Below are 67,832 nucleotides of genomic sequence, written 5' to 3'. Positions count from 1 at the left end.
ACTAAGTCAATTGTTGGACTTATTCGAAGTTGGCCTATATTGTATTATTTACCTCCATTTTATCTTATGTTAGCTTACTATAATTTTTACACCAACTCTGTATTACTGTCCCACTGCAAGTGTTGTCATTTCCCTGGGGATGAATAAAGCTTCTTGAATCTTTAGACATCTAAACCATCACCGTGGTTCCAGATGAACATCTAACATTTATAAATTCATCTCTGACGGAGTCAGGATGATATATTTTGTATTTTTGTAGTATTTTAATTGCACCACTGTCTCATCTAAGGTTACTGTTGTAACATGTACATATGTTAATAAAAATAATTATCTATCCGTTTTTTGTGTTTTTATTGAATTTAATAATTTCACACTTATGCACAGGAGTAATAATATTGTTGTAACATGAATTGTTGACAAAAACTGCAAAAAGAAAATAAACAGAAAACTGATGTAACTTTGGTTACAAAACATTTGTCAAAAATCCAACCTGCTCGATGTCCTTGATGAGTTTCCTGACCCAGAGGAGAACATTCAAGTCAGGTACAGAGAATTATATCTTGAACAACCACAAGCTTCACTGCCAGAAGGCTCTGAGGAACAATCAACACAGATCAAGCACAAAAAGAAAAAGAAGAAGACATCAGAACTCAGCGAGCCTCAATTGTGGGGTTATGGAAGAACGCCCTCGACTGCAAGAGAGTAATCCAAAAGAAGACTTGATTACTCCAGTTGAGTCCGCTGCAATCGTGTCAGTGTCAGAACCAGAAGTGATCTCTGAACTGGTGGAGATCAACAAAACAGAGTCTCCAAAGTAAAAGAGGTCTTTGAGAAACAACTAGAAACATCAGGAGAAGAAGATTTCAGAACTCTCAGAGAATATCAACCAGTGTGAAGTCCTGGAAGAAGTTACTCAATCCGAGGAAGTCATTTCCAGAAAACTCAAAAGAAAACTAAAAAAAAAAAAAAAATAGAAAGAAACATTAGTCTCACCACCAAATGGGATTTCTGAACCAGTAAAGAACAACAAAACAGAATCATTATCCAAAGAACAACGAAACAAGAACACTGACAATGCAATCTCAGATCTCTGATGTGAGGACGTTGAAGAATATAATCAACATCAGGAGATCATCAAAAAGGACATTATTCCAGATGACGGGGCTCCACAACTGGAGATCCCAAACATAGAACATGTCATCACTTCAAGTGACAACTTCAAAACAGAAAAGAAGCCATCTTTATAGAGACTGTTGAAAAAATTCCTCACTCCAGCAAGTAGACGCCGATACAGGATCAGGATAATATCAAGAAGACACAAGCTGGAATTGTGAACTATACTATATTTGTAATCTGTGTTTTTTTTCTATGCACTGAAATTATTTTATGTCTTAAACATCCAAACCAAAATCTAAGATTATTTTCATCTGACCCCCCGCCCCAGATCTGCTGACATCAATGGCCAAATATACCTGGGGTTATTATGGTCTGTACTTAGTTTATCCATCGAATCCAATGAAGGTTGAATACTAACCTAAAAAAACAAACCAGCAATGCCATTTTTCTCAATGTTTGCGGATAAGGAGTTTCTTCAACAGGTCACTTTTTTCCGCAACTCTGTCCATGACCAAGTCATTGTCAAGGGACATGAGGATGTCTTTCTCTGTGGCCATAAGCATGAATGCTTCCAGGTGTTCTTGTGACTGTTGGCTCCCCCCTCACAAAAGAAAAAAACAGAACCAGCCCCACAAAGGAGATCCAGTCAGTTCAGGAGCTGCAAGAAACTGAGAAATAGCTCAGTTAACGAGCCCTCGTTGGTCTGGAGAGACCTCCAGTACATCACCATCTACAGGAGAACCCCCCCTTTAGAGAGCATTCAACTGCAGATAAGCTGAACTGCTTCTCCTGCCGGTCTGAAAGAACCTCCTTTACACCTCCCACCAACACAATAGGACGACACCATCTCCTGCTGGCCCACACCGTCCCATCAGAACCCTCAGTTCAATAAACACTTGTCGGCTCTTTCACGGCCAGATGATGTTCCTCTCCACTGCTCTTCCTTTGTCTTTGAAAAGACGATTGATGTTGGAAAGATATTCTGCTGCAGTTTCTATCCTCCTAGAGAACAAGAGGGAACCACCTGAAATTTACCATTTCATCAAAAGCTAAAGACGTGCTCTTAAAAACAATGAACCACATCTGCCAATATAAAGAATAAATGCACCTTAAACTCAGTATTGATCTAAATAGATATAAAAGTAGTAAAAGTGGAATCAAAACTCAGAGACAACTTTATTTTCTTCAATTGTTTCTGCTTTATTTTGGGAAGTATTTTACCACCGGTGGGATCATAATCTGTTGCTGTCAACTTTAAACTATAATAATATACAATTTTTCACCTTTACAAAAAACTCAAAACTGGAATTTCTGTTGAATAATTTCATAATTTTGGATAAATATATTTTATAAAGGCGTAATTTCATGAATGGTTCCCCATATTTCCTAATATGTTTTAAAAGCACTTGCTATTTATTGAAGCACAGTAAAAGGCTTAAAATCTGAAAATGAATTAATTCGATTTCTCTCATTCAGACCTCAGATTATTATATTTTGTGGTGCCGAAGAACGGGAGTCGGAGGCGGAGTATGAATGTTGAATGAAGGCGCGAGCCGTTTATTAACATCAGCCATTCAAATCACAATAACACTGAACCGGAAGCGTAACGTCCGTCACTGCGCCCTATCCGGGCGGAACCACATTAACCCGCAGAGGGTTCCTAAGTGAATTATGTAACCCACTACACCAGCCCCCCCAGAATTCACCCATAGTCAAAATCCCCCTGCCGCGGGGGAACGACAGCGCGACCCCTACGGGTGCGAAAAACCGGGGTCGAGGGGGGCGGGGTCGAAGGTGCAGCCGCACCAACCGAAGAGCCGGGGGGCCGACGCGCCAACAGCGGCGCGGGCCTCTCAACCGGGGGCAGGGACGAGGGCCCAGGGGGCCGGCCCCTACGAGGGGCTTGTGCCAACTCCAATGGCCGGGAAATGTCCACGTGGGCCGGCTTAACCCTATCCACCGAGACAGTCTCAGGCCTACCGCCCATGTCCACAACCAAGCTCTTAACCCCGTGCTGCAGGACCCTAAACGGCCCGTCGTAGGGAGGGCGCAGGGGGCCGCGGTGGGCATCATGGCGAACGAACACGAAATCCGTAGAGCGCAGACTGGGGGGCACCTTGAAGGCGGGGGAGCCGTGCTGTGATGTAGGGATGGGCGTGAACGCCCCAGCGGCCTCCAGCAGGGCGGCACGCTGCTTGGCCGCCGACCAGGGGGCAGTGGCGCTCGGGATGAAATCCCCCGGAACCCGCAGGGTCTGCCCGTAGACCAACTCAGCAGAAGAGGACTGCAGGTCCTCCTTAGGGGCACACCTCAGGCCCAGGAGGACCCATGGGAGTTTATCCACCCAGTTGCCATCCGTTAAGCTCGCGCGGAGGGCTGCCTTCATCGAACGGTGGAACCTCTCCACCAGGCCGTTCGCCTGGGGGTGGTAGGCCGTGGTGCGGTGTAGTTTGACCCCCAAACCGTCCGCCACCGCGTTCCATAGCTCCGCAGTAAACTGCGGGCCGCGGTCCGAGGAGAGGTCGGAAGGGGTCCCGAAACGCGCAACCCACGTCCCGATGAATGCCCGGGCCACGTCGGAAGAGGTTGTCGAGGCGAGGGGAATGGCCTCGGGCCAACGCGTCGTTCTGTCGACCACCGTGAGGAGATAGGTGAAGCCCTGCGAAGGGGGCAGCGGACCAACCAGGTCGACGTGAACATGGTCGAACCTCCGCTCGGGAACAGTGAAGGTTTCAAAGGGGGCCCTGGTGTGACGGTGCACCTTAGCCCGCTGGCAGGCCACACACGCGTCGACCCACGCCCTCACGTCCTTCTTCAGCCCTTGCCACACAAACTTCTGAGCAACCAACCTAACGGTCGGCTTTCTGCCAGGGTGGGAGAGATTGTGCACCGCCTCGAAAACGCCCCGCCTCCAGTCAGCAGGAACCAGCGGTCGAGGCTGGCCAGTAGAGAGGTCACACCACAGTCTGACACCCGAGTCACCGACCGCGACCTCCTCCAGGCGCAACCCGGTGTCGGAGGCCCTGAGGGCCTGGATCCCGCGGTCCGAGGCCTGGTCTGCGCCCATGCCAGCGTAGTCGACGCCCAACTGGACCGCCCCTACAACCGCCCTGGAGAGGCAGTCCGCGACCACGTTGTCCTTACCGGCGACGTGTCGGATGTCGGTGGTGTACTCTGATACAAACGCCAACTGGCGCTGCTGGCGGGCAGACCATGGTTCAGCCACTTTAGACATGGAGAACGTGAGGGGTTTGTGGTCCACGAAAGCCGTAAACTCCCGACCCTCCAGGAGGAAACGGAAGTGGCGGATTGCCAGGAAGAGGGCCAGGAGTTCCCTGTCGAACGCACTGTATTTACGCTCTCTGGGGGTCAACTGGCGGCTGAAAAAGGCGAGCGGCTGCCAGGCGCCGCCGACCCACTGCTCGTGCACTGCGCCGACGGCGTAATCCGACGCGTCAGTTGTGACTGCCACCGGGGCCCCAGGTGCCGGGTGAGCCAGCAGAGCCGCCTGGCTCAGGGCAGCCTTGGTGGCCTCGAATGCGGCCTCCCTCTCGGCTGTCCAGTCGACGGCCTGGTTGGCGGACTTGCCTTTGAGAGCCTCGTACAGCAGGCGCATGGTGTGGGCCGCCCGGCGGATGAACCGGTGATAAAATGTCACCATCCCGAGAAATTCTCGGAGCGCCCTGGCGGTATCCGGCCGGGGAAAAGCAGCAACGGCCTCCACCTTTGACGGAAGGGGGGCGGCCCCGTCCTTGTTGATGAGGTGCCCAAGGAAGTGGATTGAGGGCAACCCGAACTGGCACTTAGCCGGGTTCACGATGAGGCCGTGCTCGCTGAGCCGTGTGAAGAGGCCCCGGAGGTGCGCCAGGTGCTCCCCCTCCGAGGAGCTGGCGACGAGAATGTCGTCCAGGTAGACGAAAACGTAAGGCATGTCCCTGAGCGCCGAGTCCATCAGCCGTTGGAAGGACTGAGCCGCATTCTTAAGTCCAAACGGCATGCGCAGAAACTCAAACAAGCCAAACGGCGTGACTACGGCCGTCTTAGGGACGTCAGCGGGACGCACGGGGACCTGGTGGTAACCACGCACCAGGTCCACCTTAGAAAAAATCAGCTTACCCGCCAGGTGCACGGAGAAGTCCTGGATGTGCGGGACCGGGTAGCGATCGGGAGTAGTGGCGTCATTCAAACGGCGGTAATCGCCGCACGGCCGCCACCCACCCCCTGGCTTGGGGGCGATGTGGAGCGGCGACGCCCACGGGCTGTCCGAACGCCGAACGATGCCAAGGCGCTCCATGTTAGCGAACTCAGACCTGGCGACCTCGAGCCTCTCGGGGTTGAGCCGCCGGGCCCTAGCATGGACCGGGGGGCCCTCGGTCACGATGTGGTGCTCCACACCATGTTTGGTCGTGGCCGCAGAGAAGGTGGGTTCAGTCAGGCTGGGAAACTCACCGAGGAGGATCTGGTAGTTGTCCCCCTCCGAGAGCGAGCCGGAGAGCCCACTGCAGGTCGCCTCCCCAGAAACACACGCGATCGCGGAGAAGGTCAGCGCGTCAACAAGGCGGCCGTTCTTGACGTCCACCAGCAAACCGTGCGCGCACAAAAAATCAGCGCCGACGAGGGGGAAAGATATGTCAGCAGTGACAAAGTCCCACGTGAATCGCTGACCCCCAAAACACAAGTCCACGGTCCTCGTGCCGTAGGAGCGGATAGGGGTGTTGTCTGCAGACGTCAGTGGCGGCCCCTGGGAACCACCGGCGGTGTCGTCCGCCGTAGCCGGCAGCACGCTCCGCTGTGCGCCGGTGTCGCAGAGGAACTTGAGTCCAGAGATGGCGTCTCGGACAAACAACAGCCGGTTCGTCGTGCCTGCGCTCACGGCTGCTACTGAGCGCAGGCTCTGGCGTTTCCCGCCGCGTAGGTACAGGGGGGACGGCACTTGCTCGCCTTAGCGCCAAAGCGTGCATGGTAATAGCACATACCAGAGCTGGCGCCGCCGTCAGCAGCAGTGAGTCCCTTCTTGGTCGGCGTGTCGCCACCCGCAGGTGCAGTGCTGCGTGTCAGGGCCAGCACCTCCGGGGTGCAACGTTGAGCAGCCAGGAAAAAACGATCAGCCTCCTCGGCCAGGGCGCGGGGCTCCGTAATAACAGTGTTGGCCAGAGCTGTCTGAACGCGAGGAGGCATGTGGCGGAGGAACAGCTCAACAAAAAGAAAGTTGGGCTCCTCTGCACCCAGCAGGTTCAACATCACCTCCATCAGCTCGGAAGGTTTGCTGTCCCCAAGTCCCTGGATTGCAAACAGCCGTCTGGCCCGTTCTGCCCGCGACAGCTCAAAAGTCTTGAGGAGGTAAGCTTTAAAAGCCTCATATTTATTCCGGGCTGGAGGGGTGGTGATGAAACTCACCGACCTGGTCGCGGTGGAACTCCCCAGCGCCGAGACAACGTGGTAATAGCGCGCATCGTCGTCTGTGACGTCGCGGAGCGCGAACTGCGCCTCGGTCTGGGCGAACCATGCCGCCGCTGATGTCTCCCAAAACTCCGGCAACTTCAGAAAAGTAGCGTTGTTTGCCATGTTCGGTTCAGTCTCTGAGTCTTCAGCGAGACTGACGTCGGGGTCACCAGTGTGGTGCCGAAGAACGGGAGTCGGAGGCGGAGTATGAATGTTGAATGAAGGCGCGAGCCGTTTATTAACATCAGCCATTCAAATCACAATAACACTGAACCGGAAGCGTAACGTCCGTCACTGCGCCCTATCCGGGCGGAACCACATTAACCCGCAGAGGGTTCCTAAGTGAATTATGTAACCCACAACAATTTACGTTTTATATAGTATTATTATTAACATTTAATTAATGTTTACAGTTTATTTACAACGCTACTTTGTATATATTATTTCATTTCAACATTTGATGTTGTCTATGTTGTGTTGGTCTGTAAGGTTTATTTAACTGCTAAAGGTTCAAAGGCTTTTGGAAACTGCTTGTAAGTTTTGTCTGGACTATAAAGTTTTAAAAAGAGGATTTTTTTACGGAACCAGAACTGTAGAAATGTCTTTGGTTTTTATTTTCTTTTTTTAAGTGTAGACAATGAAACTATAACTACCATGAAATAAAGTGACTCTTTCATGCGACAACAACATATCAGTTCATTTATTTGTAATTTACGACGAGAAAAGTTTGAATTTTGGTGGGAACTTGCAGCGGGAGAAGAAAGGACGTGACGTCACTTCCGGTGACGGCGCGGCGCTTATAAACCCCGCAGGTCGCGGGTTCGAGTCCAGTGCGGTAAAGCGGACTGACGGACTCGCAGCTCTCTGAACTAAAACGAACTTTTTGAGGAGAAATATCGGAGAAAAGAGTTGAAGTGGACGGAGAAATGATCTGTTGTTCCATCTGTCTGGATCTACTGAAGGATCCGGGGACGATTCCCTGTGGACACAACTACTGCATGGACTGTATTAAAACCCACTGGGATGGAGAGGATGGGAGGGGTCCTCTGTGCAGGAAGACCTTCACGCCCAGACCCGTCCTGGTGAGAAACAGCATGTTAGCAGAGTTAGTGGAGGAGATGAAGACGACTGGACTTCAAGCTGATCTCTGCTATGCTGGACCTGAAGATGTGACCTGTGATGTCTGCACTGGGAGGAAGGTGAAAGCTGTCCAGTCCTGTTTGGTCTGTCTGGCCTCTTACTGTGAGAAACATCTCCAACCTCACTATGATGCTCCTGCTTTTCAAAAACACCAGCTGGTGGATCCCTCCAAGAAGCTCCAGGAGAACATCTGCTCTCTCCACCATGAGGTGATGAAGATCTTCTGTCGTACCGATCAGCAGAGTATCTGTTATCTGTGTGCAATGGATGAACATAAAGGTCATGAAACAGTTGCAGCTGCAGCAGAAAGATGTGAGAAGCAGAAGGAGCTGGAGGTGAGTCGACAACAAATCCAGCAGAGAATCCAGGTCCGAGAGAAAGACGTGGAGCTGCTTCAGCAGGAGGTGATTTTGATTTGATTTATTTATTCAGCACTGTATAAAAAAACAGAACAAGTAACATACAAATGTAAAAAAGAGATTGGTAATAAGCTCGGCTGATGCAAAAAGCCCAAAGACCATCTCTTTGGTCTGGCTTTTATGTAGCATCAAATTTTATAGTTTTATTCTGTTTAACATTTTTTTAAAGTATCTGTTTTAGTTATTTATTTATTTATCTATTTCTTGTAATGTTTTTATTATTATATTTTATTGCTGTGGACTGATTATTTTTTTAGCCTTAATCCTTGAACTTTTATCTTTTTTTTTTCATTTTAATTAACTATATTGTATGTAAGTTGGTCTCCCAGTTTTTTATTTTTTGGTCTCCCAGTTTTTTTTTTTGTTTGTTTATTATGCTTATTTTTCAGTCAAAATGTCAAAGCACTTTGTATTTCATGTACCTGGATGAAAGGTGCTATATAAATAAAATTTGATTGATTGATTGATTGAAGGGGCTTAAATACAAGGCCTCTACCTGTAAAATACAGCAAAAGATTGTACAAAGATTTAAAACATGCAGAATACATGATTGCAGTCTAAAAACAAAGAGAAAGCAAAAAAAAACAGAAGTAGATAAATTTAGATATTTTTTTACAGACATGGTTGATGTGGTTTCTCCAGCTTAAACTGTCATGGATAATTATAATAACGACAATAATGTAACCTGAGTGAGCGGGTCATCTCCTATAGACAGACCGCTGTTAGATTTACAATATATTTAATTTTTTGATGTAAATGTAATAAAAACATTTTTTATATTCAGTGATAGTTTGTTAAGTTTAAACCATTTTGAAATGTTTTCTAAATCATGGTTACCCTTTCCCATTAGAGATGAAAAATCATTATGTGAAATAAATAAGTTTGTATCATCGGCATAAAGTACAGGAAAAAAGGAGGACAAGGCTGCGGCCAAATCATTTATACGAATCTAAAATAACAGGGGCCCGAGTATAGACCCCTGGGGGATCCCGCATTTTCTGATTCTCTGATGATTTACCATCAATGATAACACATTGCTGATGGTTATGAATATAATTGAAAAGCCACACGAGTGATTCCACCAAATCCATAGTGTAATAATTTTTGAAGAAGAATATCAAAATTAACTGTGTTAAAAGCTTTGGATAAATCAAGAAAGATTCCAAAAGCGTATTCATTATTATTGATTGCAGTGTGAATTTTATCAACCAATTGAAGTAAAGCCATTTCTGTAGAATGATGTTTCCTAAATCCATATTGGTGTTGTTTATACAGGTGGAGGACATCAACGTCTCTGCTGATAAAGCAGTGGAGGACAGTGAGAAGACCTTCAACGAGGTGATCCGCCTCCTCCAGAAAAGCAGCTCTGATGTGAAGCAGCAGGTCAGATCCCAGCAGGAACATGAAGTGAGTCGAGTCAAACATCTTCAGGAGAAACTGCAGCAGGAGATTACTGACCTGAAGAGGAGAGAAGCTGAGCTGGAGAAGCTCTCACACACAGAGGACCACAACCAGTTCCTCCACAACTACCCCTCACCGTCACCCCTCAGTGGCTCCACACTCTCATCCAGCATCCAGATTCGTCCTCTCAGGTACTTTGAGGACGTGACAGCAGCTGTGTCAGAGACCAGAGAGAAACTACAGGACCTTCTGAGAGAGACGTGGACAAACATCTCACTGTCAGTGGCTGAAGTTGATGTTTTACTGTCGGAACCAGAACCAAAGACCAAAGATGGATTCTTGAAACTTTCTCAAGACATCACTCTGGATCCAAACACAGCTCACAAACATCTGTTTATATCTGATGCCAACAGAAAAGTGACTTTAATGAAAAAAGAACTGTCTTATTGTGATAATCCAGGCAGATTCACTAATTGGTGGCAAGTGCTGAGCAAGCAGAGTATGAGTGGACGGTGTTACTGGGAGGTGGAGGTGAGAGGAGAAGCAGTTTGTGTTGCAGTGGCGTACAAGAACATCAGCAGAGCGGGGAACCTGCAAGGTTGTGGGTTTGGATACAACCAGGAATCTTGGGCGTTACAATGTTACACAGACGGTTACACACTGCGGTACAACAACATTAAAACTCCTGTTTCAGGTCCTCCTTCCTCCAGAGTTGGAGTGTACCTGGACCACGGAGCTGGTCTTCTGTCCTTCTACAGCGTCTCTGAGACCATGACCCTCCTCCACAGAGTCCAGACCACCTTCACCCAGCCGCTCCACGCTGGACTCTGGCTTTCATATCGTGGAGCCTCTGTTGAGCTCATGAAGTTGAAGTAGACGGAAGTTATTCCAGAAACAGCTGCTCAACATGTGGACTTTAGTTTCAATTCATCTTTATGTTTGAGTTTGTTTAGGTGGCTCCTTCCTGTGTCTCCGTGGAGGTTTTCTCTGCCCAGGATTATTTTTTCACCCACAGAGAATTGTGTTATTTTAATTTGTCAACAAACTGACACTTTATAACCGTTAAAGATGAATAAAGATGCTTATTTTGATCCTCAGTCTCATTGTATTATCTATAAATATATTCTAATTATCTGGGGAGAAACGGATTATATTAAATATAGTTTGTATCTTCAATAAAAATGATTCATGTAGACGAAGATGAAACGGGAAACAGTTGAGAGAAAGATTTTCTCCAGGAAGTAATTCAGGCTCCAGATGTAATTGTGATGAGCAGATCGATGGACGATCTCCAGGCGTGTTTGGACTCTGCTGACTGGGATGTGTTCAGGGCTGCTGCCGACAGAGTTATTAATGAAGAGTTATTAATAATTGTCGTACGATAATTATTAATAATTAATAAAGAACATTACTTATCAAAATGAATCACTCAAAGTGGGGCACCACCTGACTTACAGGAAAATAATAACTGAACAGCAAAATCAGTCTCAAAGTAACTGTTATTCCATACGTGAGCCTGTTTCCAGGGGGGAGCGCTAGAGAATAACAGTGACTACGTTTACTTGCAGTCAATAACCCTTTTCTAACTGGAATATTTGCAATAACCCGGTTGCGCACGGCCATGTAAACACCAATAACCCCTTTGAATAAGCCGAATTTGCTCATATTCCGGTTTTTAATAACCCGAATATGACCCCTTACTCCTTTTCTAACCCGAATATTCGGTCATGTAAACACCAAACGGGATTTCCCCATCAAAAGGAACAGGAATTTGTTTTCTGCGCATGCTCTGTTCACAAGGAATCTTGGTCTTTTGAGTCCAGGAAGTTCTTATAAACACGGAGAAACACAAGACCAAGAGGAGACTAATCACTTCATAAATGTAATGAAGGATATGAACATTTTGGCATTTGTAGACGGTAGAAAATACTGGGATAGCGAGATTTACAGAAAGGTAAGCGAAAAATGTTACGCGAATCAGGATTTGTAGGAATGCCAGACCAGATCAAGCACCGCTGGAAGACACTGAAAAAGGCGACTTCTACCGGGCTGTTGATTATCCGCCGTGCTGCTGTTATTGTTGTTGTTTTGGATTTGGATACAGAAAGAAGAAGCGGAAATGACGGGAATTGCGTCATGACGTTCTCCGTGCGTCGCTGGTTTGATCCAGATATCCCAAATGATTAATTACCATGTAAACAGGGATAACCCTGTTTGCTCACGCATGGAAACAGATTATTCCCAATGTTTCAGTAACCGGAATATTGACCTTAACCCGTATTTTGACTGCATGTTAACGTAGTCAGTGAAGGAGGCTAAACGACTGTACTGGAGAAGCTCCAGAACCAGTTCTCAGCCAACGACTCTGCGTCTGTCTGGAAAGGGCTCAGGCAGATGCCCAACTACAAGCCTAAACCCCCTCCATCAACGACCGACGCCTAGCCAACGACCTGAACGAGTTCTACTGCCGCTTTGAAAGACAACGGGACAGTTCTGCAACCATCCCCCACAACACCTCCCAACAGCCCCAGTGCTTCACCTCCACCCCCCACCACCTCTGGGACCACTCTTTCAATCCAGGAGAGGGACGTCCACAAACTCTTCAGGAGACAGAACCCCAGAAAGCTGCTGGACCGGACTCTGTCTCACCAGCCAGCTGGCAGCGCTGCTCTGATCAGCTGTCTCCAGTGTTCAGGGACATTTTCAACACCTCACTGGAGACGTGCCACGTTCCAGCCTGCTGCAAGACCTCCAACATCATCCCTGTTCCCAAGAGGCCAAGGACCACAGGACCTACCGACCTCAGACCGTCACCCCGACCTCTGTGGTTAGGACTCTGTCATGACAAGTGACAGTGTGTAGCCTTACGGCTTCCTGGGATCCATCATCTCCCGGGACCTCAAGTGGAGCTGAACATCTGCTCCCTCACCCAGAAAGCCCAGCAGAGGAAGTTCTTCCTGCAGCAGCTGAAGAAATTCACCCTGCCAGAGACCATGATGCACTTCTACATCACAGTTGGATAAAACGGAATAAAGCCGTCTGTGTAAAACTCTGCCATCTGCTGGACGTCTGGAAGAACTACAACTATTAACCTGTTTTCATGGAAACAGGAAACAGAATGATGTGATAATAGACTTTTAAATTTACATTTTACACAACGTTTTTGTGATGATAATGGTTATGATGGTGATAGTGATGGTGATGACTAGAAAATTATCTCTGTCAATATCCACATGAATGTTAAAGTTCACCCACTATGATGACTTTATCTCTACTGATCAATAAACCAGATAGAAAATCTGAAAATTCAGACAGGGCCGGTACACTACCACTAACAAAACTGGTTTCTCTGATTTCCAGCTCGGGAGTTTTAGACTAAGGGTGAGGCTTTGAAACGTTTTATTATCGCATTTAGAATTCGATTTTATTTGAACCATGATGATGATGATGATGATGATGATGATGATGATGATGACTGACAGGAAACTGATAAACGTCCAAGTTAATCAGTAAATGAAGATTAACTTTGTCTTCTCTCAAACTAGAAGACAGATGTTTTAGCAGCTGGATTTATTAATGTGACAGAATTATTTGATGTTTTTTTTTTTATTTTTATTTTTATTTATTTATTTTTTTTTACCTTGTCTGCACGCATATTATTGATTGATACCATGACGGTAGAAACCAAAAGTGTATATATGTGCATTATTACTATATGTAATATATACATATATATACGCACACATATGCGTACACATACATAAATATACACATACAAACCCAGTGTTTTTTTTTTTTTTTTTTTTTTTTTTTTTTGGGGGGGGGAGGGGGTGGGGGGGGGTGGTGACGACATCCACTGCCAATCCAGGAAGCAGGAACACACGGAGACACACGTCAAGCACTGGAAATCTGCAACAAAAAAAACCACAAACAAAGCACGAAACCGGCACGGAGCCATCCAAAACACGAACAGCAATCGACCTAAATCTTGAGATCTGATCGCAGTCTGAGCTAAGCTATCGCTACCGCTACCTAAACCCAAAAACTAGAGAGCCAGCATGCAGGTGAACAAGCCAGTGTGTATGTCTATGTGTGTGTGTGTGTATGTATATGATCATGCATGTGTGTGTGTGTGTGTGTGTGTGTGTGTGTGTGTGTGTGTGTGTGTATGCGTGTGACTAAATTACTATATGTGTGTGTGTGTGTGTGTGTGTGTGTGTGTGTGTGTGTGTGTGTGTGTGTGTGTGTGTGTATGTGTGTGTGTGTGTGTGTGTGTGTGTAATAAACCAAACAAAGCTCCACCTGAAGTGTATCTATAGTGGGGGAGGGGGGGGAGCAACCCCGCCACCCGTGAGACCAGAGGCCGACAAGGAAGAGCCCGGAACCCAGGCCACCGGCAACCCCACAGAGGGGAGAAGTAGGAGGGAGGCAACCCACCGCCTGCGAGGCCCCCCCCCCCACCCGGCGGCGGCCGAGGGGGCCCGCGGGCGGGGCCCCCACGGCGCGGAAAGAAGCAGCCAGGGATCCCGCGGCGGCGGACCGCGACCCAGGCAATCCCCGGCCACCCGGTCCGGGCCGGACACGCGGCCAGGAGGCCCTCACCCTTCAGGCCAGCGACCCCCACCCGGCAGGGGGCCAGCCCGCCCGGAGAGACAGAGCCGCCCCGGCCGCCGACGCGGGCAGGCGCACCCGTCCCCCACGAAAGTGGCCCTCCAAGACCAGAGGGGCGCCCCGCCGTAGAGGCAGCGGGGGGGACCGGAGACGGGCCCGGAGAGAGGGAACCCCCCAACAAGGCGACACCCGCGCAGGCCCGACAACGGAGGGCCCCAGACCCAGGCATCCCATTCATTCATCCATTCACCTATCCGATACCTATACTAATAATAATATAATATACTATACATAATACTAATAATAATACTAATAATAATACTAATAATAATACTAATAATAACCATCTTTGTATAATATAATATTGATAAATTATTAAGTTTTTGATGTCCTGCCAATGGAGGCTCAAATCCTCCATGGCAGGACCCTTCCATACCGCATTCTCACCGACACAGACATACAATCACGCACCGTTTCCCCCTCCCCGGGGGGATCCAGCACCGCCAGAAGGCACCCCAGGCTGCACGGCGGGCCCCGCCAGGCCCGGGTAACCCGACCCACCCGTCCCAGGCCCAGGCCGGTGAGGGAACGCGGGTGATGTGGGACCCCCTCCCGCCCCTTGTGTTGAGTGCATGTGATTAATGCCATAAAAACAGGGAGGAGGGAGGGCCAAGTATCGATTGACACAGACCCCCCCCCCCTCCCGAACTACGTGTCCTTGTCAAATGTATTTATTAAGTGTTGAATGTGCAGTGTCTATTTTGCTGTTAAAACCGTGAGGCGGGGAGTGCCAGGCCCCGCGGGACAGTGCCCCCCACGACCCGGACCCCCCGGCCTTTCGCCTATGTGCGTATGAATCGTGTAGGGGGGGCAAGAGGGGGAGCGGAGGCCGAAGCCAGGAAGCAGGACCAGCAAAGCCGGCCCTGATAAGACACCCGCGTCCCCCCACCGGCCGTCCAGTAGACGGGGGCCGGCCCCCCGAGCCGGGCAAGGGCCCCACCGTACCTCCAAGGGCGCCCCCGGCGCCGCCGGAGCCCCCAGACGGAGGAGGAAACGGTCCAACATCCTCCCATTCATACTGACAACATAAGACATAGATACCTGGGAATGGTGCCACCCCGCCGTCGCGCCCGCCCGTGCACCCCCCGGTCAGGGGAAGCCCGCTCCCCGGACCCGGCCCCACCCCCCCCCGAGGCCACCCCGGCGGACACCCCAAGGGTCCCGGAGTCCCCACATCCGCAGGGGCACTTGGCCCCCGCCCAGCGACGGAGGACCAAGGCAGCAATGCCCCCCCAGCGCAGACAGCCACCCCCCACCCAGGCAGGGCCGGGCCCTCCGGGTGGGACCCCCACGTCCACGGCCCCGCCCCCCCCGGGAGGCCCGGAGACGCCCCAGCCACAGCCCCCCGCCCGAGCCCTCCCCAGCCACCCCCCCCCACCGCCATGAGGTAACCCCCCCCACAGGCCCCCAAGGCCCCCACCGGCTAGGGACAGGGCCCCGCGGCCCCCCCCACCGCCCCCCAGGGGCCACCAGAGGCCCGCGCCCCAGACCCCCCAAGCCGACCCCCAACCCCAAGGGCTACGAGATCACCACCCCCCCCGCCCCCACTAGGTAACGAAGCCAATAAACGGGGACCACAGAGAGTGCAATTCAGCCGAATGTTGTTCAGTGGAGGCAGACATTATCTCACTACTAATATGATCTGATAAAAGATTCCTAAAATGGTTGATACATAAAATGGATTTTTGTTTCCAATTTACTAAAATGGTTTTCTTTGCGATACATAAGGCAGTGAGAACCCGGTGTGTCCAATTAGGATCTATTTGAGTGTCTCCCAGGTGACCTAATATACATACCGTGGGGCATACTGGGATTCTGTGGTTGATCCATGTGGATAAATCCTCACAAATCTCCTTCCAGAACCTCTGTACCGGTGTACAGAACCATAAAGCATGCATATAATTATCTGGGGTGTTCTCTGTGCACTGTGAACAGATATTAGAGGTGACAAAGCCCATCTGGAACATCCTTTGTCCAGTATAATGTATTCTATGAAGAACTTTGTACTGTATAAGTTGTAGGTTTAGGTTTTTAGTCATAGTAAACGTATTTAAGCATATTTGTGACCAAGAAAACTGGTCGGTATTAAGAGAGAGATCCGCCTCCCACTTAGAGATCGGGAGAGAGACTGAATCGTCCAGTTTAGACACTAACCTGTAGAGTTTTGATAACAACTTTAAAGTGCTTAGATTCAATAAATCTATTATCTTAGCGGGAAGTTGTAAATCTAATTGGCTAATTTTGTATGTTTTATTTATTATTGCCTTAAGTTGTTGATACTCTAAAAATTTATTCCTGCTAACTCCGTATTGAACAATAAGTGTATTGAAAGGTACAAACTGTCCTCCTACAATTACGTGCTGTAAGTACCGTATTCCTTGATCTCTCCATTGAACGAAGTTAACCATCTTTTTATCATTTTTCACGATGTCTGGGTTGTTCCATATGGGTGTACGGTCACATGGAAAAAGTGAAATTTTAGCTATTTTAAGAAATTCCCACCAAGCTGATAAAGTTGTGCTAATATTAATGCTTTTGAAACATTGATGACGTTTGATACTTTGACTAATAAATGGTAACTCTGAGATTTCTAGTTCATTACAAAACACTTGCTCTGAGTCCAGCCATTGACTATCTAAAGGATGATCTTTTGACCATTTTACAATATACTGTAACTTACTGGCTATGAAGTAATACTGAAAATTAGGTAATTCTAAACCTCCATATTCTTTGGATTTTTGCAATGTCTTTAAACTAATACGTGGAGTTTTATTTTTCCACAGAAATTTTGATACATATGAGTCCAACGATTTAAACCAGGAAAGAGGGGGTTTGCATGGTATCATTGAGAAAAAATAATTTACTTTTGGTAAAACCATCATTTTAATGGTGGCTATTCTACCCATGAGCGAAATGGGGAGAGAGCTCCATCTGGAAAGATCATCTTCTATTTTCTTTATAAGCTGAACATGATTTAATTTTATTAACTCTGACAGCCTAGGGGAGATGTTTATGCCTAAATATCTAATGTTCCCTGATTGTAATTGAGTATTGGTTATATTCCTAAAATTGCAGTTAACACACAGAACAGTGGATTTAGACCAATTAATAGAATAATCAGACAGAGATGAAAATCCCTCTATAAGTGCAATTGTCTGTGATAGTGAAGATCGTGAGTTCTGGAGGAAGAGGAGTACGTCATCCGCATAAAGACTAATTTTGTGCTCTAATATTTTACATTGTATACCTTTAATATTTTGATTTTGTCTAATAGCTGCTGCTAAAGGTTCAATAAATATTGCAAATAATGAGGGAGAGAGAGGGCAACCCTGTCTAGTGCCTCTTTGCAAGGTAAAACTTGTAGAGATTTGATCATTTGTCCTTACACGTGCCTTGGGAGAGCTGTATAATATTTTTATCCAGTCATAGTAATAGTAATAATGATTGGGTGAATTTGTGATTCTGAGATATCTCTCATCAGAGAGCTACTGACTAAAAAATAATCTAACCTAGAATATGAGTGATGAACGGCTGAGAAAAAAGTGTAGTTCCTAAGGGTTGGGTGTAGAGAGCGCCATGTATCGCAAAGACCCAGATCATTCATGTATTGCTTAACAATACTTGCTGACTGCCAACTCCTGTGTCCGCCTGCATTACTGAGCCTGTCCACTCCAGGGTCCAGAACCATGTTGAAGTCTCCTCCGATGATGACTGTGTTGTCTAGGTGAGCAGAGAGTGAGGTGAAAAAAGAGTGAAAAAACGAGGAGTCATCAACATTTGGACCATATACATTAGAAATACATAAATTCAAGCTTTGAATTTGCAAGACTAAAATTAAATATCTACCCTCTGAGTCAATGTGAGTGTCCTTTACGGTGAAATTTACTCTTTTATTAATGAGAATTGCTACCCCTCTTTGTCTGGAGTTGTAACAGGCGCAGAAAACATGCGGAAATTGTGCCGTGGCCAATGCATCTACCGAAGCTTTAACTAAATGAGTTTCTTGCAGTAGGACAATGTCTGCCTGCAGAGTTTGTATCTGGTTAAGAAGTTTTAATCTCTTTGCCGTGTTCCCGGCTCCGTTTACGTTCCAGGTGACAAACTTTAATTTATCCATAATCCAATCATTGAAAGTAACATTATATGTAAGTGGTAATGTTGCATGAAAAGCTGTTGTATGTGTGTGTGCCATGTTATTCTAGATGTGTGAAATGTGTGTTTGTACCAATTTACCAAACCGAGAAAGAAAGTGCAGCAGAGTGGGACATAGAGGGAAAAAAGAAAAAAAAAGGGGAAAGGGAGTGAGGTGGGGGGGAGGGAGATAATTCTAAACATGATAGAAAAAGAAATAGAGAAAGTAAAAAAAAGAGAGAGAAAGGCAATCACCAGTGTGAGCCTATAACTTACCGAGACTAGCAGAGCAAGAATTATTAATACATTAATATATGCCGAGAATATTTTATGAAACTATATCTAATCTAATCACCAAGTGTTTATGTAACTATATCTAACCTAATCACCAGTTAGTAAGAAAGAAAGAGAGGAAAAGAAAGTAAATTTTGTACTCATCCTTTTTTAGAAGAGCCAGGGCGTGATGTTGGAGTCGCGGTACAGTTGTCCGTTCACGTACAGCTTGTCCACGGTGATGACAGCACGAGATCCCTCCGTCATGAACCTCCTCCGGACCGGGAAGAGGACTCGGCGACGGTCCAGGATCTCCCGGGGGAACTGGTCGTTCACGGAGAACGGCAATCCGCGTAGCTGTGGCCCCCTTCTTCTCACAAGCTCTTTGTCTTTATAGTGTTCGAATTTAGCAACAATGGGCCTGGGTCTCTGGGCTTCGGGTCTTCTTCCTCCTAGGCGATGGACGCGGTGAAACGTGATGGAGTTCGCCAGGTCTTCTGGAAGCTTCAGGTGGTTCCGGATGAAATCCTGGACGGATTGTTCAGGATCTTCATCAGGTTTTTCCGGGATCCCCGAGAACACCAAGTTGTCCCTCATGGAACGAGCTTGAAGGTCTAAAACGGCCTCCTTTAAAGATTTATTTTCATTTTGGAGTCGGCTAAAACCCTCTGACATGGATTTCATCGACTTCTTCAGATTGGTGTTTTCAGCCATCAATTTTTCCATCTGCTGGTTACCGTATTCCACAGCTTCTCTTAATGACTGGAATTCCTTGTGCAGGACTTCCACCAGGGATAAACGGGAGTCATGGGAGGCCAAGCGGGTGTCAATGGACCTCAGAATGTCCTCGGTGGTATTTCCTGGAGGAGAAATTGCTCCAGGGGAATCCTCAGGACGGCAACGCTTCGGCGTGGAGGAAGCGCCGGAGGACGCGCCCCCAGACTTCTTCACCATGACAAATCTCTCAAAATACTCGTCTATAGATGCGTCTAAAGATTCGCTTTGCTCCAGGTTGGGTTCGGAATTATATAATCTAACTATAAACTACCCTTTCGTTATTTTAAACTGAGAATATAATCGTTTTTAAAGCATTTATTGAAAACGAAAGTATTACCTCGCCATGTTGGATTCTGCTACCTCGTTCTCGCGATACTACCACATCTCGTGGTGCGTTCGCTGCTGCTGGGAATCTCCGCTGCTGCTGGGCGGAATCTCTCCGCTGCTGCTCCATTTTTTCCAGAATTATTTGATGTTGACGAGTCACATGAGAAACAAATGACACATTTAAATGTAAAAAAATATACTTTTAATTAATTAAATATTTCACATCTTCCTGTTTTTGTAAAACAGAATGTTGATCCTTCAAAGCAGAGCATGTTTTAAATATCATAGAGAAAAAGACAATTATTTTGGGTACATGTTTTCATATAAATACGTGATTTACCACAACAAGTAAAGTCCTGGAAGAGTTTACAATGAACATTGAAAGCGGTTGAAAAGTGCTTGATTCCGAGCTGGAAAACAGTATAAAAACCCTGTAAAGCATTTGATGATCCTGACTCCCTCAGAGATTACAGTTTTTTTCGATTGCTTACACACTAAAATTAAAAGTAGTACACTATTAGCAAAACCTTACACTCAAGAAGCAAAACATCAGCCCATATTTGCACAACTATAAGCACATTGTCAACCTCACACTTGTTGCAAAACTCTACACACAGTGATTTTCAAAACACTAAACACACTAAACGTACATTAGACACAAAAATCTATCATAAAGTCACTTCTTTGCAATACCAAAGCACTGACTGTCAAATTAGCACACCGTCCAACCAGTTGGTTCAACACAGTCATCAGGTGTGCAAACACTTGTTTGCTTAAATGTAGACACACCAATCAGGTGTATCTACACTATAGAAAGCAGCAGGTGAGCTCATTGGTCTCCAAGCACAAGAGTCAGAGAAAGACTACAGTTTTTCTCGATTGCTTTGACACATTTTGCACATCATGGGTCAACTTTATCTAATGCTCACACCTTCTTTGCACAGCAAGAGTCCTCTCTGGCGAATCGGTTAACTATTTCTCATTGCTTTCACACAATTTTCTTTGACTTTTACTGTAATACACTTTTCAAAACAGTTAACACACTTCTCACAAAGAGACACAAAACATAACTGATTTACCATGGCAACACATTGCAGACACTTTGTAGCAGCCAATTGGAACTGCTCTCTCAATTCTAAAAAAATATCAGCACCTGTGTGAACTCTCTTTGCAAAACAAAGCAAGTAGTCCTCAACCAAAGAGGTCAATAGCTTGAAGTTGACACCAAGCATAGATCGAGAAGGACGTGGATGAGAACATGTGGCCTGATCGTCAGGCCTGTGTCGACAATGCGTAATTTTCCTGTATTTTTATTTTTTTCATATTTACAGGGTTTCATTTGATTGTGTTTCATTTACAGTACTTACTTTGAGAATTGACCTTTGTTGTACTGCATATTGAACCCTGTCATTTTGATTGCTTACAGTATGTGCATGTGACAAGTACTGCAATAAATATTTTTCTGTCAGAATCTTGACATTTTGTACCCAGTAGAATAAATGTAAATCAATGGTGTTGACAGGAACTTCAGCAATACAAAAACAGATCTACAATATTTTACTGTATACACATTTTCTGATTTTACTGTAAATACTCTGTGACAGTATATTTCTAACTTATATAACTAAGTTAGAGTGCTCAATACAAAACCCAAATTGTAGTATGTTGTCAGTTGTAAAATAGTCAATACTATGACGGTGTTGAACAAAAGTTGATATTGATAGCTGTGGTTTCAATTTTGTTATCCATCGTTACAGTAAATAAATGAGAAAACACACATGTTCAATTGAGAAAAAATTCTAGGTTTTGATGGAAAAGTTTGGTTTTGATGGATGTGTGACAAGTTTAGAGAAAGTGGTGTCATTCTGCAAACATCATAAAGTGTTTTGGTTATTTCAGCTTCTGTTAAGGGCTTTGTGTGAGCTGTTTTGAAAAAGTAAACTGTGAATGGAAAAATGGGCCAAAATGATCAAGAAAAACTGTATATTTGTACTTTGTTGATAGTAGCCTACTCTAATCATAGGGACGTAGAAGTGCTAAAAGTGTTTTAGGTTTATCACAGCAGAGTGTAACTCGTGCAAACAGAGTATAGTAATGTGAAACGTGTTTGTTTCATATGGTAATAAAGTGTGGTTTTTAAAAAGAAGTGTATAGTTTTTACAAGCGTGTTTAATTTTCCAAAGGATCTGTAGTTTTTTGCTAATTTGGTGTGTTGTTGTGCTAATTGTGTGTAGTGTTTTGAAACCACGGGCCCTGTTTTGAAAATCATGCTTAGGCAATCAAGAAAAACTGTAATTAGTAAATGTTAGAAGTTCATCTAGAACCACGGTGATGGTTTAGATGTCTCAAGATTCAAGAAGCTTTATTCATCCCGAGGGAAATTACTTTGCCAAGGGAAATGATCTTTCTGCTCACTAATGATTATATCTCTTTTAAATATTGTCATAAAAAGTCCCATACCACCACCCAGCAGAGGTTCTATTAGAAGTGATCCTACCAGAACCAGGATCCGGTCCATCCGTCACTCTGCTGTAGGATCAGAGTTGGTGATTTTGAATCCGTTGTTGTGGAAACAGATGAACTTCATATACCGTAATTACAATTTACTTTTCCGACCATAATGCACTGCAATCTTCTCATTTGTTAAATCTTGTTAACTGATGTCTGTCTGTCTTTAATGATTGGTTTTAAGCTGGTTTCTGCACTGGTACTTTTAAATTTGAGTTTCAAAACTTAATCATATTTTAAATCTTGTGAATTATGTAAAATTTTATTTAATTTATTTATTTATCTTATTATTATTATTATATTTATTATTATTTTAAATTTTAAATCATGCTTTTTTTCTTTTTCTTTATATATAATATATGTTAATATAATATAATATTAATAATAATAGTAATGCAATAGAAACAATTATATAGTAAATACTTGTATAGTAAATAAATACCTGAACATTGAACGTTTTCTGGGTTCTTTTCTTTCTTTTCTTTTTGTTTTATCTATGTCTGTCTGTAATGTGTAACGTTTGACAAACAAATCACGTGAAATTAGCTTCACAACATCATTTATGATCACTTTTGTGTGTGTAGAAACGCCGCTCCTCCATAGATGTAATGCATTGCCGTGGCGAGTGGTCTGTACCAAGATGGCGGACCTATAGGCACGCCACTTCAGTGGATGCGGCGTCTATGTATATAAGTCTATGGTCACAACAGTGTACGGGGGCCAGCAGGTGCAACCGACTGACGTCACCACCCAGAATGCATTGCGGTGTAAACAACAATGGCGACCTACGAGTTAAATTATATTTTCAAATTTTATAAAAACGAAGACATCAAAAAGGTTTTTTATATCACATTGTTATAATTGATACCAACATTTATCTTTTAAGACCTACATGTCTTACAGTAATAGCCAGGGTTCCCTTTAAAAACAAACTTTAAGAAACAAATTAACATTTTAGAACACACTTGTACGAAACAAATGAATAAAAATTAAAAGGGAACGTCCTAAATACTGGAAGTGACGCAACGAGGACTTTTAGTTCAAACAAATGGTTTGTAGTTCCGCTACATGCGGAAAGATGGCAGCGATTCTTCAAGGACAACAAACGTGTTTCATGAAGTTTTAATTGACTCAACAAGGTTTTGTCCCTTTTGCAGATCCAATTTCAGTCAGTTTAGACCTGTTTGTTCTTTGTGCTGACGGTTTCTGTTGCACTTTCAGGTTATGTATCAAGATCTCTCCCTCTTACTGTGCGTTGCCATGGTGACTCAGTGATACTTACTGATGGTTTGAATTTGCATATTAACTAAATACTTAGTTTCACTGGAAAGATTTCGATTTAACTTTTACGTGTAACATTAATCTTTTGATCGAATCATTTAATATATTTCTAAGTGAAGAAAAATGGTTATAAATGTGCTAAAAAGTGACAATTCAAAAATCCACAAACTCTAACAAGATCTATACAGAATGTTAGAAGATGTCCTGACATAAACAACTTCCTGCAACTGACTCGTTTTTTATAACACACTTTTAATCGAATCAGTCTTTTTTACTGGAACAACATGAAAGCAGTTCAACAGAGAATCCGCCTCCATTTCTATCCGAGTTTCAGACTATAAAGCTTGATCTAACATCCATCACATAATATACATCAGTGTTTACATAAACTGTTCCGTTACAGCAGATTTAATCCGTTTAACTTTTTCATTTTTCTTTTGCAGCTTATAAATAAAAGTCTGTGTATAAACACATTCACGTTCTCTGGTTTTATCTTTACAGTTTTTTACAATTGAATAAACACTAAAATCTAAAGTTTTGCCCAATTATCAAAACCTTACACTCAAGGAGCAAAACTCGGCCCCAGATTTGCACCACTGTAAGCACAATGAGTCCATTCACACTTTGTGCAAAACAATACACACAGTGATTTGAAACACTAACACACACGTCTATGCATTAGACACAGAAGTATATCAAGATGTCACTTCCTTGCACTTCTAAAGCACTGACTGTCAAATTACCACACCTATGAGCCAGTTGATTGAACACTGCCATTTGGTGTGCAAACACAAGATTGCTTAATTGTAGACACACCAATCAGGTTTAAGCACTATAAAAATGCAGCAGGTGATTTCACCAAACTTAACCAAAATGGAAGGAAGAGGAAGAGGAAGAGTGAGGATGAGAGGGGGAATCGGAGAAGGAGGAGAAGGAGGCAGAGGCCGTGCCAGAGGTAGAGGCCAAGGAAGAGGAAGAGGAAGATTTCAAGCAGGAAGAGGTGAAGCTGAAAGGAGAAGAGGTCCAACTTTAAGAAATGTGGAAGAAATGTAATTGGCCAGAGGGCAATTACAGTTTTTGCCCGTTGCTTGAACACTATAAACCCATGCTTAAACTAAAGTAACACAACTTGAAACTTTTGTTACCATACCTCAAACACATGTACCCATACCTTAAACCAAAGCGCTGCTTTGCACTCTAGTTGCAATTCTGCAACACACTTAGTCCTTTATGCAACACACTTGGTCCTGCATACTAGACTCTATTTCATACATAAGACACTTCGTTCACAAATGAAATCTCAGGGTGCCATTTGGAAAACACATGTTTCCAAAATACAAAACACATCGGTTAATTGCAACCATTCAAATACACACCTGAAGACACTTGCTTGCTAAACGTAACACCAATCAGCCAGCTACAAAAAGGCCTCAGTTTAGCCATTTCAAGAACTTTGCAAGCATGGATGGAGGGAGAGCAAGAGGCAGAGGTCGAAGAGGCAATGCACGGACCTCCATATCTGACGATATAAGGGCAACTTTGGTGGATCATGTTATAGATCATGGCCTGACAATGAGGGAAGCTGGGCAGAGAGTCCAGTGGCATCTATAATACTGTAAGAACATTCAGACTGGAAAACAGGTATGTCTTCCCCTCTCTACCTTCTACTTAGATGGTATTTACAGCACTCTACAGTATATCACATTACCACATCACATGTACAGGGTATTGCAGGGTTCAGTATAGTGGATGATACATTATATACAGTGAAGTACTGTAAGAAAAAGAATCAAATTGATGACAATTTTTGTTTGTATTTCTCTAGAATGACTAGAAAACCTTCTGGGGGAGGACGCCAACGCCTGTTCACACAACCATGAGCCCACGTGCAGTATGCACAATTATCTCTTTACAATATAGTGTTTTTTCTATTTTTTTTTTTTTAGTTCACGTTACTATGTACAACATTGGGTAGGCCTATTTGGTTTGGTTTTTTTGGTTGCTTGAAAATGTGCCTGCTAAATAAACAAAAATGAAAAACCAAAATCAAAGACTGCAGTGTTTTATATAAAGTAGACTAGTGTGTTCTCCCTGATCTGAAAGTGTATGCATATGATACAAGTGTGTGTCATTTTGTCATCAGAGTTACATTTTGACCAAGTATTTTTAGGTTTTGATAGCAGAGTTAAGGCAGTGATAGTAGAGTTTCAATTTGACACATATGTGAATGGTATATTTCCCAGTGTTGTGTCATGCTTACTTGTGTGTAGAGTTTTGGCACAATGAGCGAAATTTTGCAAAATGTGTTCAAGCAACGGGCAAAAACTGTATTAGTGTCCCGGGGCAAAGTGGGGGTAACATCAACTTTTGCGCGGCCATCACCCAGAATGGGGTCCTCCACCGCCATGCCAACATGGGTCCGTATAAAACACCTCACATCCTTACATTTTTGGACAGAGTATACAACCTCACAATCATAAACATGCAGATCCAATACATTGTCACCTGGGACAATGTTTCATTCCACCGCTCTGCACTGGTTCAGAACTGGTTTATGCAGCACCCACATTACACAGTCCTTTTCCTGCCGCCATATTCTCCATTTCTTAACCCAATTGAAGAATTTTTCTCTGCATGGCGGTGGAAGGTTTATGATCTGCACCCCCTGGCTCGGGTAGCCCTCATTCAGGCCATGGAGGAGGCCTGTGACCAGATTGAGGCCACAGCCATACAGGGGTGGATACGGCATGCACGGCGATTCTTTCCCCGCTGTCTTGCGAATGAGGATATTGCCTGTGATGTGGATGAAATTCTCTGGCCAGATCCAGCTAGGAGAAGAGACCAACAGTAGCAATTTATGTGCCGTGTTTTCTTTTTTTTTGGGGGGGGGGGGGTTGTACAGGATAAAATGTTATGTTCATGAAAACTGGGAAATGCTTTTTTTTTTCGCCATGTTGGCTTGAGTATATGGAAAAAAATAAATAACATTGTCAACAGCATTAGTCTTGTCTCCTGTGTGGTATCTACAGTAATGCATACAAGTGTGTTTAGTGTTCACTGTGTATTGTTTTGCAAAAAGTGTGAGCAGACATTGTGTTTACAGATGTGCAAATCCGAGCGATGTTTTGCAAATTCACTGTGTGCTTCACCCATACTACTCTATGCACTTAGAAGCAGAATTAGCCGAAAGTGTTTAAGATTTTCAACAGCAGAGTGTAACTGGTGCAAACAGAGTTAAGTCATATGCAACGTGTGTGTTTCATATGGTAAAAAAATATGGTTTTGATAAGTTAGTGTATAGTTTTTACAAGAGTGGTTCATTTTGCAAAGGAGCTAAGGTGTTTTGCTAATTGGGTATGTGGTTGTGCTATTCGTGTGTTGGGTTTTGCTAAACAAAACAAAACAATCAAAATTGTGTTTATTCAATCGTAAAAAACTGTAATGAACAGATGTTAAGATGAGTTTTTAAAGAGTTTGTTTGAGCACAGAAGATGAAAAACTGTGTGTGTGTGTGTGTGTGTGTGTGTGTGTGTGTGTGTGTGTGTGTGTGTTTTAAGTGATGTGTGTTGTAACTTAGGCATTCACATTACTTCATTACCACTGCATCATCCACCAGCAAGCAATATATGCAAAAGTTGTGAAACTCAGCAACAGCATCTGCTGGAGCTCATTCCTGCCAGGCTGGAGATTCACCTCATGCAAGGCCTCGAGGTGTTTCCCTTTGCATGTCTTATAGGACTCTCGACCTACACTGGGCGGCCTGGTGATGGCGGCCACAACGCCGGGTGAGGGGTGTCATCTCAGCAAATCCCTCTCTATACCTCCATTCAGTCTCCTTTATCACAGCGGGGGTTCCTGCAGGGTGACTGACAGCCTGTGGGAGGGTCTACCCTTCATAATCTTCCATCAGTCTTGGTTGTAGCATTCGTCTGTATGGACGTACATCTTCACTTGGGGAACATAAGACATTATCACTTCGTAATGACCTTATCTGGCTCCAAGGACCATATGTTTTGGAGGCTTAATGATTAACAGTTGTACACTGGCTTTCTCTGTATTTTAATCGTGAAGCGCGTGTTTCAAGACCTAAATGAAGATGCCGTAAGCTGTCAATTTCCTTTACAGAGCTTTAATCCAGTCTAGAGAGTGCACTTACAGATGTGGTGTGTGAATGTGGTTCTGGAATAAACCAAAGAATAATAGAAATCGATAAACAGCAATAAACACATGTTTAAAGGAGCGTGAGGCAGGATTTATGAAAAAAATGCGTATACGTTTTAAGTTTTCTAGTAATGTCAGATGAAGTGTTCCAAACCAAAAAGAATGAGCCCTCTAGCGTATCTCTCCGTTGCCTTGAACAGGCTGTGTGCTGCAAAATGTGCTGCAGTGCTGGGGCCGAGTTTCCCGCGCTGTCCTGCGGATGTGACGTCACATGATGCTGCATGAGCGTTCTCGGCGGCGCACGAGTAAACATTGGATACGCGTTTGAGTCATGGAGGCAGCTTCAACTTGAATTGGGACTGAAAACAGATGCTGACATGGCTCATTTCCTACTGACCAGGTAAGATAACATTGTAAGTCATATTTAGAGCTTGATTTGAAAATCACATGAGATTACACACGCGATCCCGTGCCGGCTTTGCTGTTGGCTGCAGGAACCCCGACGGTCGTCGTGTCGCTAATGAGTCTCATTTCTTATTCTTGCCTCATGCTCCTTTAACCAGAGCACACAATCCAAATAATAATGTTATTAGCATGAACATCATATACATGAGATACTATGCATGATAGGATACTATCACATTTAACTGGAAACAAAGAAAACAGTCAGTGACATTCAGATAACATAACTAATGACTTTTAACGATTAGCGAAGTAAATAACACTGCTGGAAATACTCACCAGCAGACTTATAAAATATAACAACAAAGAAGTGCTTCCAATAAACAACAATATAAATTATGTTTCTCTGGACGCACACTGAACCACAAGCATCAGATTCATGACACAAAGTAATATAACAGCTTCATCCACATCATCCAGTCTCTTCTTCTACCACGATAAGCAGCACTCAGGGGGGTCGAGTGCAGCAGCCCCCCCTGGTGGCTGGATGTTCTTAAATCAACCATCTGTCATGCAGACCTTCAGAACAGTGCTACATATTTGATTATAAGTACTAATGTGGGACTTCATGAAGTGTTATGGGGGTTAATTTTGCATTAATGGGACGTGATTTGAAGATGCTCATGAGTTGCTACTAAAATGTTACATAAGTGATCATTTGAAATTGGAACAAACTAAATGGATTAAGAATAAAAAATGTTTCGTGTTGAAATATGTTTCCGAGCATGATAAATCAATTTGATAATTATTTTGAGGAAATGTTGAGGCAGCGCTTTTAATCAGTGAATATCAAATATTGTCATCAAAGGGGAACTTTATTCAAAAAGTAGCCCTTATTAGTACAGTGTAAAATCAACAAGGCCGACCCCCGGGACCCTGAGCATGAAGAAGCAGTTCTAGATGATGGATGGATCATCTTATCCATCTTGGTGAGAGCTCACACATAAACAAACACTTTACCATGACAGAGACCTGATAGTCCAGTAGTGATGCCCTGTTTGGAACAGGAAGTGGGTGTGAATAAAGACCAGGATGAACCCTGGCTGCACAGCAACCTTGTGCTCAGATCTGTCAGCAGGTTGTAACTTCATCTGGGCTGAATGCAGCTCAGTGATTCCTCTCTGACATCACAGTTGGTCACATGTGCAGCAAACTAACTGCATCTGACATGAAGTGAATGATCTCAGCTGATCTGAGCTGCAGAGAAACAACATGCTGCTGTTCACTGTGAAGCTCTGACTGGAAACAGACAGAAGAACAACATGTGGATCCTGGAATAATGGCAGCTTTCACCTTTAAAGGACCGGAAGAGGAAGAAGTTTCCAAGGAATCATTCAGAACAGTTTCAGCAACATGTGATTCAGGTGTTCTGATGGAAACAGAGACAGACATGTACAGACTCAACTATCTTTCCAGCAGAGACAGTTTCTCTGACAGGAGGAGACTCTTGAGACTGAACTCAACACAGAGACACTGAAGAACCAGACACGCGCCAGAACCCGAACCCAGGATAGAGAGGTTCAGTGAATGTGGTGTTGACGGTGTGGATGAGGATCAGTCTGTCAGAGGAGACTGTGTAGAAGGACAGAGTTCCAGCAGGAACGTCCACGTACACTGCTACTCTGTCAGAGACTGAGGAAGAGGAGGAGGAAGGTGTTCCTCTGTTATTGTGCCAGACAGAGTACCGACCATCATCATCAGAACATGACAGACTCCAGGAATGATCGTTCCCTCCAAACACACAGTCATGAGAGTCTCCTTTCCTGCTGATTCTTCTGTAACTCACTGATATATAAACATGTCCGCTCCTCTGGACCTCCCAGTAACAGCGACCCGTCAGAACTTCTCTACACAGCAGCTGACGCCAGGAATCAAACCTGTCTGGATGATCAGGATATGACTGATCCTCCTTCACACGTGTCATCTTCCTGTTGTTGTCAGACAGTTTGATGTTGTTCTGGACTGTGTTTGTGTCGATGGTGAGTTGACAGGAATCTGATGGAGAGAACAAACAACCCAGTTGCAGTTATTATTGATCTGTCATTGATCACTGATGGACTCATGAATGAGTGATGTGTCAGTGTGAAGATGGTTGAATGTGTGAATGAAATAAAAATACACTTACACTTCCTCAGACCTGGTTTCAACCATCGTTGTCCAGCAGGCTCCACCCTGAAAGGAGGAGGGGGGTCAGACCAGCTCAGTCTCTTTCAGCAAACATGGACATTACATGGCTCTCACACACTGATGAAGGAACAGTCCAACACTTGGACAGATGCACTTGAATGCAGCATCTCTGAAGTCTGTCCTGTGGTCGTCACCTTCCAGCACAGTTTGAACACATTGTTTTCATCTGATTTCATCTCTGCTGAATCAGCAGCAGGAGGAGACCATGTCATGGATGAGTGAAGGTGCAGCTGTTATTGTGCTGTGATGGGCCTGAAAACCACACTCCTGTGGTTCTGGGATGTTTACTGGGTCAAGTACGGCTCAGTTTTGAACTGCATCTACCAGCTCTGCTGCACCAGATGAGCTGCAGCAGCTCCATCTGCTGAAAGATCTCTGCTCATAGGGGTAAATCCACAAAGAATAGATTGCGCGCAATTTACCCCGCTTTAAGGTCCTATTCACAAAAGATTTTGCTCTAATGATATACCGGAGCAAACACGCCCATAAAGTTTTGCGGCTGAGTGCAATTTGCACTTGTCTGAGTGAGCGGAGCTGTTTCCAGTGTTCTCCATATTTCAGCACACAGATTGTTGGTCCCTAATGAAAACTGCAGAGAGCACAATAGCCTCAACTTTCACGTATTTGTACTAGTATTTCGCATGCAGATAGATAGATAGATAGATAGATAGATAGATAGATAGATAGATAGATAGATAGATAGATAGATAGATAGATAGATAGATAGATAGATAGATAGATAGATAGATAGATAGATAGATAGATAGATAGATAGATAGATAGATAGATAGATAGAACCTTATTCATCCCCAAAGGGAAATTCAACCGTCCAGCAGCTCATCAAAACATAAATATCAACCACACTTCCATTCAGACAATAAAAGCACATTCATAATATTAAAATAAACATATAAGGTTTTCATGTAAAGTGCAAACTAAAATATAGTCCAGTTGTGGCAGAGGTGAGTGTGTGAAACTGAGTTCAGGACGAGTTAAACAGTCTTATTGCTGCGGGGACGCAAGGATCTCCTGAACCGCTCGTTCTGCAGCGCAGTGAGAGGAGCCGACCGCTGCAGCTGCTCCTGCTCCTCTGTGGCTCCAGGAGGCTGTGGAGAGGGTGTCTGCTATTGTCCATTATAGCACTCAGTTTGTTCAGTGTTCCCCTCTCCATCACAGATCTTAGCGGGTCCAGACTCCTGCCCAACACTGAGCCCGCTTTTTTGACCAGTTTGTTCAGTCGCCTGGTGTTTTTGATTGCAAGGCTGCCCCCCAACACAAAGCAGCAAAAAAGAATGCGCTGGCCACCATCGTGTGGTAGAACATAGCCATCATCTCCACACACACATCAAAAGACCTCAGTGTCTGTATGACATAAGCTAATGAAATGTCAAATGTTAAGAGGCTGTGCGCATTTACGCACAAGGCACAGCACCAGTAACTTCATTAACACCGGATCGGGATCAGATCAGGATCTAATGGTAATTCATGTTCTTTGTTTTGCTACACACACCTACAGGTCAGCTGTTAAACACACACATTCTAGATGTATATGTTTATATGGTGGAATTGTTTGTACCCAGTGCGCAAAAAGACGTCTAAACAACGTCTTTTTAAGGTCTTAGTTGGACGTCCCAGCAGGGTACAGGAATGTAACGCCAGATGACGTCTTTTTTTTACGTTCTTTTGACGTCGGGTATCAACGTCACCAGGACCTCCAGATAAGGGCCAATTCTAGTCCAAAACAGGTCATTAGAGACGTCTTCCTAACGTCTTTTTCAACATTGGAATGGACGTCTTATTTTTTACGTTCTTTTGACGTCGGGTATCAACGTCACCAGGACCTCCAAAACAGGTCATTAGGGACGTCTTCCTAACGTCTTTTTCGACATTGGAATGGACCTCTCCCCCTCCTTAAAGCAGCCCCTTATGTATGGATGAATCCTGAACTCCATCCTGTTACTTTTATTTTTAAATCCGATAAGTCCACAACCCCACTTGATCTGATTGTCTACAATCATGTCTGAATGTAGATTTCACCCTTAATATCATTCAGTATCACACAGGCTTGAATGATATTGAAGAGAAACAGAGACAGAGCGGGAGTGAGGAGTGAATTTGCGTGCAGTTTAATACACGCTTCTGAAAGACGGTATTTGCTCCACTATTTTTGCGTGTGGCAAATAGCGCTGGCCTTTGTGAATTAGGCGCTTTTTGCAATGAGGCTTATTTGCATAGAAAGGGGGCAATTTTGCGCCGAATGTATGAATATTACCTAATTTGCATGCATGCAAATGGCACCGGCGCAGACTGCCACTATTTGCTTGGCAGCGCAGTTTGTGGAGCAATTCCCCCTTTGCGGGTGCTTTGTGAATTAGACGCTCTCTTTTTGTCTCATTTGCACCGGTTTAGCGGCCGCAAAAGCTTTTGTGGATTTACCCCAAAGTGTCATGGAAAAAAATCTGACATTATATGGTTTGTAAAAAAAGGCCAACAGCTGGAAGGAACAGGATGAGAAGAGGGGGATATAAAACACGTAAATGCAGATGAAAGGGTCACATCTCTTTTGTAATGTATACCTTCCTCTAACAGGACTAGCATTCACATGTCGGGTGCAGGTATCTGTATTTTACTCTGTGCAATTAATAAAAATTGCCACAACAAAATCCAGAGAGCCACAAAGATGATGAGCCACAAAACAACACGATGGAGAGTCCAGCACACTGATGTCCTTCTGTCTTCATACCTGAGAGTTTCCAGTCTCCAACGGGTATCCTTCAGTCCAGCAGACAGAAGCTTCACTGCTGACTCTCCTGGATGGTTGCAGCTCAGATCCAGCTCTCTCAGGTGGGAGGGGTTGGAGCTCAGAGCTGAGACCAGCGAAGCACAGCCTTTCTCTGAGATCAGACAGTCTGAGAGCCTGCAGACACACAACACAACACACATGCAGAGACTCTGAGAGAACTGCTCTGAGACTAAAGCTGACTCTGTCCTCGTGTTCACCTGATGATGGCGCTGAAGGAAAAGTCAGAGGATCAGCAGAAACACATCAACAATCCTTCAATATCAACCACAGTTGTAACTTGGTGGATTCTGACCTGAGATACTCCAGGTGACAGTGTGGACTCTCCAGTCCAGGACACAGATCCTTCAGTCCTGAATCTTGCAGGTTGTTGTGACTCAGGTCCAGTTCTGTCAGACTGGAGGACTGAGAGCTGAGAACTGAGGACAGAAGTGGACAGATGTCCTCTGAGAGGTTACAACCACTCAACCTGCAGAGGAGATTAAAGAGAAATGATGGGGTTATTTAGGAAAGTTTGTGTATAACATTTCATGTACAAGACAACTCAAAGTGCTTAACATAAAAACATTTTAAAAAATGACTTGAAAATGTAAGAATTTAAAAGCAGTAATTAAAGACAGACAGACATAAGTTAATAAAAAGGTTTTCAACTTGACTTAAAGCAGCATTATGTAACTTTTCCACCTTAATATCATATTTCCAGAGTCATTGTGATGGTACATAAACTTACAACAGGTTTAATGACACCTCTGTCATGGTCTGAGGGGTCTGTATCGCCTTCACTGGCACTATGTAACTTTGAGGTGCATGGTAGAAACCCTGCCACACTAAAAAAACTACACATTTTTACGGCTTTGACTGCTTTACGGCATACGTCACTTCCCCCTCCTTCCCGATTCGTAGTCGAGACGGAAATGGGCGGGGCTTGAAGCGCAGAGCTCAGCAGAAGCTGGTAACCCGTTGCTGTGTTGTGGCTGCAGCAGCTCCACATAACAGACGTGGGGAAAAGATCGCTAATGGTTTAACTTTTCACCACTTTCCTGCTTGGAGGCAGAACCACGGAGGCCGAGTATCTGAGATAACACAGAGTCGTCGGCTCGGTTGGATCGCGGCTGTAACAACCAAACATAACCTTCCATAACCTTGCACAAACAAACACTCACACAGACCGGGGTCAGATCGTTCACACGGGTTTTATTCCCCACTTCTCCAGCTAAACGCAGTTGCTGGCCAGCTTTCTGCGGTGCGATTAACCCCAATCTTCAGATAAAACTATTTTGTTGAGGAAAAAATATTAACTCTATTTGTAGCTGCAGAGGAAAAAAATAATCTCACGAAGAAAACAAAAATATTGCTCATTATGCCTCGGAGCCTCTTCAGCATAATATAGCAGTAAAAAAAAAGATTAAAAAAGTAAGAGTAATACAAAACATGTACTGTATGTTATACTAATTTATTGAAACACATGGCGAGTCAAACATTTACCAAAGCAGCTGCGAAACACTCCTAAACAAGGTAGCCTAAGACGTGGGTTGTGCAGAACTGCGGCAGTAAATCCTCATCGGAGCTCCACTCTTTGATAGGGATTTCATATGAACCCAAACCGTTAATAATCATTATTCTCTCCATATACCGCTCCCTGGCTTCCTTGTTTAAGGTATCCCGGTAAATTCCAGTTCCTTTCCAGCAGTTTAACATCTTTTTTTTGCGTTCCGTCTGTTCACTTGGTGAAACAGAAAAGTAGTTTTGAAAGTCTGTCCCGTCTTCATTCGCTATCAAAACAAATGCACGCGACGGGGACAGGAGTTTTCCGGCAGTACGCGCTAGTGCTCATGGGAAACATAGTGTTATTTCTGGTAAAGCACTACCGCTTTTGTCCAAAAGAGCCGCCAAACTCAACAAAAACTGAAAGTTACATTGTGCTGCTTTAAGGCTATAGAGAGTTTCAGCATCCCTGATGCATTCTAAGAGTTTGTTCCACAGGTGAGGAGCAAAAGCTGAACGCTGACTCATCATGTTTGGTTCTAACTCTGGGTACAGATAGTAGGCGTGTCCCTGACGGCCTGAGGGTTCTGGTTGGCTCATCATGGACCAGGAGATCAGATATGTATTTTGATCCGAAATCATTCAGAGATTCATAAACCAGCAGCAGGATTTAACATCTATTCTAGGACGGACAGGAAACAAGTGTAAAGACCTTAGAACTGGAGGTGTATGTTCCACGCTCGTCCACATGTTCTTTAGGTCCACAATGACCATAATGTGTTATTGAAGTTAAGCTGCTAGGGTTTTGAATCAGCTACTATTGCATGTGTAAGAGTTATTTGTCTGATAGGAAAGGCACTGTTTACTTTAATGGTAGCGATTCCAAGCTGAGAGCCGTGAGGTTCCCCAAGGGAGTTATTTGGGTCTGCTTTTATTTTCAATATTCATCAATGATTTACTGTTTATTCTAAATCATGCCACCATTGCAATGTATGCTGACATCTCGACAGTTTATACATCGGCAAAAGCGCCTGCTGAATTAACTGAGATTTAAAGGGTGGAATTAAAATTAACATAAAAATGGATGATAAGAAACAAATGAGGTCTGAATAAGGTGAAGAGAAAGTGTACTGTTTTAGGTTCAAAACATTTATTAAGAAATGACTCTGTGCTATGCTTAACTATGGGTGATGTTTGATAGAGCAAGTAACAGAAGTGAAGGTATTAGGGGATGTTGTAGAGAGTCAAATGTCCTGGAATAAACAAGTTGACCAATGATCGGTTGGGTGCGACGGCGGGGTGGAGTCATTCTCCGGTGGCTATGCCTTATGTCGTCAGTATGAATGGAGGAATGCTGGACCATTTCCCCCTCTGCCATTGTCAATATGATACCCTGACCGGTTTTTATTGGATTTTATTGGATTAGCCACATTCACTCAACACCAGGGGCGGGAGAGGGGCCTACACCACCCGCGTTCCCTCGCTGGCCTGGGATAGGTGGGTCGCGATGCCCGGGCCTGGCGGGGCTCGCCGCGCAGCCTGAGGGGCCTTCTGGTGGTGCTGGACCCCCCCGGGGAGGGGGAAACAGGGAGTGAATGAGTGTCTTTGTCGGGCAATGCGGTATGGAAGGGTCCTACGATTGAGGATTTGGGCCTCCATCTACAGGACAATATTATTATGGGCATGCCAAGTAGTGGCATGTCCATATTGCAATCGTCCAGAATGGCCCAAAGGGCAATGTTGCTAGCATTTTGCTACAAACTACAAGCTAAAGTCGCAAAAGTCCCACGTCACACCAGCGGGTGTACAGCATGACCCCGCTCTGATGTGGGAAAAAGAAATCCGCAAAAAATAAAACACGCCCGAAAAAATGAGGATAAACATGAAAATGAAGGCGATATAATGGTATACAGAAAAAGTTTCCCTTTTCTTCCTTATTATTATTCCGCACTTTTTTTCGTCCGTTAATACGGCCTGAACCGCAACATGCAACCATGCATGCCATACAACGTTGGATGCTTTTCCATCGTGCCTCGATGGGCATTACTTTTCTCAGTAATAGGGGTTACCGTGGCAACGCTAGTTGCCAAAAAGCAAAAAAAAAGGCGAAAATTCGGACGCTTATTGCTCGGCCGAACTTTATCGTAGAAACATCGTTCAAACTTTCAATCACTCGGCCCGATTGGCACTAACGCACCGTAAAACCTCATTTTGCCAATTATTACAGTTTTTGCGATATTGACCTTTCATTTATTTATTTTTTTGCCGTTTGACTTTGGACGCTTGTTGCTAGGCAACAGGTTATCGTAGAGACATCGTACAAATGTTTTCCGACTCGGCACGCTGTGGACGTAAACATATTCAAATTTCATGAAGCTGTGATTTAAGGAAATTTTTTGTCAAAATCCATGCCAAATGGCCCCATTCATTCGGATGGGGTTTTTTACCATGGTGAAAAAAAAACCTATCCTTATTTGATATTTAATGGTTTGCATTAATGGGCGTGGTAAAATGGCTCAACAGCGCCCCCTTGAAAACTTTGTGCCTCAAGCCCCACAATGCGGTTTGTCGTACATGCACGAAAATCGGTACACACCTGTATCATGGCACAACTTAAAGAAAAGTCTCTGGGCGTCATGTCGAGAAACCGAACAGGAAGTCCGCCATTTTGAATTAATCGCGTCATTTTGGCAAAATTTATGCCTTCCTTCGGCAGTTAATACGGCCCGAACCGTAACGTTCCCCCAAGTGTGTTATACATCAAAATATGCGTCTCCATCCTGCGACTACGCGCATTACTTTTCTCTTTCAAAAGCGTTACCGTGGCGACGCTAGACGCCAAAAAGTGCGCCCACCCTTCATCTGATCGGTTCAGATAGAAAAAACTTTGCGCCTCAAGCCCCACAATACGGTTTGACGTACATGAACGAAAATCGGTACACACCTGTATCATGTCGCAACTTAAAGAAAAGTCTCTTGGCGCCATGGCCGAAACCGAACAGGAAGTCGGCCATTTTGAACATTCTGAATTAATCGCGTAATTTTGGAGCAATATATGCCATTCCTTCGAGAATTAATACGGCCCGAACCGTATCATGAACCCAGATGTGTTATACATCAACATGTGCGTCTCCATCCTGCGACTACGCGCATTACTTTTCTCTTTCAAAAGTGTTACCGTGGCGACGCTAGACGCCAAAAGGCGCGGCCCCCCTTCATCTGATTGGTCCATTATTGATAGTTCCCCAAAAGTCACCAAATTTTGCATGCAAGGCAGGCCTGGCGATAAATTTGATATTTCATGGTTTGCATTAATGGGCGTGGCAAAATGGCTCAACAGCGCCCCCCGGAAAACTTTGTGCCTCAAGCCCCACAATACGGTTTGACGTACATGCATGAAAATCGGTACACACCTGTATCATGTCGCAACTTAAAGAAAAGTCTCTTGGAGCCATGGCCGAAACCGAACAGGAAGTCGGCCATTTTGAAATCTGATTGGTCCATATTTGATAGTTCTCCAAAAGTCACCAAATTTTGCATGCAAGACAGACTTGGCGATAAATTTGATATTTCATGGTTTGCATTAATGGGCGTGGCCTAACGGCTCAACAGCGCCCCCTATAATACTTTTATCTGCCATAACTTTTGAATGGTTTGACATAGGAAGTTGTGGGTGGTGTCATGGGACTCTGTAATGAGTCCTTAAGCTTCGTTGGCCTTAATTAGCCCCGCCCCTTCTTCTGATTGGTTGTCCCGATTTTCTGCTATAACTTTTTAATGGTTTGACATAGGAAGTCGTGGGTGGTGTCATGGGACTCTGTAATGAGTCCTTAATCTTTGTTGGCCTTAATTAGCCCCGCCCCTTCTTCTGATTGGTTGTCCCGATTTTCTGCTATAACTTTGGAATGGTTTGACATAGAGAGTCGTGGCTGGTGTCATCAGACTCTGTATGGAGTCCTTGACCTTCATTGGCCTGAATTTGCCTTGCCCCTTCTTCTGATTGGTTGTTCCTTTTTTCTGCTATAACTTTTGAATGGTTTGACATAGAGAGTCGTGGGTGGTGTCATTTCTGATATGCTTATGGGGGCGGTGGCCGTGAGTGCGAGGGCCCGTTCATCGCTGCTTGCAGCTTTAATTATTATTATTATTTTTCTTCTGACAAAGTGATGGCCTTTTTGCCCCCCTTAACATGCCCAAAAAGTCACCAAATTTTGCACCCAAGTCAGGCCTTGCGAAAAATTTGATATTTCATGGTTTGCATTAATGGGCGTGGTAAAATGGCTCAACAGCGCCCCCTTGAAATCTTTGTGCCTCAAGCCCCACGATACGGTTTGACGTACATGCACGAAAATCGGTAAACACCTGTATCATGGCACAACTTAAAGAAAAGTCTCTTGGAGCCATGGCCGAAACCGAACAGGATGTCGGCCATTTTGAATAAATCGTGTCACTTTGGCGCAATTCATGCCATTCCTTCGGCAGTTAATTCAGCCCCAACCGTAACGTGCACCCAGGTGTGTTATACATCAAAATGTGCGTCTCCATCCTCCGACCCCACGCATTACTTTTCTCTTTCGAAAGCATTACCGTGGCGATGCTAGACGCCAAAAAGCGCGCCCACCCTTCATCTGGTTGGTTCAGACAGAAAAAACTTTGCGCCTCAAGCCCCATAATACGGTTTGACGTACATGAACGAAAATTGGTACACTCCTGTATCATGTCGCAACTAAAAGAAAAGTCTCTTGGCGCCATGGCCGAAACCGAACAGGAAGTCGGCCATTTTGAACATTCTGAATTAATTGCGTAATTTTGGAGCAATATATGCCATTCCTTCGAGAGTTAATTCAGCCCGAACCGTATCGTGAACCCAGATGTGTTATACATCAAAATGTGCGTCTCTATCCTGCGACTACACGCATTACTTTTCTCTTTCAAAAGTGTTACCGTGGCGACGCTAGACGCCAACAAGCGCACCCCCCCTTCATCTGATTGGCCCATATTTGATAGTTCCCCAAAAGGCACCAAATTTGGCATGCAAGCCAGGCCTGGCGATAAATTTGATATTTCATGGTTTGCATTAATGGGCGTGGCAAAATGGCTCAACAGCGCCCCCCGGAAAACTTTGTGCCTCAAGCCCCACAATACGGTTTGACGTACATGCACGAAAATCGCTACACACCTGTATCATGGCACAACTTAAAGAAAAGTCTCTTGGAGCCATGGCCGAAACCGAACAGGATGTCGGCCATTTTGAATAAATAGTGTCATTTTGGCGAAATTTATGCCATTCCTTCGGCAGTTAATTCAGCCCGAACCGTAACGTGCACCCAGGTGTGGTATACATCAAAATGTGCGTCTACATCCTGCGACACCGCGCATTACTTTTCTCTTTCAAAAGTGTTTCCGTGGCGACGCTAGACGCCAAAAGGCGCGCCCCCCCTTCATGTGATTGGTCCATATTTGATAGTTCTCCAAAAGTCACCAAATTTTGCATGCAAGCCAGACTTGGCGATACATTTGATATTTCATGTTTTGCATAAATGGGCGTGGCCTAACGGCTCAACAGCGCCCCCTAGAATACTTTTATCTGCCATAACTTTTGAATGGTTTGACATAGAGAGTTGTGGGTGGTGTCATGGGATTCTGTAATGAGTCCTTAAGCTTCGTTGGCCTTAATTAGCCCCGCCCCTTCTTCTGATTGGTTGTCCCGATTTTCTTCTATAACTTTGGAATGGTTTGACATAGAGAGTCGTGGGTGGTGTCATCAGATTCTTTATGGAGTCCTTGACCTTCATTGGCCTGAATTAGCCCCGCCCCTTCTTCTGATTGGTTGTCCCTTTTTTCTGCTATAACTTTTTAAGGGTTTGACATAGAGAGTCGTGGGTGCTGTCATTTCTGATATGCTTATGGGGGGCGGTGGACGTGAGTGCGAGGGCCCGTTCATCGCTGCTTGCAGCTTTAATTATTCTTATTATTTTTCTGACGAAAGGAGGGCCTTTTTGCCCCCCTAAACGTGCCCAAAAAGTCACCAAATTTTGCACCCAAGCCAGGCCTGGCGAAAAATTTGATATTTAATGGTTTGCATTAATGGGCGTGGCAAAATGGCTCAACAGCGCCCCTTTGAAAACTTTGTGCCTCAAGCCCCACGATACGGTTTGACGTACATGCACGAAAATCAGTACATGCCTGTATCATGACGTAACTTAAAGAAAAGTCTCTTGGCGTCATGCCCGAAACCGAACAGGATGTCGGCCATTTTGAATTAGTCGTGTCATTTTGGCGAAATTTATGCCATTCCTTCGGCAGTTAATACGGCCCGAACCGTAACAAGCACCCAGGTGTGTTATACATCAAAATGTGCGTCTCCATCCTCTGACACCACGCATTACTTTTCTCTCTCAAAAGCGTTACTGTGGCGACGCTAGACGCCAAAAAGCGCGCCCACCCTTCATCTGATTGGTTCAGACAGAAAAAACTTTGCGCCTCAAGCCCCATAATACGGTTTGACGTACATGAACGAAAGTCGGTACACACCTGTATCATGTTGCAACTTACAGAAAAGTCTCTTGGCACCATGGTCGTAACCGAACAGGAAGTCGGCCATTTTGAACATTCTGAATGAATCACGTAATTTTGGAGCAATATATGCCATTCCTTCGAGAATTAATACGGCCCGAACCGTATCATGAACCCAGATGTGTTATACATCAAAATGTGCATCTCTATCCTGCGACTACGCGCATTACTTTTCTCTTTCAAAAGTGTTACCGTGGCGACGCTAGACGCCAACAAGCGTGCCCCCCCTTCATCTGATTGGTCCATATTTGATAGTTCCCCAAAAGGCACCAAATTTGGCATGCAAGCAGGGCCTGGCGATAAATTTGATATTTCATGGTTTGCATTAATGGGCGTGGCAAAATGGCTGAACAGCGCCCCCCGGAAAACTTTGTGCCTCAAGCCCAGCCCCCGGGTCTGGCACTCAGAAGGCGCGCCGATTTTTTCCAGTGGCCAACCGCGGTACTGCAACCAAAAATCCCATGCGGCCCAGAAAGCTTTTTTCCCATAGACCGCAATAGTAAAAGAGAAGCCTCTAAAACTGTTCACAGGACACCTCCAGCTGTAATCCCCGGCAATTACTAATCTTTGTATTCTATATTTTTAAGTCATGGACTTTATATCCGTCAAAAATGTTTTATAACGGCCAGAAAAGTAAAAGAAAAGTCTCTTTCTGGGCGTGACGTCACGGCTGACGTCACAGCCGTGTCCGTGCATTCCACGGATGTTTTATATTAATATATATTATATAATTATATTATATTAATACATTAATAATATATGTAATGCTATACATGTAATAATATACATTAATTAAGATATTATATTAATACATATTATATTAATACTCGCGTCATTGCCCCGGGGCATGATGGGAGGCCCCAGAGCATCATGGGAGGTGACTCAACTGCGCATGCTCTATGAGCCCGTGTATGCGGAAGTAAACCCGGAAGTCAGAGATTTTTTCGGCTTATGCGCTGGCTGAGCAGAAGGCATTGAAATGAATGGGCGGCCATTTTTAGTCTCCGATCCAGTTTCTATAATACATCCATGCTCAAGCCCCACGATACGGTTTGACGTACATGCACGAAAATCGCTACACACGTGTATCATGGCACAACTTAAAGAAAAGTCTCTTGGAGCCATGGCCGAAACCGAACAGGAAGTCGGCCATTTTGAATTAATTGTGTAATTTTGGCTAAATTTATGCCATTCCTTCGGCAATTAATACGGCCCGAACCGTAACGTGCACCCAGGAGTGTTATACATCAAAATGTGTGTCTCCATGCTGCGACACCACGCATTACTTTTCTCTTTCAAAAGTGTTACCATGGCGACGCTAGACGCCAAAAGGCGCGCCCCCCCTTCATCTGATTGGTCCATATTTGATAGTCACCAAATTTTGCATGCAAGCCAGGCCTGGCGATACATTTGATATTTCATGGTTTGCATTAATGGGCGTGGCCTAACGGCTCAACAGCGCCCCCTAGAATACTTTTCTCTGCCATAACTTTTGAATGGTTTGACATAGGAAGTCGTGGGTGGTGTCATGGGACTCTGTAATGAGTTCTTAAGCTTCGTTGGCCTTAATTAGCCCCGCCCCTTCTTCTGATTGGTTGTCCCGATTTTCTGCTATAACATTGGAATGGTTTGACATAGAGAGTCGTGGGTGGTGTCATCAGATTCTGTATGGAGTCCTTGACCTTCATTGGCCTGAATTAGCCCCGCCCCTTCTTCTGATTGGTTGTCCCTTTTTTCTGCTATAACTTTTGAATGGTTTGACATAGGAAGTCGTGGGTGGTGTCATTTCTGATATGCTTATGGGGGCGGTGGCCATGAGTGCGAGGGCCCGTTCATCGCTGCTTGCAGCTTTAATTATTATTATTTTTCTGACAAAAGGAAGGCCTTTTTGCCCCCCTAAACGTGCCCAAAAAGACACCAAATTTTGCATGCAAGTCAGGCCTGGCGAAAAATTTGATATTTAATGGTTTGCATTAATGGGCGTGGCAAAATAGCTCAACAGCGCCCCCTTGAAAACTTTGTGCCTCAAGCCCCACAATGCGATTTGTCGTACATGCACGAAAATCGGTACACACCTGTATCATGGTGCAACTTAAAGAAAAGTCTCTGGGCGTCATGTCGAGAAACCAAACAGGAAGTCGGCCATTTTGAATTAATCGTGTCATTTTGACGAAATGTATGCCTTCCTTCGGCAGTTAATACGGCCCGAACCGTAACGTGCACCCAGGTGTGTTATACATCAAAATGTGCGTCTCCATCCTCTGACACCACGCATTACTTTTCTCTTTCAAAAGCGTAACCGTGGCGACGCTAGACGCCAAAAAGCGCGCCCACCCTTCATCTGATCGGTTCAAACAGAAAAATCTTTGAGCCTCAAGCCCCATAATACGGTTTGATGTACATGAACGAAAATCGGTACACACCTGTATCATGTCGCAACTTAAAGAAAAGTCTCTTGGCGACATGGCCGAATCCGAACAGGAAGTCGGCCATTTTGAACATTCTGAATTAATCGCGTAATTTTGGAGCAATATATGCCATTCCTTCGAGAATTAATACGGCCCGAACCGTATCATGAACCCAGATGTGTTATACATCAAAATGTGCGTCTCCATCCTGCGACTACGCGCATTACTTTTCTCTTTCAAAAGTGTTAACGTGGCGACGCTAGACGCCAACAAGCGCACCCCCCCTTCATCTGATTGGTCCATATTTGATAGTTCCCCAAAAGGCACCAAATTTGGCACGCTAGCCAGGCCTGGCGATAAATGTGATATTTCATGGTTTGCATTAATGGGCGTGGCAAAATGGCTCAACAGCGCCCCCCGGAAAACTTTGTGCCTCAAGCCCCACAATACGGTTTGACGTACATGCACGAAAATCGCTACACACCTCTATCATGGCACAACTTAAAGAAAAGTCTCTTGGAGCCATGGCCGAAACCGGACAGGAAGTCGGCCATTTTGAATTAATTGTGTAATTTTGGCGCAATTTATGCCATTCCTTCGGCAATTAATACGGACCGAACCGTAATGTGCACCCAGGTGTGTTATACATCAATATGTGCGTCTCCATCCTGCGACTACGCGCATTACTTTTCTCTTTCAAAAATGTTACCGTGGTGACGCTAGACGCCAAAAGGCGCGCCCCCCCTTCATGTGATTGGTCCATATTTGATAGTCACCAAATTTTGCTCGCAAGCCAGGCTTGGCGATACATTTGATATTTCATGGTTTGCATTAATGAGCGTGGCCTAACGGCTCAACAGTGCCCCCTAGAATACTATTCTCTGCCATAACTTTTGAATGGTTTGACATAGAGAGTTGTGAGTGGTGTCATGGGACTCGATATTGAGTCCTTGACCATAATTGGTGAAAATTAGCTCCGCCCCTTCTTTTGATTGGTTGTCCATATTTCCTGCTATAAATGTTGAATGTTTTGACAGAGAGTCGTGGGTGATGTCATCTGAATCAGTATTGAGTCCTTGAGCTTCATTGGCCTGAATTAGCCCCGCCTCTTCTTCTGATTGGTTCTCCCTATTTTCTACTATAACTTTTGAATGGTTTGACATAGAGAGTCGTGGGTGGTGTCATCAGATTCTGTATGGAGTCCTTGACCTTCATTGGCCTGAATTAGCCCCGCCCCTTCTTCTGATTGGTTGTCCCTTTTTTCTGCTATAACTTTTGAATGGTTTGACATATGAAGTCGTGGGTGGTGTCATTTCTGATATGCTTATGGGGGGCGGTGGCCGTGAGTGCGAGGGCCCGTTCATCGCTGCTTGCAGCTTTAATTATTATTATTATTATTAGGGCCCGAGCACCTTCAGTGCGAAGGCCCTATTGTATCTGTAGGATTTTTTTTTTTTTTTTCTTTCTTTCTTCTGACAAAAGGAGGGCCTTTTTGCCCCCTTAAACGTGCCCAGAAAGTCACCAAATTTTGCACGCAAGACCGGCCTGGCGAAAAATTTGATATTTAATGGTATGCATTAATGGGCGTGGCAAAATGGCTCAACAGCGCCCCCCGGAAAACTTTGTGCCTCAAGCCCCACAATACGGTTTGACGTACATGCACGAAAATCGGTACACACCTGTATCATGGCGCATCTTAAAGAAAAGTCTCTTGGCGCCGTGGCCGAAACCGAACAGGAAGTCACCCATTTTGAATTAATTGTCATTTTGGCGAAATTTATGCCATTCCTTCGGCAGTTAATACGGCCCGAACCGTAACGTGCCCCCAAGTGTGTTATACATCAAAACGTGCGTCTCCATCCTCCGACACCACGCATTACTTTTCTCTTTCAAAAGCGTTACCGTGGCGACGCTAGACGCCAAAAAGCGCGCCCACCCCTCATCTGATTGGTTCAGACAGAAAAAACTTTGAGCCTCAAGCCCCATAATACGGTTTGACGTACATGAACGAAAATCGGTACACACCTGTATCATGTCGCAACTAAAAGAAAAGTCTCTTGGCGCCATGGCCGAAACCAAACAGGAAGTCGGCCATTTTGAACATTCTGAATTAATCGCATAATTTTGGAGCAATATATGCCATTCCTTCGAGAGTTAATACGGCCTGAACCGTAACGTGCACCCAGATGTGTTATACATCAAAATGTGCGTCTCCATCCTGCGACTACGCGCATTACTTTTCTCTTTCAAAAGTGTTACCGTGGCGACGCTAGACGCCAAAAAGCGCGCCCCCCCTTCATCTGATTGGTCTATATTTGATAGTTCCCCAAAAGGCACCAAATTTGAAATGCAAGCCAGGCCTGGTGATAAATTTGATATTTCATGGTTTGCATTAATAGGTGTGGCAAAATGGCTCAACAGCGCCCCCCAGAAAACTTCGTGCCTCAAGCCCGACAATACTGTTTGACGTACATGCACGAAAATCGATACACACCTGTATCATGTCGCAACTTAAAGAAAAGTCTCTTGGCGTCATGGCCGAAACCGAAGAGGATGTCGGCCATTTTGAATTAATCGTGTAATTTTGGCGAAATCTATGCCATTCCTTCGACAGTTAATACGGCCCGAACCGTAACGTGCCCCCAAGTGTGTTATACATCAAAATGTGCGTCTCCATCCTCCGACACCACGCATTACTTTTCTCTTTCAAAAGCGTTACCGTGGCAACGCTAGACTCCAAAAAGCGCACCCACCCTTCATCTGATTGGTTCAGACAGAAAAAACTTTGCGCCTCAAGCCCCATAATACGGTTTGACGTACATGAACGAAAATCGGTACACACCTGTATCATGTCGCAACTTAAAGAAAAGTCTCTTGGCGTCATGGCCGAAACCGAACAGGATGTTGGCCATTTTGAATTAATCGTGTAATTTTGGCGAAATCTATGCCATTCCTTCGACAGTTAATACGGCCCGAACCGTAACGTGCCCCCAAGTGTGTTATACATCAAAATGTGCGTCTCCATCCTCCGACACCACGCATTACTTTTCTCTTTCAAAAGCGTTACCGTGGCAACGCTAGACTCCAAAAAGCGCACCCACCCTTCATCTGATTGGTTCAGACAGAAAAAACTTTGCGCCTCAAGCCCCATAATACGGTTTGACGTACATGAACGAAAATCGGTACACACCTGTATCATGTCGCATCTTAAAGAAAAGTCTCTTGGCGCCATGGCCGCACCCCATTAATAACTATAGGGAGCACAGGAATGAATGCAATACAACCATAAACACCTCAAACTGACATAGAACTACCCCGAACACAACCACTACAGCCCCAAACCAAAGCAGCGAGAGGGAACGAATGGGCAGTAGGGCATGCCCATATCAAAATTTCCTGAAATTTTCTAGTTACTATTATTATTGTTAGTATACTATATTATTATAGAAATTGGATGGATGAATGGAATGCCTGGGTCTGGGGCCCTCCGTTGTCGGGCCTGTGCGGGTGTTGCCCTGTTGGGGGGTTCCCTCTCTCCGGGCCCGTCTACGCCCCCCCCCCCCCCCTTTGTTGGGGGGTTCCCTCTCTCCGGGCCCGTCTCCGGTCCCCCCCGCTGCCTCTGCGGCGGAGCGTCCCTCTGGTCCTGGAGGGCCACTTGGGTGGGGGCGGGTGCACCTGCCCGTGTTAGCGGCCGGGGCTGCTCTGTCTCTCCGGGCAGGCTGGCCCCTTGCCGGGTGGGGGTCGTTGGCCTGGGGGGTGGGGGTCGTTGGCCTGGGGGGTGAGGGCCTCCTGGGTGCATGTCCGGCCTGTGCAGGGTGGTCGAGGCTCGCCTGGGTCCGCCGCCGTGGGTTCCCTGGCTGCCTGTCTCGTGTCTTGCAGATTTCCAGTGCTCGATGTGCGCCTCCATGTGTGTTCTCGCATCCTGGCTTGGCAGCGGATGTCAACCCTATGTATGTATTTTAATTAATGATAATGTTGTAATTCGTATTTTCTGGACTATAAGCCGCACCTGTATATAAGCCGCATCCGCTCTATTTTAAAAAAAACAGTTAAAAAAAGATATACAAGCCGCACCTGTATATAAGCCGCATCCGCTCTATTTAAAAAAAAAAAAAGATATGCAAGCCGCAAATATTTATGTTGTTAGATTAGATATTTACTACATGTACAGAACCATTTTGAACTGTAAATGATGTACATGTTTGTACCTAAATAGATCCTTTCCTAACAGTGTCTTTTAACACGGCAGCAACTGATTAAAACGGGACAGAACCAAGAGAAAATAACTGGTATTTATTTATCTATTTTCTCTTTGAAATCTGCTTCTACTTCTATCTGCTAAAGAAGAAGTAGCGTATTCTTCTTTGCATTTATTTTGTCTTAGTTTTGATTCTAATTCCGGTTAGAGCGCCCCGAGTGGTGGAAGAAAAATCCACAGAATAGCCGCACCTTTGTATAAGCCGCACGGTTCAAAACCTATGAAAAAAGTAGCGGCTTATAGTCCAGAAAATACGGTAAGCTGATGATTCTGACGAGACCCCAGGGAAACTACTGTGAAAGGTCAGCAGCTAACGGGGATCTAATAAAAAAACCAAACAAACAGTTCTAACGGTCACCAGTTGAACACTTGGTGGATTCGGACCTGAGAGACTCCAGGTGACAGTGTGGACTCTCCAGTCCAGGACACAGATCCTTCAGTCCAGAATCATGCAGGCGGTTGTGACTCAGGTCCAGTTCTGTCAGACTGGAGGACTGAGAGCTGAGAACTGAGGACAGAACTGGACAGATGTACATTGAGAGGTTACAGCCACTCAACCTGCAGAGGAGATTAAAGAGAAATGATGGGGTTATTTAAAAGTTGATTGTCATTTAACAAAAAAATAAATGACATATCAATAAATGTTGATTATTTCAAATAATAATCAATAAGCATGGATCATAGTGATCGCTGCATTTCTGTTCTCTATATGTACAGTTCCCTGAGATTAATCATTGATGAGAACTGGTCCCACATGAACCTGAACTTAGTTGAATAGTGAATTTAACTGGTTTCCTCTAAGAACACAACATGTGATTGTAACTAAAACAGATGTGTCCGTGTTCGTCCTTACACAACTTTCTTGGAGGCTTTGACCACTGGCAGCAGCCTCCGTAGAACGTTTTCTGAAGCTGAGTATTTCTTCAGGTCAAACACCTCCAGATCTTCTGATGACAGTAAGACGAAGACCAGAGCCGACCACTGAGCGGGAGACAGTTTATCTGTGGAGAGAAGTCCAGACGTCAGGGACTGTTGGACCTCCTCCACCAGAGAACCAGCGTTCAGTTCATTCAGACAGTGGAACAGGTTGATGCTTGTCTCTGCAGACAGATCCCCACTGATCTTCTTCTTGATGTATTCAACTGTTTCCTGATTGTTCTGTGAACTTATTTGTTTTGGTTCCAACAGACCTCGTAAGAGAGTCTGATTTGTCTCCAGTGAAAGACCCAGGAGGAAGCGGAGGAACAAGTCCAGATGTCCGTTGGGACTCTGTAACGCCTTGTCCACTGCTCTCTGATAGAGGTCAGTCTCTGCTCCTTTTTTAAACCACCTGGAGGTTTTTCTTTGTTCCTCCATAAGGTTGACTCCAGAGTTGATGAAGGTCTGATGGACATGAAGAGCAGCCAGAAACTCCTGAACACTCAGATGGATGAAGCAGAAGACCTGGTCCTGGTACAGGCTGCTCTCCTCTCTAAAGATCTGGGTGAACACTCCTGAGTACACTGAAGCCTCTCTGACATCGATGCCACACTGTCTCAGGTCTGGTTCATAGAAGATCAGGTTTCCTTTCTGCAGCTGCTCAAAAGCCAGTTTTCCCAGAGACTCCACCATCTTCCTGCTCTCTGGACTCCAGTGTGGATCCGTCCCAACTCCTCCATCATACTTGACCTTCTTCAGTTTGGCCTGAACTACCAGGAAGTGGATGTACATCTCAGTCAGGGTCTTGGGCAGCCTCCCTCCCTCTCTGGTTTCCAGGACTTTCTCCAGGACGTTCTCCAGGACCGTAGCAGTGATCCAGCAGAAGACTGGGATGTGGCACATGATGTGGAGGCTCTGTGATGTCTTGATGTGGGAGAAGATCCTGCTGGTCTGCTCCTCATCCCTGAACCTCTTCCTGAAGTATTCCTCCTTCTGAGGGTCACTGAACCCTCTGACCTCTGTCACCATGGAGACACACTCAGGAGGGATCTGATTGGCTGCTGCGGGTCGTGTGGTGATCCAGAGACGAGCAGAAGGAAGCAGGTTCCCCCTGATGAGGTTTGTCAGCAGCACGTCCACCGAGGTGGATCTTCTGGGGTCACTGACGATTGTAGAGTTGTGGAAGTCCAGAGGAAATCGACTCTCATCCAGACCGTCGAAGATGAACACGACCTGGAAGTCTTCAAAGCTGCAGATTTCTCTGGTTTCAGAGAAGAATGCATGAACTAGTTCCACCAAGCTGAACTTCTGCTCTCTCAGCACATTCAGCTGTCTGAAGGTGAATGGAAGCAGGAACTGGATGTCCTGGTTGGTTCTGCCTTCAGCCCAGTCCAGAGTGAACTTCTGTGTTAGGACTGTTTTCCCGATGCCGGCCACTCCCTTCGTCATCACCGTTCTGATTGGTCCTTTTCTTCCAGGTGGGGGTTTAAAGATGTCTTCCGGTCTGATGGTTGTTTCTGCTCTGCCTGGTTTCCTGGAAGCTGCTTCAATCTGTCTGACTTCATGTTCATGGTTGACCTCTCCGGTCCCTCCCTCTGTGATGTAGAGCTCTGTGTAGATCTGCTCCAGAAGGGCTGGGTTTCCTGCTTTAATGATCCCCTCAAACACACACTGGGACTTCTTCTTCAGCTCAGACTTCAGCCGCTTTTTACACACTTTAGCAAAAGTACCTTAATAAAAGTGAAGAAAAAAAACAATTAGTGTTTCATAAAGTTCAACTTAATTCTCCTAAAGAATCAGGATGTGAACCGATACTGATCAGCACTAACATTAGGATGAGCTGTCCAATACTGAGTAGAATCACTTTTACCACCAAAACACCTCTAAACATTCAGGACGTGGAAGTGACAAGAACATCTGGGGTCCTGGAGTTTAGCACCAGGATGTTAGCAGTACAGCCCTGATGGATTGTGGGTTTTTGGGTTGTTGGTTCTTGTTATTGTTGTGGTGTCTGTGAAGTGGATTTTCCAGGTTTAGTATTTGATGATCTGATCAAATAATCTGTAGAACCATCAAGACAATCTGGAATTCAGCAGGATTCCTGGAAGAGGAAAACCTGGACTAAAATCTTCCAGTTACCTTGTGGTGTTGGTGGGTTAAACATATTAATGCTGTCCTGCACAGGGAGGGTGCTACTCTAGGGGGGGTGGTACCATGTGGGGGTGAATGTTCTGGCTGATCTGTGAATGTTGTTCATCTCCTGAGGCATTCTGGGTCATTTATCCAGCAGCTTAAATGTTCATAGAAATCCTCTTACTGCTCTGCAGACGCTCAGCCAGCTCCTCCTGCTTCATTCTCCTCAGGAAGTTCAATGTGATCTTCACAAACGCCTCTCTGCTGCTCCTCTGCTCTTCATCCTCACCCTGCAACCCACGCTCTAGGGATTCTGGGTAATCTGGACTCAGACCCCTCTGGATCTTCTTCAGCTCGTTCTTCACAAACATGACAATGTTGTCCTCCAGAAGCTGGAACAGAAGACCACATGAAGGACACAACCAGACTGAAACCACAGACACAAACATCAGGTCCATGTTGGACAGACTGGCAGTCCACTGGTCTCCAGAGACCAGTATGGAGACAAAACATCAACAGAACAGGTGGAGAAGCAGTTGTTGTTCATGTACAGACCAGAAATATGGAGTCCAGCTGGGTCTGATGCTGCTGGACAGATGGACCGCTGGGAGGCTCTGAGATCTGCTGGTCCACTCTGTGGAGGAACCAGGAAGAATTAGCTCACATCATGTCTGTCCTCACAGAGACAAACACCAGCTGAAGGTCCATGAAGTCCTGTTTGGATGAGGACAGTCCATCAGAGGACTGGTGGTGGTGAAGGTTTACTAGTCCTGCTGATCCACCAAGAACGTACACATGACCTCAGTGAGAGCTCTGCTCATTCACATATTCACAAGATCCAGTTCTGGATCCAGGATCACAGGGGTCCAGGACTACATGGATCTACTCAGGAAGAAACATGTGGACATTTCCTAACATCTGGACTGATTTAAATACATTTAATGCGTTTAAATACATCTCACCTCTCTGAAGAAGACTGTTGGTCTCCTTTGAAGGTAATAACATATTCCATTGACTTGTCACTCTTCAAGGACAAACAGCTGGGTTCATGTTCAAGAGAGTCTCCTTTCTGTTGGACCCTGATAGAAGACAACAGTTAAATGTAAATATTCTTTTTAAATGAAAAATAAGTTATACAGATAAAAATATTTAGTCTATTTAAAAAGTATTAAACATAAATATTTGGCAGCGTTTGGATACACTCACCTCTTTACAGCAGAACGTTGGTCTCCTTTGAAGGTAATAATATATTCCATTGACTTGTCACTCTTCAAGGACACACAGCTGGGTCCAGGTCCAGGTTTAGGTTTAGGTCCGGGTCCAGGTCCAGGTCCAGGTCCAGGTTGATTCCTGTAATAATGATGTTTGGTGATGTGAGTCTTGAGCTCTGACATGCAGAAGAGTCAGGGACAGTTAGATGCTCATCTCACCTCTGATCTTTGCTCCGACTCTCATGTCCCCCACACAGAGAGGTTTTAGAGGGAGGGACTCCCTCCTCTCCGTCCTCACACTGGTCCATTCTGCTGAATTCACTTCCACATCAGCTCACACACACACCTGTATCTGCAGAGGAAACACACATCACTGGTGCTGCACACAGACCAGCTGATCCTGCTCTGGTTTGTTCCTCTCTTTTGCGTTTTTTTGCTTCTACTGAGCAGTAGAGGTCACTTGTGTTACGCCTCTGAAAAAGGGCAAGAAATAATTACGAGTGATGCAGTCTTTCCCAAACGATAGCATTTACTCAAGTGCAAAACAATATTCACAATAATCACAGTTACAGAGGTTACATATCATCTGACATTAACAAAATACAAGCTGCGTCCGAAATTCCATACTTCCACCCTAAGGGCCGAGATATACTTGGTGTTCAGGTCGCATAAGCGGGTGGGTGGCGCTGGTCCCGGCCAGATACCAGCTGGTCCGGGTCAGATACCAGCTGGTCCCGGTCAGATACCAGCTGGTCCCGGTCTGATACCAGCTGGTCCCGGTCAGATACCAGCTGGTCCCGGTCTGATACCAGCTGGTCCCGGTCTGATACCAGCTGGTCCCGGTCAGATACCAGCTGGTCCCGGTCTGATACCAGCTGGTCCCGGTCTGATACCAGCGGGTCCCGGTCTGATACCAGCTGGTCCCGGTCAGATACCAGCTGGTCCTGGTCTGATACCAGCTGGTCCCGGTCTGATACCAGCTGGTCCCGGTCAGATACCAGCTGGTCCTGATACCAGCTGGTCCTGATACCAGCTGGTCCCGGTCCGATACCAGCTGGTCCTGATACCAGCTGGTCCTGATACCAGCGGGTCCTGGTACCAGCTGGTCCCGGTCAGATACCAGCTGGTCCCGGTCCGATACCAGCTGGTCCCGGTCCGATACCAGCTGGTCCCGGTCCGATACCAGCTGGTCCCGGTCCGATACCAGCTGGTCCCGGTCCGATACCAGCTGGTCCCGGTCCGGTACCAGCTGGTCCCGGTCAGATACCAGCTGGTCCCGGTCAGATACCAGCTGGTCCCGGTCAGATACCAGCTGGTCCCGGTCAGAAACCAGCTGGTCCCGGTCTGATACCAGCTGGTCCCGGTCTGATACCAGCTGGTCCCGGTCAGAAACCAGCTGGTCCCGGTCTGATACCAGCTGGTCCCAGTCAGATACCAGCTGGTCCCGGTCAGATACCAGCTGGTGCCGGTCCGATACCAGCTGGTCCCGGTCCGATACCAGCTGGTCCCGCACAGATACCAGCTGGCCACAAGGGACGGCGCCGTTTCCTTTGCCGAGATCGCAACCAAAGCAATGTTTTTTTTTATTGAAACATTATATGGAACATAAAAGTCATATCAGAATTACAAACTTTTGCCTTGGGTTGAGCAACATCAGTATTACAAAATATACACTGAGAATCTAATTATCAACATAAAATAAAGATTAATTAAAATAAATAAATGAAAAATAACTCACAAGGGCCATCTCATATTAAATAATATCTTTCAAGTAAAGAAAACAGTTTAAGGGCTTTCTTTTCTTTAACAAGACTCAAGGACTTACTCAAGAGCTTATTTCTCCAATGGGTCAAACATGGTTTGGTCTTAAAATATCTACATTTGTGAATGAAGAACTTTCCCAATAACACCAAATTATTAAGGACATAGTCCAAATTCTTGTCTTCAACAAAAACACCAAATATACCTGTCTTCACTGTTAAATGTAGCTGAATGTCCTTGGACTGTAACCAGCTCTGCATCTCACTCCAGAAATATTGCACTGAATCACAATGAAATAAAAGATGTTGCAAAGTTTCAATTTCCCTTTCACAAAAACACAATTATTCAATTCAAAATTAAGTTTTAATCTCAAAAACTCATTTGTTGGGTAAATTTCATGTAAAATTTTGAAGTTTACTTCTTTTATTTTCGGTGGAAGTGGAAACGAAATATATCTCTTTCTTATTTTCCTAATCTTTTCCACTTCAAATTCCTTTAGGATATACCATCTTTTTATTGGGTTGTTAGGGTAATATTCTTCTAGCAAAATGTTTCTAATGACTTAGTTAGTACATTTAAAGTCACAAAAATCTAAATCTTTAATGCAGAGCTGTCTCAGTTCAGGAGAGACCTTAGAGTGACGAATGTCTTCTTTAACCATCGACCTCAGAGAAACTGGTATGGCTTTTATCACTCTATTATAATGCTTAACAGTACGTTAATTTGAATTTGGTATTTTTTGCAAAAATCCTCAAACTGTAACACATTACCAGTATCACCCAGAAAGTGTGCAATAGCCCAGACTCCTTTCGATTTTCAATTCTCTATATAAACAGATTTTATACTGAGCAAAATGTACCTGTTGTTCCACACAGGTGTGTTGTGTAAAATTATGACTATAAATCAATTTCCAATAGAGAAGGACTTGCTGATGGAAAGCAGAGAGTTTAAAAGGTGATGAGCTACAATCAGTCCCAGCGTAGAAGAAAGTCTATTCCACCCATTTTTTGGAAAATCATATTAGGAGCAACAAACCAGAAGGAATGTCTATTTGTAAGGAAAGATTTTAACCATTTCAGTTTCAAGACACCATTCATAATATCGAAATCGATCACATTCAACCCCCCATCATCATAGTTTTTTACCATGTCAATCTTTCTTATATATTGACATCTATTTCTCCATATGAACTTAAAATTAACGGTATTTATTGTTTTGATCATTCTTGTTGAGATGGGTAAGGAGAATGCCGGATAAATGAGTCTGGACAGACTATCCATTTTTGATAATAAGACTGCCAAAAATTGAAATATCCTTTTGCATCCCTTAGAATTAGTGATGCACCGATTGTTTGGTAAACGAAATTGTTCAGCCGAAAATGGCAAAAAAACACTTTCGGTGTTCGGTGGAATAAGTGGGGAAAAAAACCGAACAATTAATAACGGCGTTGTAAAATAAGGAAATAGACTGGCCGCTCCGTCCCGTAACGTTGCGCACTACATAAATCGTTGGCCAACCAAAAACTAACCCCATAAGAATTTTACCTAACATTCACCAGGAGGTGGAACCAAAACAACATAATGCTGGGAAATTAAAATGTTTTCATTTTTTTATGTTCAATAAATATTTTCTACCTTGTAATTTTGAAAAAGATTTTTTTCTTTGAAAAGCATGCCTAAATCAAATTTATTTGATTTATGCAATGGTGAAAAAATTGGCAAAATAAATGAAAAACTGCTGAAGAACCATGTTCGGTATTGTTCGGTATTCGGCCAAGTGTTTATTATTATTTTCGGTTTCGGTTTCGGCCACAAATTTTCATTTCGGTGCATCACTACTTAGAATTGACTTACACTTGTCCACATTGTTCCAAATATTCATCTTTTCAACTGCTGTTTTGTCCTTAAAGATACCAATCCCCAAATATATGACCTCCTGTTTTATCTTTATATTATACAGGGATTGTAACCAAAGCAATGTTATAATCTCCTACATCATCCAATATTGTCATGTAAATTTGTTTGTTGTTCTAATCTGCTACTGCTACTACCTCTGCTACTAAATATATATATATCACTTTTCCAACTGTTGCTCTGCTTACTGCCCCCTATTGGTCACCGCCGGTACGAACCGCACGCGAGGAACGTTGCCGTTGTTGGTGGACCCGAACGGATGCAAACGCAAGCTCAAACACCAAGAAGATATACTTGCCTGTTGGTGCCTTTCGGACGCAGCAAGTTTTTCTCTGAGACATGCGCTGCGTCCGAAATCGCATACTTCCACCCTAATGAGTATGCAAAATGAGTATGTGAGATTTTTTAGTGCGTCCGAAACATTAGTAAGTACTCAATAGTGCTCCATACTCATTCTGGAGAAATGTATTAGTGTGGATTGATGGACACTAGCTGAGCAGAAACTTCCCACAATGCAATGCAGCAGTGTTTGGTTGCTAAGTGATACGTATATGTCATAAGTATAATAATATTATTATATAATATTAATATTATAATATTCGTATATTTAATTATATTATATAATGTACCGGTAATCTTGTTTCGGCCAGAATAAACGGGAAAGAGTGGAGCGGTGCTGCTACTGCTGCTGCGACAGGTTACCATGGTAACAACTCCCCCTCCCTACGGCAGGAAGTGACGTGTGCGCTCTTAATAGTACGTCCGAATTAATGCACACTACTGATATTTACTCAAAAGTGTGCCGAATTTAAGTGTACTTTTTAGTATATACTTTTTAGTATGGCATTTCGGACGCACCCATACATCTCATTTTACTAAACGCAAATAAGCTCAAGAACTTCAGTAGACTCTCGCAAATAATCATAAAACCTACTTAATAACCAATAAATGACACTGTTCAAATGTTCAAAATACATTTACATTATGCACCTGTAGACTTGTAAACAATAGAAAAACTAGACGTAGGTGCACAACATGGCACACACACACACACACACACACACACACACACACACACACACACACACACACACACACACACACACACACACACGCTCGACAAGACTCTGTAAAACTCTGCTCTACATTACTTTTAACCAAACATAAACATTCTCTAACTACTCAGAAATATATCACAAACTTATTTCGACCAATTACATTGCAAATGTACTGGTAACATACCTGAAAAAGGGCGAGAAATAAAAGGCTGACGCAGTCTTCCCCAAACAAAAGCTTTTCCTCAAGTGAGGAAGTTCCCTCCTCTCCAAAGAATGTGACACAAGCAGTCGATCCCAGAACCGTTCAGATTCATTTCTGAAATAAAATACTTTTTAGCTTTTTAACATGTTTTTACTGTTTTTAAACCGTTTTAACACCTTATGACCTCTTTCTTGTGACTGATCTTTTTAATCATATCAGCATTTCCATGAGTTTTTTTTAAATCTTTTTAAGCATTTTTATGATATTACAGACCATGAACTGATTGTGATTTTAAACCTATTAACAAATCATTTGTATTATACTTTTAACTTGTCACACACTGTTTTTAACTTGTAGCAGATGAGAATATAACACTTTTAGCTTATCACACTCTCCCCTACAAAATAAATGTTGTCCCAGAAGCCCCTGCTTCATAACACAAAGCATACACTGTAGGGACATCTAGTGGTAGATATAAAATAGAGCTACGACTATCACATCACAACACACTGGGAAACGTCCATTTCTGTTTTATACGTAGCTGAAAGTGTTTCTAGACATTTGCTCTCCACCTGTGTGTGTTTGTGTGTGTGTGTGTTTGTGTGTGTGTGGCTGTATCCGAATTTGCATACTGTACTACTAGTATGTACTGATTTGGCCAAAATGTAGTATGTAGTATGCTGTATGTGAACAGAAGGAAATCTGCAGTATGCGAAAAATACCCGGATGTTTTACTGATTTGGAAAAAAATTTGCAGCATGCATCAGACCAGTCTACCTCGCCTACTATATCCCAGAATGCAATGCTGCATCAGACCAGTCTACCTCGCCTACTATATCCCAGAATGCAATGCTGCATCAGACCAGTCTACCTCGCCTACTATATCCCAGAATGCAATGCTGCATCAGACCAGTCTACTTCGCCTACTATATCCCAGAATGCAATGCTGCATCACATCAGACTAGTCCATGGATCTATAATATTAACTGGATAGAACACCGAAAATGGCCGCCCATTCATTTCAATGTAAGTTACTCACTCAGCGCATACGCCGAAAAAGTTCCTGACTTCCGGGTTTACTTCCGCGTTAAGGGGCCCATAGAGCATGCGCATTTGAGTCACCTCCCATGATGCTCTGGGGCCTCCCATCATGCCCCGGGGCAACATCAATCGCACGGACACGGCCGTGACGTCACGCCGAGAAAGAGACTTTTCTTTGACTTTTCTGGCCGTTATAAAACATTTTTGACGGATATAAAGTCCATGACTTAAAAATATAGAATACAAAGATTAGTAATTGCCGGTGATTACAGCTGGAGGTGTCCTGTGAACAGTTTTAGAGGCTTCTCTTTTACTATTGCGGTCTATGGGAAAAAAGCTTTCTGGGCCCCATGGGATTTTTTGTTGCAGTACCGCGGCTGGCCACTGGAAAAAATCGGCGTGCCTTCTGAGTCTGAGACTTGGGGGCTGGGCTGGACCAGAGACGTTCAATAAACTGTACATACTGAATATAAAGTGAAGCTTCATGTTTTCTTTCTTTACTAGATAGATGGATACAGTTCTATCTATCTATCTATCTAGTAAAAACATGAAGTTTCACTTTATATTCAGACAAACTAATGTGGCAGCTACAACTATTAGATTTCATCTATTAAACCAACATTTATCTTCCTAAATGATTTATTTCAGCCAGCAGAAATTCTCCACAGAGCTGCAGGTTTCTCCCCGGGACGACGGCTCGGGTTGACCCAGCGATCACGTCTGTCCCCCCGGCCGTGAGCAGCTGCTCCTCGGGGCCGGCGGCTCTTCTCCGAAAACATCGGATCAAATTTCTTTACAGGCGTTATTTGGATAAACTGAGCCCAGGTTGGGGATCTTAACGGTTACTTTTACGCCTGATAAAATATTAAAACTTAATAAAGTGGCATATTAACAGTGCTACAGTTGAAATTAAAACAGCTTCTAGTCTGCTTTTAAATCTCAGCTTTCGCTGCCGTTTTGGTGCGAGATGCATTCTGGGATACACTGTAGCATACTGCTGTGTGAACGGTCGGCTGGAGCAGCGTACTGAATCCTTCATTTAGTAGGCAGTATACAGTGTATACTTTGCAGTATGTAGCAGGTAGTATCCGAATGCGGATACAGCCTGTGTGTGTGTGTGTGTGTGTGTGTGTGTGTGTGTGTGTGTGTGTGTGTGTGTGTGTGTGTGTGTGTGTGTGTGTGTGTGTGTGTGTGTGTGTGTGTGTGTGTGTGTGTGTCCACAGCAGCCATGAACTGTCCTCCTCACGGTGACACTAGTAAATCCAACAGAGTTAAAACAGGAAGGACAATCCTGCACCAGCAGCCCTTTTAATCTACTTTTTGTACACTCACAAAGATGAAATTGTCCTGATTTTTCCAGTTCAACTAGAAGCAGTTGTCTCATTAATTCTGGACATGAACCAATTGGAAAACATGTGAATTTTATTGTGACTTCTTTTTCAGCAGCTGCTGATCTTCCACCTCAGACACCAACGATGATCCCAGAACAAGAACCTCAGGAGAAGACGAGTACATTGGAATGGGACTAGGTACATCAGCTATTGTGGTTATTTGTTTTATAGGTTTAATTAAGAAAAGGAAGAAAAAACCCGACATTCTTCGTCTCAGACGAAGGAGAAGTTTCTCTTGAATCATGAGAAGTTTATGATTGGAGTCTCAAACCGACTGCAGGACTTTCTTCCTCCATCTGATCACTTGGATGGCCTGTACCAGGAACCTTCTTTACTGTTGATGTTTTAATGAAATGTACATTTTATTTATTTATTGTTTGTGTTGATGAAATGCAATGTCAGTGAAGACAAACCTCCCTACGGGATAAATAAAAATAAATCTAAAATCTTTAAAATACTGATGTATAACTGAAAAGTAATAAGTTCATAATTTTGATAAACAATCAAAAAAGATTTACCTTGTACATACAAATTGTTCTTCAAGTCATTTTGTAATTTCTGGTTCTTCATTTTAAACTTTTTCCATGATTTTTAATATCAGTGTCTTGTTTGTTAAATAGAACTTATTTTAATATCAAAAGATGAAATTCAGATGTGACATATTTTAGAGAAACGTGTTCAAATAAATCACTTAAATTTAAATGTGATCATCAGAGGAAGTTGTTACTAGTCGTGTATAAATATTATTTTCACTCGTCAGTATTTTACTGTTCAGGTGAAATAAAGAACCGCCGGGTTACAAGATGACAGATCTGTTGACAACAATGGTCAAATATACCTAGGGTTATTATGGTCTGTACTTAGTTTCTCCATGTGAGCATTTTAGTGAATAAAAGACAGTTACAAGTTTACTTTACTTCCTTTACCAACTAATAAACCAACACATGAATAAACCCCAGACTGGTTGTTCTGGCACCAGCTGATTGAACTGAACTGGGTTGAAAACATAAAGGAAAACACAAAACGCAGAACCTCTTTTATTATTTATATTTGACCTGATGTTGATTAAATATACGAGTGAACATCTAAAACTGCTTCATGACAAAGTGTTTTATCAAACTGGTCCAGAGCAGAGTCTCCATGAACAGAGAAACAACAGGAGACGGAAGCAGCAGTGTCTCCTTGTGTCCACTAGAGGGAGACTAAGTCTCTCCAGTCAGACTAGATGTTGGTTCTCGGAGCTGGAAAGTCTGAACTTTGGTCTCATCGTGACTCTCCAGCTCTGTGTCCCTCACAGGGAGCCTCCACAGAACATGTTCAGGACTTCATCATTTCTCTCATTTCTCTCATTCTGAGACATTGAACCCAAACGGAAACAGGTGAACTTCATTCCTATAATTTACTTTTTTGCCAAACAACCAGAAACAGAAACTGTATTTTTTTAAAGATTAGATATAAAACTAAATCTGTTCATGAACACGTGTTTCTAAACGCATGTTTTTGCGCACATTCAGGGATCTAAACGAGGATGTTTGGTGTCGGTGTTTCTGTCAAATGATGAAACAGCTGCTGTAATTCCAGTCACCTCCAGATGTCGCTGTTTCTCTCCTCACATTCAATCATTTTGGAGTCAAAACGAAAGTATAATCTTTGTTTCACAAGACTTCACTCACGGCTCTCAGTCTCCAGTGAGACATGTGCATTCCAACAAGTTCACACCCAACACACGGCCTGTTTTTGTTCCTGGGTAAAGTCTGAGTTTCAGCTTCAAGCACTTAATCCACCATAAAGCACGGAAACCTGTATGTCTTGCATCATTTGTTAATTATTTTCAAACTTAATCATATTTTAGATCTTGTAAATTAGAGTTCGAGTCCGCCAGGTTTAAATCCTGTAAATCTTCATGTGTTTTATTGAAATTATTATCATCATTATCACCATCATCAATATTAATTGTTATTAACATTATATCAATGTTATAATCATAATCATCATTAATATTGATATTATTTTAAACTTTAAATCCTGTTTTTATGTATGTTTTAATGTCCCTAACCCCACAAATAATTAAAAAGCCCTCACTGTTATTCAAACTTACAAGAACATGTTTTTCTTGCCTCTAAAGTTATGCTTCTGTAACATGACTGATTTTTGTAAAACTAACGTAACGTCCGGTTCTCCGTGAAAGGATGGACAGAGGTGATGATAACCTGTTTTAAAAGAGAGCAGACAATATCTGAGAGTGAAAACACAAATGAATTCTCTCTAATCTAAATAGTATGCTCTTGATAAATGACAGGTAATGATCCCATAGCTGCGTTGTGGACGAACCTTACTTGGGAACAGCGCGTCATAACAGAGGTCAGAACTACATACTTTCTGAGGGGTCTGCAAGTATATTCCACCTTTTATTGTAACTGAACTGGTTCCAATCAGCTGTAAACACGACAACAACCACCCAGCAACCAGTATCTGTCACTAACTGCACTCTCCCTCCTCTGTTTATCTCTTAAAAGTCCAGAAGCAACTAAACACGTACAGAACCACAGGTTCCTACAAGATGTGGTCCTTTATTGAACTGACTGCAAAATAAAGAAGTATACTTCTTTACATATATGTAAACATGTATTGTAGTGATGGCAGTATACTGTGTACATATACAGTATATGTACACACAGTATACTATGTACATATACATATATGTACACACAGTATACTGTGTACATATACAGTATTTACCGGCAGTATACTGTGTACACATGTATATATATATACATATATACAATAAACAGCCATGACAACATGCAACCACATCACAGCCGACGTTACTAAAATACTCACTAGTCATTTACGCACACAGTCCAGCATCAGAACATCAACTACTTCCCTGTGCCATCACTCACATAGAAGCCAATAAATCCCACAAATCAACACTCACGTAAACACAGCTTAACAACGATTAAGATATATCAAATCATAACTGAACACTATAAATCACTGACTTTGGAGCCTTTTCTACAGTTATCATCATGCTATCTTCAAATAAAAGTTTGCAGCTTGTAACACATCTGTCTCCCATCTGTCAATTACACATAACTCATGATGAAGCATTTTGACCATTTGGCCCCCCTGCAGGGACACAACGACGCCTTGCAGATTGCTCAAGCCCCCCCTTATGCTCATAGACATGCGGGTTCCAGTTCCTGGGGACCCCTGCCGGGACATTGTCACGCAAGGTCCGGCGTTCTGCATCCCTGCCGAGACTTCCAGCCCCCACAGAGACAAAGAACATATACGGACTTCCTGATCACTCAGGGGTGGTCCCAAAGCTAAAAGTCCCACCTCTCTCACTGGGCTGGTTTATTCCTGTAACTTTTGTATAAAAACCCTTTTTACAAACCAATTTGTGTCGACACACCAAATACAGACTTGATCTGTGATGGTCATGTCGACCGCCGGCTGAACTGATTAAAACCTCTCTATACCACGAGCGGACTTCTGAACTGGTTTTTGATAAATTCCACAACACTCACATGAACATTTTTTCCACTTTAAAGATAAAAAATGTGATACACAAAGATCAGGATAAAAGTGCTGTAGCTGTACAGTATGTATGTACAGTAAAAACATACTGCAACTTGTGGTACTTAAATTAACCTCTGATTTCTACAAAAACTAGCTTCATTTTTTCGTTTCTGGGATAAATGAAGTATTTTTGAAATAAATTGAACTGAATTAGATCTATTGCACGTGTAATCAGTATAAAGTACCTCTCAAGAACGTAGCACAAGATGGTAGGACTCAAATGCACGACGTAGCTCAGTTGTAACAGTAAAACCAGGTTTAATTCAGGCAAGGGTCAGTACACGGGTAAGCAGTCAAAATAGCAAAAAACGTGAGGCAAAAGGCAAGGTCAAAAAACAAGCAAGATTCAAAAATCCAAAAGGCAATGACTATGACAAAAATGCTGGTAAGTGGACTGTGAAGAACAACGAACTGGTAACGAGACAAGATACAGAGGGAAATATATGCACAGACTGATTGGGGGTGATTGGACACAGGTGTGGGAGAAACGGTCAGGGATCAGGTGCACACAGACCAGGAGGGAATATAATAGGGCAGACAGGAACCGAAGACACAGGTGAGTACTAGAAAATAAAACAGGAAGACCATACATAAAACATGAGGGACAAAATAAAATCCTAAACCCAAAACATGACAGTTCCTCTCAACAATGGACATCAATCAAGTAAAGCTTCGCCGCTGGAGGATGCTACGTCCACTCATGTTTAAACTCATGCCGCTTGTATCTCTGACGTCATTTACAATGGAAATGTTTGAATAAGGGTCATATGTAAAGTTTTAACTAACGTTAACCCAGATGCAGAAGTTTCCTCCTGCTGAAAATCACATCCATTGATAATCTCACAGCGACAGAAGCCTGTCATTGCCCAACAGTCACATCCTGGCGACTTCAAGGAGAAATAAAAAGGGAATCACTGAGATACTGAGGTTGGGCCTGATTGTCTGACGTGCAAAAAAACTTGTCTTAGTTCAAAATACGTTTAACCTTTTATTAACGAAAAAATAAGGTGAATTGATTCAATTCTGATAATGTGCTTGAACTTAGCAGCACTCAAATAATGTTGCGGTCAACAAAAAACACAGCAACCCAGCTCACCCCCCTAAATATAGGAAGGCCATCACTCATCTTACCACAATGGAACACAGTGAAGCAGTTTTAGGGCTGTGTGACCTAGGTTCTACCTCTGCAGATGTTGATATCCTTGTCGGTAACATTGAAGATTTGCTGCACTCGGCTTTAGATGCATGAATTCCCTACAATCCCTACTGTATCTGAGAAGCCAAAAGCCTTGGCAGGCTATACAACGCAAGCCTGAAAGACCAAGAACAGGTGAACAACTGTGCAATGACATCAATGCATGCCTACAGGCAATTGACAACACCCAACTACCTGGGAATTTAAAAGCCTGGTGCTACCAGTTCGGTCCACTACCCAGCTGTTGTGGCCCCTGGGCTGTCTATGAGGTGCCCATCCCAACAGCAGAGAAGCTGGAGAGAAGATTCACAGCCCACGTCAAAAAGTGGCTTGGAATTCCAAGCTGCCTCACCACCATTGGCCCATACGGAGATAGTGTTCTTAAGCTGCCCCTCACCAACTTTAAAGGGGAGTTCAAGTGTTCTAAAGCATGACTGCAGATGACCTTGAACAAATCCAATGATCCGATAATCAGTGAAAATGTACCGACCCTGGTGACTGGCCGCACGTGGAGACCAGCAAGAGCAGTGGAGGAGGCAACAGCAGCTCTCAAACAATGCAAACATTGTGGGGAACGTTCAGAAAGGAAAAGGAGGCCTTGGACTAACACCAGGCCGCCCAGCCTGGAGAAAAGCCACCGGTCCAGCACGGAGGAAGATGGTGATGGAGGAAGTGCGGCGTGAGGAGATGGCAAGATGGGCCAAGGCAGTCGCCCTCAGCAAATAGGGACTTGAGCTGGAGGGATGTATGGAAGCAAGGAGGCTGATCTTTGCCATCAGAGCCACAAATTACGTCCTTCCCACACCAACTAATCTCCAGCAGTGGTTTGGCGAAGGATCCTGGGTGCGTCCTGTGCTCCAAGCTAGCCTCCCTCTGGCACATACTCACCGGATGTAAAACCAGCCTTACCCAAGGACGATACATTTGGGGCCACACATGTAATACCTCAACAACAATGTGGGCAAGTGTCTTTGTCTGAGAAGGGGCTACAGCTACCAGGAGCAACTCCACACCATCAGAGAGAAGCCAGTCGTGCCTAGCACATGACTGGAAGATGCTGGCAGACATTGGCAAACACCTGGTGTTCCCCTCAGAGATTTAAATTCAATTCTTCCCGCAAATCCTCTTCAAGTCCACCATTCACCGTTAATCCACCAGTCATTTCTATGTGCTTGCACAGGAATCAACATCTCATCATGTGTTTCTGGAATCTAGCAAAGATATTACAAATATCGACCCAAAGGTTTTGGACAACAGGAGTAACTGTTTAATTTTTGATAGAACACAAAGTGGATTTCACATCAATGTCTCTTTTCTGCACCTGTTTATATAAACAGTCGTTGTTTCGTCATGGACTGTTCAACTCTGTTGGGGACTGATGAAACATTCCAGCAGCTTGACCCGTGCAGGGACACAACGACGCCTTGCGGAGAATTCCAGCAGCGCTTGACCCCTGCAGGGACACAACGACACCTTGCAGATTGCTTTTGGCCTCATGTCCCCCTTAAGAAATAGACATGCAGGTTCCAGTTCCTGAAGACCCCTGCCGGGACATTGTCACGCAAGGTCCGGCATCTTGCATCCCTGCCGAGACTTCCAGCCCCCACAGAGACAGAACCATATATGGACTTCTTGATCCCTCAGGGGTGGTCCCAAAGCTTAAGGGTCACACCTTTGACTGGCTCTCACTGGGCTGGTTTATTCTTCTCATTGTTGATTGAACTTTTGTATAAAAACCCTTTGACCAAACCAATCTGGGTCGGCACACCAACTTCAGACTTGATCTGTGCTGGTCATGCCGGCTTACTGATTAAAAACTCTCTATACCACGAGCGGACTTCTAAACTGGTTTTTGATAAATTCCTCAACAGGAAACAAACACCTGTACCATTGTATGATGCATGGAAGTATTTAAGAAATGCAGGAGAGTAATTCAGCCATCAGGGCTGGGAAACTGGTTCAGGCAGAAAAGCTTTCTAGTGAAATATACAAGTTCCCAAACAGAACAATGATACTTTCAATTTGACGAAGCAGCTGCAGTGATCGGGGAGAGAGATTTCCTCTCACCTCGCTTTAATTGTTGCTTCTCAGATATAATCGGTGTCAGAGTTTCAGCTTCTCACAGTTCAGTCAGATACTTCAAGTTCAGGACTGCTCAGCCGCACAAAGAAACATAAATGTAAGTATTTTGGATAATCGATAAAGATTTACTCACCAACAGTTTTTTGTTGATATAATTACGGAGCTTTTCTAGTTAACTTTGACCCTAACTGCTCAGTAATGGACCAAATCTTGTAGTAACCTGTGGTTCTGTAAGTGTTTAGTTGCTTCTGGACTTTTAAGAGATAAACAGAGGAGGGAGAGTGCAGTTAGTGACAGATACTGGTTGCTGGGTGGTTGTTGTCGTGTTTACGGCTGACAGGAACCAGTTCAGTTACAATATAAGGTGGAATATACTTGCAGACCCCTGAGAAAGTATGTATTTCTGACCTCTGTTATGACGCGCAGTTCCCAAGTAAGGTTCATTCACAACGCAGCTATGGCGCCATTATCCTGTGATGTATCAAGAGCATACTATTTAGATTAGAGAGCATTCATTTGTGTTTTCACTTTCAGATATTGTCTGTGCTCTCTCAAAACTCTTCACAGTCACAAGTCCAGGTACTGACACTTCTGTCAGATCAAAGGTCACAAATGTTTTATAAAATGAGAAAGCATCAGTATGAACGTGTGAGTGAATTACAGGCTGAAATCTTTAATCAGAAAGTATCTGATGATCAAACATCTGCAGCTCCACAGAACATGTTCAGGACTTCATCATTTTTCTCACTTTGAATGAGACATTGAACCCAAAGTCAAACAGATTTACAGAATAACGACGAATAAAATGAAACAGTTGCTGTAAATCCGTCAGTCCAGTTTTGCTGTTGTGACCAAAGTTGTCACATTAAGAAACAAGACGTCACCGCACACTTGTTTCAGGCCGCCTTTGTTATGGATGCCCCACCCAGACTGAGGTTATGTACTGTGGTCGAACAAGACTCAGACCGAGGGGATGGAGTCGAGCTAGCATGAATTGGTGTAACAGCGCTCTCTGGTGGATAGCAGGCAGCGGTAAATGAAACGAACACTGAATTGTGACATAAATATGGTTATAATGAGAATGAAGTAACCTCTGTTTCACAAGACATGAATGTGATTCTGATACATCAGACCCTGCTTAGTTTTATATCTGATCTTAAAAATTACAGTTTCTGTTTTTGGTTGTTTGGCAGAAAAAGTAAATTATAGGAAATTAAGTTCATCTGTTTCCGTTCGGGTTCAAAGTCTCATTCAAAGTGAGAGAAATGATGAAGTCCTGAACATGTTCTGTGTGGGTGAATCTCCAGCTCTGTGTCCCTCACAGGGAGAAGATGATCTGCAGGATCCTGCTGCTCATCATCCTCACATCACATGTCTGTGGTCAGTTTAAACCTTCACTTTATTAAGTTCAACACACTTTAACATCACTAACGGATCCATGACTCAGAGCTCTTAGTCCTTAGATCAATGTTTAGTTTATTTCATTTTTATCTATAAAATCGAGTTATAATTTAATAAT

General features: G+C 44.1%; 2 protein-coding genes across 2 annotated transcripts; one reads left to right on the top strand and one right to left on the bottom strand.

Annotated features, from left to right (window-relative positions):
• Window positions 1-7,484: 7,484 nt before the first annotated feature.
• On the top strand, window positions 7,485-12,541 carry LOC133420424 (tripartite motif-containing protein 16-like). Its single transcript, XM_061710118.1, has 4 exons — window positions 7,485-8,102; window positions 9,393-10,390; window positions 12,255-12,345; window positions 12,452-12,541. The coding sequence occupies exons 1-4, from the start codon at window positions 7,485-7,487 to the stop codon at window positions 12,539-12,541; spliced, it is 1,797 nt and encodes a 598-aa protein (XP_061566102.1).
• A 15,064-nt stretch (window positions 12,542-27,605) lies between these two features.
• On the bottom strand, window positions 27,606-57,044 carry LOC133420876 (NACHT, LRR and PYD domains-containing protein 12-like). The gene is made up of 11 exons (XM_061710756.1): window positions 57,002-57,044; window positions 52,305-52,437; window positions 52,081-52,224; window positions 51,430-51,508; window positions 51,059-51,266; window positions 48,677-50,471; window positions 48,208-48,381; window positions 33,392-33,565; window positions 33,040-33,213; window positions 30,235-30,281; window positions 27,606-30,104 (listed from the first exon to the last, which is right to left on the bottom strand). Exons 2-11 carry the CDS (start codon window positions 52,391-52,393, stop codon window positions 29,569-29,571), a joined length of 3,420 nt encoding a protein of 1,139 aa, XP_061566740.1. The 5' UTR covers window positions 52,394-52,437; window positions 57,002-57,044; the 3' UTR covers window positions 27,606-29,568.
• Between the last annotated feature and the right edge of the window lie 10,788 nt (window positions 57,045-67,832).

Source organism: Cololabis saira, chromosome 20 (genome assembly GCF_033807715.1).
Source record: "Cololabis saira isolate AMF1-May2022 chromosome 20, fColSai1.1, whole genome shotgun sequence".
NCBI classification, from domain to species: Eukaryota; Metazoa; Chordata; class Actinopteri; order Beloniformes; family Belonidae; genus Cololabis; species Cololabis saira.
The sequence above is the reverse complement of the archived record's forward strand: the minus strand, read 5'-3'. Positions and strand labels throughout refer to the sequence as shown.

Coding starts and splice junctions, on each gene's coding strand:
- LOC133420424 (XM_061710118.1), top strand. CDS start 7,485: ATGATCTGTTGTTCCATCTGTCTGGATCTACTGAAGGATCCGGGGACG. Junction 8,103..9,392: donor TGGAGCTGCTTCAGCAGGAG/GTGATTTTGATT, acceptor TTGTTTATACAG/GTGGAGGACATCAACGTCTC. Junction 12,346..12,451: donor CCGTCACCCCGACCTCTGTG/GTTAGGACTCTG, acceptor TCCCTCACCCAG/AAAGCCCAGCAGAGGAAGTT.
- LOC133420876 (XM_061710756.1), bottom strand. CDS start 52,393: ATGGACCAGTGTGAGGACGGAGAGGAGGGAGTCCCTCCCTCTAAAACC. Junction 48,382..48,676: donor AAAGCCTCCAAGAAAGTTGT/GTAAGGACGAAC, acceptor TCTCCTCTGCAG/GTTGAGTGGCTGTAACCTCT. Junction 30,105..30,234: donor GAAACCAGGTCTGAGGAAGT/GTAAGTGTATTT, acceptor TCTCTCCATCAG/ATTCCTGTCAACTCACCATC.